Source organism: Triturus cristatus, chromosome 8 (genome assembly GCF_964204655.1).
Source record: "Triturus cristatus chromosome 8, aTriCri1.1, whole genome shotgun sequence".
Taxonomy (NCBI): domain Eukaryota; kingdom Metazoa; phylum Chordata; class Amphibia; order Caudata; family Salamandridae; genus Triturus; species Triturus cristatus.
In genome coordinates, this window is record NC_140591.1 from 1,424,103,860 (window position 1) to 1,424,175,948 (window position 72,089).

Sequence of the window (72,089 nt, forward strand, 5' to 3'; positions counted from 1 at the left end):
AAGCAGCCTCCAGCCCTCCTCTCCTTGGCTTAGTGTAAGATGCACAGGCGGCGGCATAAATGTGACAGAGGACGGGTCAGTCATACAATCCACCTATTCCACCCTCCCCCTCCACCTACGTCAAACCGAAGACCTGCTGACCTTCAGGAGACAACTCAAGACCTGGCTCTTCGACCAGTAACATCCTCCCATCCTCCCTCACCCCCCCCCAGCGCCTTGAAACCCACCTGGGTATGTAGTGCGCTTTACAAGTAAGCCTGGGCAAAGCACTACGCTACGCTCGCGTAGTTTGCGAAGTTCGCGCTACTTCTTACTACGGGAACTGCACATAGCACAGTGCGAACACGCGTAGCGTAGTGTTGCGTAGTGCTGCGGTCATTTTTTGCTTGCTCGCAGTCCTCAACGTCAAGTTGGCGACCGCGAGCAAGCAAAATGACATCCCGGCGAGACTTTTTCCTTGTTCGCGATCAGCAACTTCAAGTTGGCGATCGCGAGCATGGAAAATAAACCTCCAGGCGAGATTCCCAACGCGAGGAGGTCAGGTTTCTCATTGCGAGTGGTCGCGTATGCTCGCGACCGCTCGCGATGAGAAACTACCAGTTCGCGTTGAGAAAGCTGAAGCTCGAGTAAAAATCTACTCGAGCAGCAGAAAACTATAGCTCGCACTGTGCAAGATGCCGTTTTCAATGATTGCACAGTGCCGGTTGCTTGTCCACACTGTGCAATCATGAAAAACGACATCTGGCACAGTGCGAACAAGGTACTACGCAGTTCGCGAAGTGCTACGCGTAGCTCGCGTAGTGCGGACTTCACTTTGCGTAGCTTCGCGAAGTGCTACTTCGCGAACTACGCCCAGGCCTATTTACAAGTTACATGATTGATTGATTCCACGACCTCAGAATTTTTTAAAATATCTGAAAATGCATACCATGACCAGTAACTCTGTGCTTGATGTCGCCTGCAGAGGTGAAGTGGGCGCACGCTGTGGGCTGCTATGGTACGCAGGTAACTTTAGAAGGTGTTTGAACGTCTGGTTGGGGTCAGCGACAAAAGCACCAGTCACAATCCTCTAAAATAACAGAACCATACACATTCTCTTTTTCACTCAGGAATATTTCGAGAAAATGCGTACCATGAGCCAAAAGATCAGAAATTCCTTCTATTAGACCTCTAACACTTCACAAACCAGACTAGTAAAGCATAAGAGGGTGAAGTGGTAAAGACTCAGCTTGAATAACCATCGCCAGTGAGTTAAGATACCGTTTTATGATCTCAGGAGGTGGACTCCGAGTCGCGGATACCCAAGATTATTTCACTTAACCAATCCATGGCGGTGTCTTTGAGGAGCAGGGGCCTGGCCACTCAGGACCTGCAGTTAGTCACGTTTATTGCTTAAAAGGGGCTCTAAAACGTGAATACTAAATATCAATACATATTTGCACATTCAAAAAGTAGGAGATGCCAAGGGGGGCTCGTTCCGCTGACTTCCAGCCAGTATTGAAAGCACTCACTGTGACCACCTCCTTGTCTGTGTATACCACCCCAGTGTCTTTGATTCAGGCAGCAATTCGGTTTTGCAATGTCGGCAATAGAGCAAAATAAACCTAAGCCTTTATTTGAACTAAATAGGCGAGATTCATTAGTAAAACACAGTCACAAGTAGGCTCTTACAAACTGTGGCGCAGCTCGAGAAGGCTGCAACAGCTTCATTCTGGGAGTTGCCACAAGTATGATTGAACCACCTACTTTTTTCAGAGACCAGGGACGTGACCCTGGCACCGGGCCCTTTCTTGCTCAAGGCCTTGGCACAGACTCTGTAAGGCTGCCCGGGGTGGGGGTTGCGCAGCGGCCCGCCCCCTTGAGGGCGGCCGCCTTAGTGCCACAGGAAGGCACAGGGGTGGGAGGTCGTGTCCCTGGGCTTGACCTAGGGAGACCCCAGTCAGGTAGCTGCTTCCGGCGGGGAGGAGCCAAGGGGGGGTACATATTCGGTCCCCGCCCCCTCCTCGCCCTCTTGTCCGCTCGTTTGCCTTGCCTGCAGTCCGTCGTGCTCCGTCGTGTCGCCCGTCTTCACTTAGGTGAGTCTGCCGGTTACTTCCCTCTCGCCCCGGCCTTGTCCCTGGGCAGTACCAGGAGACAGGGCCCTGTGGTCGGCGTGCCACGGGCGGGGGGGGGCCGTGCTCGGGAAAGAGTTTGTGAGGGGGCAGGATCGGGTGTGCGTTGAGGGAGAATGCTGTGGGTCGCGGGCCACGCGGTCGAGTAGAGTGCGAGGGGCCAGTGCCCCGGCCCTGTGCCCCGCGTCCTTTTGATCCCCACATCGTTATGTGTATATCGAGCCGGCTCCTGCGGGAGGCCTCGGTCGCGCTCGGGTGTAGGAGCGTCCGATTCCTCTCTCCCCCCCTGGTCGCTCGTGGCGATTATTGTTGGTGTTTTAGCCGGGGGGAGAGTTGTGGCGGGGGACACGTTGAGGGGAAAGCGCGTTTGTGATTAATTGAAAGTTACCTGGGCCAGGCTCCTTTCATCGATGCTGTCCTGGACCTCGCGAGAAGAATAACAGCGCCGTCCGTTTCCCAGTCATACGAACCTTCGCATCCCAGGAGGACAGAGCTGCACAGGATGGAGTACGAGGGGACATTTTAAGTGATGCACACAAAGGAAGTGTGATGTGATTGGCTGGAGAAAAGTAGCGGTGAATTGAGGGAGAAATGTGAGAATGGTGGCGCTATTTATCGCAAACTACTTTACTGTCACGAGCCGACAATTCATAGAAGCTTTATCAGACTTGGCATGTGTACCTAAAGTGTTCCAAAAATACCGTTATAGGAGGCTGTGTTCCCAAGCCGTTTCGTACATTTCTGCGGTATGGAGCAAGGTAGCCAGTCCCATTTGTTTGAAAGAATACCGTAAACACTGCAATTCTGATTTTGTTTGCTTTATTAATCATATAGGGGTGGCGTCACGGTCGGCGGCCCACGCTCCCCTCCCCCTCCCCCCTCCCCCCCCCCCCCCTTCCCTGCTTCGACAAATGTTGTGGATCGCGGGGCGGGGTGGGGTATCTCACATGCCTTTCGGGTATGCAGTCAGGTTCACCCTGGGCTACGAGCCTGGCCCTGAGTCACGGGGCATACAACAGACTGCCCTGGGGACGCAGGGGCCTCGGACGTGGGTTCGCGGGTTTAGGAAGCTTGTACGTTAGCTGCGCTTGCGAGCCTGCGAGCTCTCATCAGCTGCCCCGGCATGCGTTCTTATCGCGTTTGGCCCCCCCCCCCCCCGGCCGCCATGTTGGGGGCCCGCGGGGGGGGGGGGAAAGTGCGTCGCGAAGCGGACGGGATCAGGCCACAGTGGGCACTGCTCGGGGCGCCATGTGTGCCGCCTCGGGGCGCGCGTGTGTCTGGGGGACATCCCTTCCTGCGGTGGTCAGTGAGTGGACTTTCGGCCCGTCCATCGAGGCGGACGGGGGGGCACGCACGATTCACTCGCTTGCGGTTGAAGGCGCTGTCTTGGGTGCGTGGCCGGCAGCGGCCTTTTGCGTGGTGTGGCGTGTTTGCACGTTCCAGTCCTGTTTGGCCCTGCAAGGTTGGGAACGTTTGCGTGTTGGCCAGCTGAAGGAGACGTCACGGGGTTTCGGGGGAGTGGCTTCGGCACACTCCCACAGTTGTTCCTCACATGGGCAGCTGGGACGATGCTTGCCAGATTGCTGCCATGCTCGACTTGGGCCTGTCAATTCTGTTTCGCAGCATTTCTGTGCTCGGCGTGGCAATTAGCCGCAGGGTACTGACGCTGGCAAGATGGCTCAGTAGATTACGGGGTTACGCACTTTGGCCGTAGAAGGCGTATGTTCGTGCGCCCACAGCACTACCGCAAAACGTGTATTTCCTGAGCCCGGGGGTCGCGCCCAGGCGAAGGAAGTGGTCCGTCGGATGCGCTGCCGCCTCCAGGTCGGGACACCAGGGTTCGTCCTCAGCAGGTAATTTTGGGCAAATCCTCCCGGGCGTCTCGGCATGCGTGCCACAATCCGCCCTAGTTTCCTTCCGGCGTACCTTGGAGCTCGGGAGACTGGCTTTCACTATCGCACGCTAGCATCATAACGTGAAGGCTGTGCTTCGTCGCGTGCCATTGCAGGACATGAAAGTACCAACAAACTAATGGTACGTCATCTAAAGGTAGCATCTCACACCGTGGTCGTATGATTGAGCAGGGCACTCTCCTCGTTCTTCCTGGTCACCCGTTCTTCAGTAGCGAAGGAAATGTAGCGTCCGGGGAACTGGGAGATAAACTCAGGCCTGTGTTGAATGCCTTGTATCCAGGATTTTGCGCGCGCCTCACCTCCATGCATGTGGGTCTGAGCAGCAGGGAAGTAATATTGTCGTGTCATCCTCTCTTCTCTTCCTCCTAGATCGTGCGAAGGTTCGTGCGAAGGTTTTAGGTGTACCAGACGATCACGCTTGCTGCCGGAAAAAGGGTGTAAGTGTGGCAATTGCTGGGGAAGGAAGGGGAGAGTAGGCTCCTGGTTGGCTCGGCCAAGGACAATATCGCCCTGGGGCACGTTTTAACAGCTTTGTTCTTTGTATGCAGGAAATCTGGGACAGCATTACGCTCTGAGTTGAAGGAGGTGCGTTCTCTTCCGCGAGAGTAAGTAGGAGCGTGTGTGACGGCGCGGTTGGTTAAGGGGGGGTAGGGGCCGGTCTAAAGTGGTATTGGCCAAGGCTTACGTTCATTTCTCTTTCAGGTTAGGACCCAGTCCGAGATGGATAGTGAGGGCACCCCAGCGCTCTTCTCAACGCCGTCCCAGGTCGATGAGACCCAGCCGGGCAATTCGCAAGACGCACAGTTAGCAGCAATTATTGAGATGGCCAAATCCAAAGGACTGGCCTGGGCTGCAGACCTCCTCAAGGCCAGCTGCCCTGAGGACTCTGGGGTCATCTCTGGGGGCCATACAACGGGACAAGAGTCGAACGAGGAGGCGGGACCCCCTCGCCCCAAACGAATCCGCAGGGCCACAGTTAGAGACTTCCCGGCTGAACGTACTGCACTCAGGGTCCGCTCGGTGCCCGCCGTCAAGGGCTCCTCCGGGCCTCCGCCCCCGACGTCCCCGGCTGGCCCGCCAACACCGAGCAGTTCAAGCTCTCATGCCACTTACTTTGCATCCAGGGAGGACCTCGCCAACCTCAATGAGACACTAAAAAATTTCATGGATGAGGTCAGGGCGGGCTTCTCGCGGGCAGCCTCAGCGGTGGGGCGGCCGTCTGCTGACAGCGCGGGAGGGGCCCTCTCCGCTGCAGCCACTGTTTGGGCGCCACAAGGGACATGTCGTCACGCCCCCGAGCTGTCCCCGGTGCCGTGCACACCGCCTATTTCCTTGCCCAGAAGTGCAGAACCGGCGGCGGTGGTAGGGCCTGTCTTGACCGCCAGGCAGGAGAAGGCGGCTCCCGCTGGCCCCCCGGCCCCGGGGCCCATCCCGGCTGGGGGGGAGCTGCGCCAACCAGCAGGAGGTGAGCCGCTAACCGGGCAGTCTGCTGCCGCCATTGATATCGCCACCCCCCCCCCGCCCCGGGGGGCAGCGCGTCCACGCAACTAGCTAGCGCTACAGCACCACGCTCTCCCCTGCAGGTCCCAGCTAAAAAGGAGTTTACCCATGCCCCGCTCCTGTCTGGCCATAGCTCGCTCATCTGGGAGGTCCCCTTAGCAGTAAAAGAATTCATCTGGAGGCGTGAGTTTTTAGACATCTTTTCACTACTGCTGCTGGGCCAGCATGGGCAAGACGCGCGTAGGCTTGGGGGGAAAGAGGACGACAAGAAGGTCAGGTTCCAGCAGTGGCCGGATAAAACAATAGATAACTGGCTAGCCGCCTTTTCCATCCTTCAATCTGTTATACTTGAAAAATTTCCTGAACAGGGCCAGGCTTTGGTACTGTACCAGAGGCTAATTCACACAGAGGCGCAGAAGTGGGGCGGGGAAGGGTGGCTCAATTATGACATGGAGTTCAGAAAAAAGATGGCCATTTGCCCAGAGATGGAATGGGACCAGAAAGAGGTACAGCTGTGGATGGACCACATGGGGTCTCGGGGATCCAAGAGTCCTGCCTCTCTTCCCAAAGGGTCCGGAGGAGGTGGCGGACAGACAGGGAGCTCCCAGTTCAATGCGAAGCAAGCGAGGCAGTCCTTTCGGGGGGGGCGTAGAGGGGGTGGCAGGGGAGGAGGGGCCAAGCGGGTCTCTCCTGGGACTTGCAACCTTTTCAATGCCGGCGCTTGCTCTTGGGGGGTCAAGTGCCGTTTCCAGCACTCTTGCAGCAAGTGCGGGGGGCGTCACCCCGCTGCCTCGTGCCAAACCAAACAGGACAAGAAGCCTGCTGACTCCGCCAAACCATCGGCTTGATTCGCCTCCACTCCTTCCCCCGGCTGCGGCCCCACCCCTCCTTCTCCCTCCTACTGACCTAGTCGCCTGCTCTCCTGCGCCCCTGGCCAGCAAGGGTCCTTCCCCGGTCCTCCTGGACCGCATGCTAGAGTTACTCAGACTGTACCCCCTCTCCGCTGACAGTGCGCTCCTGCTTGAAGGCTTCTCGCTGGGCTTCACCATCCCCTATGTAGGTCCCCTGTCCGGCCGCGATGCGGAGAACCTCAGATCTGCCAGGGTCCTCCCACAGGTCTTGAAAGAAAAAGTCCAGAAGGAACTGAGGCTGGGGCGGGTGGCGGGTCCTTTCAGGGAGCCCCCGTTAGACAACTTTGTAGTCTCCCCCCTTGGCTTGGTCCCTAAAAAAGATCCGGGGTCTTTCAGGTTAATTCACCACTTGTCTTACCCTGAGGGGGGCTCAGTAAACCACGGCCTGCAGGAGGGGTCATGCTCGGTGTCCTATTGTACATTGGATGTTGCACTTGACCTGGTAAGGAGGGCTGGCAAAGGAGCCTGGTTGGCGAAGGCCGACATTGAGTCGGCCTTTCGGTTACTACCTGTGCACCCCAGCAGCCAACACTTGCTGGGTTTCAAGGTGGACGGCATGTACTACTTTGACAAGTGCATGCCCATGGGGTGCGCGGTTTCCTGCGCCTTCTTTGAGGCTTTCAGCTCCTTCCTTCAATGGGCCTTCCAGCACACGTACAGCTTTTCCGGGGTTTCCCATTACTTAGATGACTTCCTATTCATCGGGAGGGATGGCACTCAGGAATGTAGGGCAGCCCTGTTTGATTTTCAGGTCCTGATGCATCATTTCGGCGTTCCCTTGGCCCCTAAGAAAACGGAAGGCCCGGCTCAAGTTCTCTCTTTCTTAGGGATCGAGCTGGACACTGTGGCGGGGGAGGCCAGGCTGCCAGCTGACAAGGTGCGGGACCTGAGAGATCAGATTAGCCAAGTGGTAGGGAGGGAGAAGGTTTCCTTGGCTGCCATTCAGAGCCTCCTGGGGAAGCTAAACTTTGCTGCCAGAGTCATCCCCGCGGGTAGGGCATTTGCGCGAAGGTTAGCTAGAGCCACGGCCTCGGTGAGCAGGAAGCACCACATGGTTAAGCTGAACAAGGGGATGCGTGAAGACCTAGTCATGTGGGCAGACTTTCTAGTCAACTTTAATGGGGCTGTCATCTGGCGCGACCCCTGGGCCAACAGCCGGGAGCTGGCCCTCTTTTCTGATGCGTCTGGCCGGGAAGGGTTCGGAGTGATTTTGGACAAAGAGTGGTGCGCAGAGAGGTGGCCTAACGCCTGGCACAGGAAAAAGGTCACGTCCAAGATCACGGTCCTGGAACTTTTCCCAATTGTGGTTGCTTTTCATCTCTGGCCCAGGGCCCTGGCCGCCAAACGGGTGCTCTTCTGGTCTGACAACCTGGCGGTGGTGCAGGCCATCAACTCCCAGTCTGCTAGCTGCCCCCTAGTCCTGTGTCTACTGCGAGAGCTTGCCAGGGCCTGCCTATTTAACAACGTAGAGTGCAGGGCCAGGCACATTCCAGGGATTTCTAATGTTGCCGCTGACTCTTTGTCTCGTTTCCAGTGGCACCGCTTCCGGGAGGCCTGGCCGAGCGCGCGTCAAGAGGGGACCCCTTTCCCGCCGCACTTGTGGCGGCTGCTGAAGTGGGACCACGGATGAGGGAGCTGGGAGAACGGTCGTTAGCCCCCAGAACTGCGAAGCGCTACGGGAGCTGTGTCACCCTCTTTTGTGCAATTACAGGGGGCTGGGAGGAGGATCAGGTGGCTCTGGAACTTAGAGTCCAACAATTCTTGCTGTGGGCCAGAGGGGAGGGAAAAACTCATTCCTGGATATCGGGCCACCTCGCTGCCATCAGCCACCACGCCAGATTGAGGGGGCAGGCTGATCCCACCAAGGCTTTTGTGATCAAGGCAGCACTGCGAGGGTGGGCGAAACTGGATCCGCGATCACCGGATCCCAGGTCCCCCATTACTTTCTCACTGCTACAAGGAATGTTGGACTGTATGGATAGGGCCACTCACTCGGGGTACGAAGCTACACTGTTCTCGGCCTGTTTTTCCCTGGCCTTCTTTGGGGCCTTCAGGATAGGGGAACTAGTGGCCCGCTCTAAATCTGACCCCTCCGGGGTGGCACTGAACGTAAAGGACGTAGAACTTGAACCGGGGTGCTTGAAAATAGTCATTAGACAGTCCAAAACTGACCAGCTAGGGCGAGGGAGGGTAGTGGTGCTACATGGCTTGGGGGATGAGAGATATTGCCCGGTAGCTTGTGTCAGAAACTACCTGCTGCTTCGCCCGCGGGGGGCGGGTTACCTGCTAGTGCATCAGGATGGCCTCCCGGTCACTAGATTTCAAGTGGACCACATCCTCAAGGCCTGCCTTAGGCTGTCCGGCCATGAGGTTAGGGGCAAAATATTCAGCAGCCACTCTTTCCGCATAGGTGCGGCCACCACAGCGTTCCTGGCTGGAATGCCTGCAGAAGGTATTATGATGGTGGGGCGCTGGCAGTCGCATTGCTTCAAGCGGTACATCCGGCCCTAAGGGTGGCCGGGGGGGCTGTGGGTCACTTGGGGGGGGCTGTCTGTCGTGACCACAATCATATTAGGGCTCCCCTCCCTCGCTGGTTTCCTGATTGACGTATACCTTTACTGCAGATGTGCTGAAGTTTGCTTATGTTGTTGTCTCTTTCCGCTTAATAAACATATACTCAAAACCAATTTTCTCTTTATTAGGTATGAAGGTGTGGGTAATTGGTCACTCAATTATTGCAAGACTGGCACATTGGGCGGCGGCAAGAGAGTGGCAGAACGGCTTTGCCAACACGGACATCACATGGTTGGGTTTCCCAGGCTTGCGCTGGTGCTACTTGTTACGGAAAGTTAAGCAGAGACTCCGGGGAGGGTGGCTCCCGCCCAACCTCTTGGTGGTTCACCTGGGGGAGAATGACCTCACATCACTAGGAAGGAGAGCGCTACTACAAGACATGAGGGATACTTTCTGCAAGTTGAGCGTGTTGTTGGGGCCGTGTGAGCTGTGGTGGTCTGAGATGACTCCACGCACTATTTGGCATGGTGCTCGCTCAGGCGCTGCCATCGAGGCATCTAGAAGAAAGGTTAATAGCGCTATGCGCAAGTTCACGGAGCAAAGAGGCTTTGGTTTCATCAGGCACGGCCTTCTGCATGCCAAATCAACGGGATGTCTCAAAGGCGATGGGGTTCACCTCTCGGATTTAGGCATGGAGTTGTTTTTACTGGATCTAGGGGAAGCTCTGACAGCTGCGGGTTGCTATTAATAGGGGTACTGGTGGGGGGCCCTGGTAGTGACGGTGGCCACTCCCAAGGCTGTGGAGGAGTTACAGGGCGATCCAGGGTCTGCACATACCAAGGGGTATAGCATGCAGCAGCACCGTGTGGTGCTAAGCCAGGATACCCAGGGATCTTTTAGCGTGTCCACTGGAAGACCTACGGCGCCCCGCTAACCGACAGGCGGTTGTGGGTCTGAGCAACCGGGGGCTGCCATGTATGCTCCGCCCACCCATCACGGGGAGGCGTGGTGAAGCATGTGGACTGGAGGTCCACGGATGGGAGGGGGGGACCCTCCCAACATTTGGTGGTCACCAATTGGCGTTGCCATGGTGACTCTAGGCTTATCAGACGGGCAGGCGGCATGGGGCTGGCCTGCCCTGGGATCGCCCGTAAGATAACCCACCGTGTTTGCATATTTATTATGCTAATAAACCTGCAGCAATATTTCTCCACTTACATTCAGTGTCATGTGTTTTATTATGATTATGTACTGATGTATGCTATGATAACGGTTGCCGATATTGGCACTATGTAAGGCTGCCCGGGGTGGGGGTTGCGCAGCGGCCCGCCCCCTTGAGGGCGGCCGCCTTAGTGCCACAGGAAGGCACAGGGGTGGGAGGTCGTGTCCCTGGGCTTGACCTAGGGAGACCCCAGTCAGGTAGCTGCTTCCGGCGGGGAGGAGCCAAGGGGGGGTACATATTCGGTCCCCGCCCCCTCCTCGCCCTCTTGTCCGCTCGTTTGCCTTGCCCGCCCATCCGCTTACCCGGCATCAGGAGGGACAAGAAGGGGGGGGAAGGTTTTTCTAACAACTTTCACGTTTGTGTTGCAGGAGGAGTTACAGGGCGATCCAGGGTCTGCACATACCAAGGGGTATAGCATGCAGCAGCACCGTGTGGTGCTAAGCCAGGATACCCAGGGATCTTTTAGCGTGTCCACTGGAAGACCTACGGCGCCCCGCTAACCGACAGGCGGTTGTGGGTCTGAGCAACCGGGGGCTGCCATGTATGCTCCGCCCACCCATCACGGGGGGGCGTGGTGAAGCATGTGGACTGGAGGTCCACGGATGGGAGGGGGGGACCCTCCCAACATTTGGTGGTCACCAATTGGCGTTGCCATGGTGACTCTAGGCTTATCAGACGGGCAGGCGGCATGGGGCTGGCCTGCCCTGGGATCGCCCGTAAGATAACCCACCGTGTTTGCATATTTATTATGCTAATAAACCTGCAGCAATATTTCTCCACTTACATTCAGTGTCATGTGTTTTATTATGATTATGTACTGATGTATGCTATGATAACGGTTGCCGATATTGGCACTATGTGTCATCACGCTCTGCCCTAGCGCTTCATTGACCTTGGTCAACACTGTTCCCAGAGGTCCAGGCACCCGCGGAGATAGTGTTTGGTCCACACAGTGAAGTCAGCACAGCACAGCCCATATGAACTCTCCACAAATCTGTGTTGCCATGATCGCTCTCCTCCCCTGATATATCCGAGTCTTTCAAAGGTAGCCCGCTCCGCCATTTTCACCGGGTCCAGTGATCAGAACGGAAGAGCCTGGGCGGCTCCCGGTGACATTTCCACAAGCCTTGCATAAGACACACATTGATTTTTAGAGGCTACATTGTCCTTTCAGGTCTGGTAGTTGAAGTTTATTCGTACAATGGTGGAAAGGGGTTACTTTATTAAAAGAGGTAACTACAGCATAACACTTGAAATGGGGTATTTCGCCTGTGGTGTTGCAAAAACATTTACCTCAAAGAAAATGGGGCTGCCCTCCTCTGAGGTCTATTCCTCTGTGTGTACTGATACCTGATGTAGGGCGAAGTTAGCTGTGAGGCAAGCGCGCGATGCACGTTTACATGAGGGGTTGGAGACAATCTACAAAATGGTGTACATCAAGTGAGTTTTACACAAATGTATTTTACACCATTATATGTCACATCTCTAGGCACTGGGAGATGAAGTGATTTGCCCAGAATAACATTGTGAGTATAGTGCCGTGGCCAGGATTTGAAACCGGGTTCCCAGGTTCCAAAGGTAGCCGCTCCAGTCCCTAGGCCACATCTCCTCCCACTCCCAATGTCTTAGAGTGGTGCCTTTCTTTCCGAGCACGATCTGTGAACCGTGTGCCTTCTGGGTGTTGACCTTGATGTGGGCAGTCACTGAGGGGCCGAGTCTGCGGTCCGTGCCGTGCAGAGAAATGTATTATAAGAACAGATACAGACCTGCCATCCAAGACTGCACCAACGTGACGGCAAGCGTCGTGTGCACTTTAAAAAGAAACTGGACAATAGGAGATGCATTACAAGATGTGCATTCTGTACTCCATGACCCAGTTACAGTATCAGGACTACAACTCCCACAATTCCCATGTATCAATGTCTTTACAGGGGCATGTTTTTCTCGGGAGTGGAGTTTAGGACATGGCATAGGCACACCATTGCGCCCAAAATGCTTTTGGAGACGATGACGTAGCGAAGCCAGTCCTTGAACGTTTTAACATTGCTTGAAAGCAAATTGGTAACATCGAGCTATATTTCTGTAACAGCTTTGGCACTGTAGGTATACTGACCACGCAAAGTAATTTTGCTAAGCAAATTGTCTTAACTTTGCAAAACCTTATTTTTTAAATTATTTCTTAGTTAACACATTCCAGTCCAGTTCGACAGTCTCTGCTAGCACTTTGAGCAATTGCCGGGCCCCGGGGGAAGCAGAGTCGCAGACTAGTCTCCCCCCGGGGTCATTCGCGCGAGGGTAGGACCAGGTAGGGTCAAGGGGTGGAGTTAGGGGGTGGGTATATGAGCGCAGGGGAGGAAGGCGACTTCCTCTTCCTGCGCTCGGCACCATCGGGAGGGTTTAGCGAAGGGGAGTGTGTGAGAGTAGCGTAGGGTAGGCCTTGGGAGATTTTGGTGGAAGTTAGCGGTGACTGGGTAGGCGGACGGCGCGGTTATGGAGCGGGACGGCGGCGATGGTGTGGCGACCTGTGAGGAGGTGAGGCGGGCGCTGTTGGTTCTGGGGCGTGCCGGGAGGGAGGATCTTCTGCGGCCCGGGGTGCTGGGAGAGGCGTGGGTGGGGTTTGAGAGGGCCCCGCGGGCGGCTTCGGCGGGGGTGGCGGCGGCGGTACTGGTGTGCCAGGAGGAGCCGCCGCCACCGATGGTTCACGTGGGTCTGCGGGGGAGGGGGCGGGGCGCGGGCCGATCGAGGCAGGCGCGCGGAGGCCGGCGCAGGAGCCTGCCTCCGCGTCTTCATTTCCCCCGCTGCAGTTCCAGGCCCACGAGGCTGCAGGGGGCGTGGCGTCGGCGTTGTCCGCGGAGGAGCGGCTCCCGGGGGTGTTGTCGGCGGACGGGCTGGCTGGTGAGGTTGGGAGTGAGGCAGGCGGGGGATTGGGGGGGCCTGGGGATGAGCTCTTGGTTGCTGGTGGGGCCGGGGCACCTGAGGTCGTGGCGGGGGTGGGGGAGGGGGGGCTGGGGGCGGCGTTGACGGCGGTGGGAGTGTTGGTTGGTGCTGCAGGAGCGGGGGGGGGCTTCGGCGACAGAGGGGCCCCTTGATTTGTCACGGGGGTCCTGGGCTTTGACCCCTGGTGTGTCGGTTGGTGGCGCGGGGCGGCTGGGAGGGGGGTTGTTCCGGATCCGCCCGGGGGGGTTATGCTGCCGGTGGGGTCTGTACAGTTTGGCGGTGGACTGTCGGATGGGGGGTCTTTGGGCGCCCGCCCCCCCCCCTCTGCTCCCGGGTTGGGGCGTGTGTACGTGGGAGGACAGGCTTCGGGAACAGTGACTTTTGGCGCAGGTGGCGGACGCGCGGCGGGCAGAACAGGACGGGCGGTGGGTGGGGGCGGTGTGGGAGGATGAGGCCGAGGGGCCCCCGTCGCCCACGTCGGAAGAGGAGAGGTGGGCGGAGCATGAGGAGTTAGTGAGGGCGGAGAGGGCGGAGAGGGCAAGGTCGCGGGTGGGGGGGGCTGTCAGGGGACCGGGGAGGCAGGCAGGGACGGCCAGGACGGCTTTGAGGCCCGATGGTGCTGGGGCCCACCCAGGTTCGAGCGACCTGGGGGGTGGAGGGGGATCCAAGCCGGCGGCTGTCGGCAGAGTTCGGGGGAGTACGGTGGGGTGCAAGACGGCCCCTTACTGCCGTCAAGAAGCAGTAGGGCGGTCCGCGGCGGCCATCCCTCCAGCGCGGGAGCGGGCAGCGGCGGCGGGGGGGAAAGGGTCACGCATGTCTGGCGAGGCGAGTGGCAAAGGTGTGAAGAGAGCGGTGAGAGAGGTGTTGTGGGTGCCTGACAGTGTGGAGTCAGCGGTGGAGTTGGATTATGAGGCGGAGAGTGATGAGCTTGAGGACGGGGAGGTGTGGGATGACTGTGACGGGACGGGAGCGCAGGACAACAGAGAGGTTGGTGTGTTGCAGGTGCCCCAGAGACCGGCGGACAGAGAGAAGGTAGAGACGCGGCGGGCGGCTCCCTCCGGAGGACGACTTGGCGGGCGACATCCGACTTTGACAGGTGAGAGGGTTTGGTGGTCGGTGTGGGACAGGGGTCCCAAGGGTGGACGGAAGAAGGCTTGTAGGTCGGTTGGGGTTTGAGAAGGTTCCGTGAGGGAAGCTGTGGGGGATCCTAAGGGTGGGCTCGGGATTGAGGACAAAGCGGTCGGGAGCAAGGCGGTGGCGTCGGCGGGGGTGCAGACAGAGAAGGATGGGGGCAAAGAGGAGGCGTCGGGGGGTAAGCTCCCGAAAAAACTGCCTTACATGGGCCTGGCTATGCCATTGGGGTCGCACTTGTCCGACAAAATTAAGGGTAAGATCTGGAAGCATGAGTACGTGGACGTGTTCAAATTACTGCATAGGGAGGTGCAGGCCAAGGAGGGCTCCAAGGAGGAGGAGTGGGAGCTGACTAGGCGGCCGAGGGTGCCGGTGAACATGGAGAATTGGACCTCGGCCTTTCTCATTTATGCGAGTATGTATTGCGAGAAGCATCCCGATAGGGCGATCGCTTTGTTGAAATATATGGATATAATCAGGAAGGCTCAGATGCAGTTTGGGGGTTTCGCTTGGCTGAGTTACGATGAGGAGTTCAGGGCACGGGTCAGTGCGAACCCCGAGAAGCATTGGGGAGAGGTGGACCAGGAATTATGGATGCAATGGATGGCGTCCACGCATTCATCCGCATCAACTCACACAGCGAGTGGTTTGCCGGTCACGTACCGGTCTTTTCAGTCGCGTCCCGCCCATGCTGTGGCGGGGGGGACCACAGCACCCACAGGTGGGGCAGGACAGACTAGCAAGCCCGGCGCTTACAATACCGGGGCCTGTTGGAGTTACAATAGGGGATATTGTTCCAGGTACCCGTGCAAGTTCAAGCACGAGTGTTCTAAGTGCGGGGGGAGCACCCCCTTACGCAATGTCTTACACTCACCACTCCTTCCGAACAATGGCGGAATTCCAAGGGGAGGGGGCAGACTGGACAGAAGGGCCCCTACACCGGTTAGGGTGGAGGCGATGGCCCCGTGGCTCTCCCTTTACCCGGACAGGGAGGCCACCTTGAAGATTCAGTGGGGCTTTACGGACGGTTTTCGGGTCGGGTATCAAGGTCCCAGATCACGGAGATGGGCCGACAACCTCAAATCAGCGAAGGAATTGCCGGGGGTGGTGGCGGCAAAACTCTTGAAGGAGGTGGAGGAGGGGAGGATTGCGGGCCCCTTTTATGACTGGCCGATAGAGGATTTGATCAGTTCTCCACTGGGGGTGGTGCCCAAAAAGGAGGAGGGTGAGTATCAGATGATTCATCACCTATCGTGGCCGGAGGGGCAGTCAGTGAACGACTTCATCGCGGAGGAGGATTCCCGGGTGCTGTACGCGTCGGTGGATGATGCGATCCGCCTTGTGCGGGTGTGTGGGCCGGGGGCGGAATTGGCGAAATGTGACGTGAAGTCTGCTTTCCGCTTGCTGCCTATACACCCGGCGGATTTTGCGCTCCTCGGGATGCAGTTCGGGGGGGCCATCTTTGTCGACAAAGTCCTACCCATGGGGTGTGCGATTTCTTGCGCCTTGTTCGAGATGTTTAGCACCTTCCTGCAGTGGGCTTTCACGCAGCCGACTGGGCACCGGGATGTCACGCACTATCTGGACGATTTCCTCTTCCTGGGGAGGGCAGGTTCGGGGGACTGTGGCAGGGCTCTGTCAGGGTTCCAGGAGTTGGCGGAGGGATTTGGGGTTCTGTTGGTGCCCGAGAAGACGAGTGGGCCGGGTTGCGTTTTGATATTCTTGGGCATTGAGCTGGATTCCATCCAATGGACAGCGAGGCTCCCGGTCGCGAAGGTAGTGGAAATTCAGGAGTGCCTCCAGTGGGCGATTGGTGAGAAACGGATTGCGCTGCGGGCGGTGCAGCGGCTGCTGGGGTTCTTGAACTTTGCATGCCGGGTGGTCAGGGCGGGGCGGACGTTCTGCCGGTGGCTCGGCATGGCCATGTCGGGGGCAGTGCTTCCACACCACAGGGTCAGGATCTCCATGGGAGTGAGGGCGGATCTGCGGATGTGGTTGCTGTTCTTAATGGATTTCAATGGGGTCTCCTTGGACTTTGTGGAGGAAAACACGGTTTGGCAAATCCAAATTTACTCAGATGCAGCGGGGCGGATGGCTTTGGTATTTTCTGGGACGAGAGGTGGTGCGCAGAGACCTGGCCGGAGCACTGGAGGAAGCAGGGGAGGAGTATTGCCTTTTTGGAATTCTTTCCTTTGTTGGTGGCGCTGGAAGTGTGGGGTTCTGAGTTTCAAAACAGGGCGGTGTTGTTCCATGTGGACAACATGACGGTGGTCGAGTTGGTCAACCGGCAGAGGGCGAGGGACCTGAGGGTGTTGTGCTTGTTGAGGAGTTTCATGCTGAAGTGTTTGCGTCTGAATGTGACTTTTCGAGCCAAGCATGTTCCGGGGGCGAATAATGACATTGCGGATGCTTTGTCTCGTTCGCAGTGGCAGCGGTTCCGGCGACTGGCACCTGGAGCGGATCTGTGCAAGACGGGGCTGCCGGATGGCATTTGGGCCCTGGGGGAGTGAGGGTGGTTGGCCTAGTGGAGAATTCTGTTGCTGTTACCACCAGGCGGACCTACAGAAGGGCGTGGGCAGAGTTTGTCATCTTTATGGGTTGGAGCGGGGCTTCTGAGGCGTGGAGTGTTACAGTTTGTGCTGCACTGCGTGGATAAGGGGTTGTCGGCGGCGACCATTTCAGGAAAGCTGGTGGGGGTGTCCTTTTATTGCTGTCTGTTTTTTGGTTTTGACCCTACGAAAAGTGTGATTGTTAGTAGGGTGTTGCGGGGTTGGGGTAGGGAGAGGGCGGGGGGCACGGTGGTGAGGGAGGCCATAACGTTTGAGGTATTGGTTTGGTTGGTGGCGGCGTTGCCGCTCTGCTGTTATGATGAGTTTGAGGTTCGGATTTTTCGCTTGTGTATGGTCTGGATGTTTTTTGGGGCATTTCGGGTTTCTGAATTGCTGGGCATGCGTGCTGGGGAGGGGCGGAGGTATGAGGAAATCAGATTGGATGCGGGGCGCCTGGGGATCTGGCTCGGGCGGTCGAAGACAGATCAGTTGGGCCGGGGTAAGTGGGTTTGGCTGAATGAGAATCAGGGAGGGGGTGTGTGCCCGGTGGCTGAGTGGCGGGCGTTTGTGAGGGTGAGGCAGCTTGGGGTAGGGGAAATATTTTGTCACAGGTCTGGGGCGCGAGTGACGGCTGGCCAGTTGTTGGCGGTGTTGCGCATGGCATTGGTGCGTGTGGGTTTGGAGCCGGCAGGTTTTGGAACGCACTCCTTTCGGATTGGGGCGGCGACAGCGGCAGCCCGGCTGGGGTGGTCATGGGATAGGATCCGGCAGATTGGTAGATGGAGGTCAAGGTGTTGTGAGCGGTATGTGCGGAAGTGACAGGGTGGGGTGCAGGGTGTGGGGGATCGTATGGGGCTGGGAGTGGCTGTCTTTGTGTGTCTCTAACCTATGTTTCTCTCTTAGGTTGCGTGGGAGGCCCTGGGGCCAAGACGGTCACATGGATTGTGGGGTATTCCTTTGTGCACTGGGCGTCGAAATACGCGGAGCAACAGGTGTACGGCCGTAACCTGGGACTCAAAGGACAACTTCACGAAGTGCACTGGTGGGGTAAAGGGGGAATGCGATGGGGGGCACTACTGCCCTGGCTCGCGAAGATGGTCCCACAGAAGGGTTGCCTGGATCTGTTGATTATACACTTGGGGGAGAATGATTTGGCGCTCTTACAGCTGATGCAGAGAGACTTGGAGGTACTAAAGCACAGACTGGCAGGGGCTTGCATTGCCTGGACGGAGTTTGTCCCAAGGAGGATCTGGAGGGGAGCTGTTAAGCATGGGGCAATTGAAAAAGCGCGACGGAAATTGAACAGAGCTATGCGCGTTTTTTGTGGGGAGAAAGACATTAAGGTTATCGGTCACCCGGGACTACGACTGGAGGAACCACTGTTATTTAGGGACGACGGGGTGCATCTGTCTAGACTTGGGAACGCCTACTATATGATGGAGATGAGGGATGTGGTCAGCAAGCTCTGGAATGAGGCAATCTGGTGTCGCAGGGATGTGTGAAGGGTCCTGGCCTAGGGGGTGGGGCAGGTATCCGCCCTACAGGGGGCTACCTGGTTGGCGGTACTTTGGAGGGGTGGGGGGAGTCATTAGCGGACACACCCATCCCTCGGGGGGGAAGAGTGAACGAGGTGGGGGTACTGGAGGCGTGAGTGAAATGGCCGAGGAGAGCCGGGAGGATGCAAGGAGGTTTGTGGAATGGTGAGGAACGGAAGGGGCATGGAGTGGTACAAAAGGGGAGTGTGGAGTGGGTGAAAGGAGTGAAGGATGGTAGAGTGTTGTGGGAAAGTTTATTCAAATAATGTTTGGTTATTGTTTATGTTGTGCAGCCTGGTCCTAATAAATGGCCTTTTACGCTAAAGACACGGTGTGGTCTGTTTATTGCGCGATGCCGGGCCCCGGGGGAAGCAGAGTCGCAGACTAGTCTTCCCCCGGGGTCATTCGCGGGAGGGTAGGACCAGGTAGGGTCAAGGGGTGGAGTTAGGGGGTGGGTATATGAGCGCAGGGGAGGAAGGCGACTTCCTCTTCCTGCGCTCGGCACCATCGGGAGGGTTTAGCGAAGGCCACCCACCCGCCCTGCAGTTGAGGGTTGGGGTTCGGGGTTGGCTACAGCGTGCCAGTTTAGGACAGGCTGCGGGGGTGGCGGTACTTTGGAGGGGTGGGGGGAGTCATTAGCGGGCACACCCATCCCTCGGGGGGGAAGAGTGAACGAGGTGGGGGTACTGGAGGCGTGAGTGAAATGGCCGAGGAAAGCCGGGAGGATGCAAGGAGGTTTGTGGAATGGTGAGGAACGGAAGGGGCATGAAGTGGTACAAAAGGGGAGAGTGGAGTGGGTGAAAGGAGTGAAGGATGGTAGAGTGTTGTGGGAAAGTTTATTCAAATAATGTTTGGTTATTGTTTATGTTGTGCAGCCTGGTCCTAATAAATGGCCTTTTACGCTAAAGACACGGTGTGGTCTGTTTATTGCGCGAGTTCCCCTACACAATTGTTACTCCGAAGTACCCTTGAGTATAATCTGAATATTTTTGTACTCTCAACAGAAAAAAAATCATGGCGAAGAGGATTCTGGCTACCATTTTTCTAAGTTATACTTCCATATTTTGTTTTGGATATTCCCTCTTTTCATTTATTTCCCTCCTACATATGGTTGCTTCTCCCTCGTTAGGTCTTGCATAGCCTTGCAGTGCAACGCACTGCCATCGCTTTGGAAGGCATGCAGTATACACTATAGCTGGGGGAAGCTCCGCCCACTTTCCATTCATAATTTTCATTGGCTGCAATCATAAATTCTGCCTTGTGATTGGTTATTGGCTTCTTAGTCCCGCCTCCTGACAGCCATGTCGTCAGTTTTGTTCTTCGGAGGCTATCAGCCCCTTTACTTTAAATATTGTTTGGTTCCCCTACTTCTCCCTTTTCCCTCCTGCAGTCCGTAATTTTTTTAACCACCAACACCCTCCTGCCCCCTCCCATTCGTGCCTTTTTTAATAACCGCACTTCTGTTTAAAATGCAATAGGGCTTGCGTAAATACGAGTCCTATTGCATTTTCAGTGCTTGTTTGTTTTCTGATTGGTGTCTGAATTTGCACTCTTTGTCTCGCATGTGTGCGATGCCTTACATCATAAACATGCGTGACAAAATAGTGACGATTCACTCTGGGAGGCAGAGACAGCACAAGCAGCGAAGCAGCAGCCAGCCTGGCCAGTCACAGAGCGCCGCTGCTTGTTTACTCTCCCTCCCGTTGTCCGTGCCTTCAGGCTTGTTTTGTATACTTTAGCAGTAAAGACATAAGCAGAGTAAGGGTTTGAAAATAAGGGGAGGAAACCAGAACTTATAGCTTTGCTCTCCTGTTTCTTCCTCCCGTGAACATGGGCCACCGTCTGACAAAGTGAAGCTGGCAATTAGCTCCATTCTGTTATGGCAGTAATTAACAGGCGATGATCTATCAGTGTGTGGCCTGCAGCTCTCTACGTCACGCCGCCTTGGGTGGCGGGGCGGCTTGCGCTCCCGCGGGAGGAAGGCTTAGCAGTGTTGTCGCAGGGGAGTAGGGGGTCTGCACAGAGAGGTATAATGCCGCGGTCAGGTACCGAGCAGAGTCCCAGCAAGATAGCACTGCCATACACAGTGTGAGACACTAAACGGTGAACCATGACGTCACAAGGAGAGACTGTGCTCTGAGGCACAGTGCCACAGTGAGCTGTTTTGTACGACGAGGTACAGTGCCAATGTTGTAGCATCTGAGCACGATAAGAAAATCTACAGAAGTACCAATCTCGGAGTGAGAGGTGCCACTGTGTACGTCATTTTACAGAACAGTACAATTTCACAGTGAGGCACACTGTACAGAGAAGAGTGGGTCAGTCACTCTGAGAAGTAGTGTACAGAGAGGTAACAGGGCACTGTGAAGAGATGGTCGATGTTTCAGCGCGAGTTATTGCACAGTGAACACAATATAACCGGTTATAGTGTGAATATATGTAATAATTCACTAAGAGACATTGTATAAAGAGGGACACTGTTGAAGTGAAGCTTACAGATACTGCACACAGAGCTACAATGTTTTAGTGAACAATACGGGGCTCAGAGAGGCACAGCGCCTCGACGAAAGATACTAAAGAGAGCTGCAGGGATTAACAATGTGCCAAGAGGTACCATGCTTCGGAGAGGTATAGTGCTTCAATGAAGTACGCTGAAGTGAGTAGTGAGTATAGAGCTTTAACGAGCTACACTGAAAAAAGACGTAAAATGTCCACGGAGATACAGTGCTTCAGAGAGGTACCACACATACTGCACAGAGCTGCAACGTTTCAGCCAGTTTTAGTGTACAGAGTCAGAGAGGTGCATTTTCTTCATTAGAACATATTGAAGGGAAGTGCTTTAAATGGGCAGGTACTGTCCGGAACGGAGTACCTGCACTTCTTTAATTTAACAGGCACTTCTCAGAAGCAAACAGGTACTCTAGATCGTTAGTACCTGCACTTCTATATTTCCCTTTAAAGCACTGTTGAAGGGATGTAAGGCTTCAGTGCGCTATAGTGCTCAGAGAAGCACAGTGCGACAGAGGTCCCATGCTACATTCAGAGAGCTTCAGTGTTTTAGTGAGTCATGATGTGCCAATCGGTTTAGTGCTTCAATGAAAGGTGCCGAAGGGACTGTAGTGTTTCAGTGAGTCATGCTGTGCTTGCTTTAGAGAGATTCGACTTACAGCTGGCATGTGTGATTGAGTAAAATAGATTACAGAGAGGTGTAGTATTAAATGAAAGGCATTGAAGAGAATGGTAGTGTTTCAGTTTGGGATAGACTGCGGGGAGGACTAGTACTCCATTTAGCGGTATTCTTCAGATCTGCAACATTTTCAAGAATAATAATGTACCGACAGGTATGGCATTTTACTTTAAGGTAACAGTGGTTTTCATCACAGGTGAGTGAACCACCAAATTAATAGAGAGAGCATGAACTGAGCCAAGGGTCTGGCTTGGCTCTCAGAGCCCATGCACGAGCCGAGCCCTGAGTACACAACATGTCTCTAAATATTTTATTTGACAAAGACTTTTTCTTGAAAGACAAACATTCCGGGACGGTTAATTCCTAAAAATGACAGCCCTCAGCTGGAGTGGATGGGAGGGATTCTCCAGTGCTGTGGAGCCGAGGGAAGGACAGACAGCTAAACTAGCAACAAGCCTTCTCGTCAGGGTGCCTACTGCGTGAAAGAAATGTAGATGTACGCAATTGGTTAATCTGCAAATGTAAGGCTGCTTGGAGGTTGGTAATGGCTTTAATTGATGTGCTATTGCAAGGTTGTTACCAACGGACCTGTGGAGTGCATGCTTTTATAGACATTTTAAAAAATGTTAACACTGGGTCCAGTCTATTACTAAAATCTATATTTTGGAAGCCTTTTTGTTATGATCTCTGTAGAAAGACACCTGGAGCCAGGAGTTATTCTTAAGCCATCTTTATTCAGTCTCCAGTTCAGGTTACATCTGTCTCTACTCCAGCCAGCCTAGTGTGGTACCAGCCCCACCAGGAACAGCCTCCCTAGCTGCTCAGCCCATCTTCAACTGCCTCCCTAGCTGCTCAGCCCATCTTCAACTGCCTCCCTAGCTGCTCAGCCCATCTTCAACTGCCAACACTCACCCACTCAGGCACCCAGGCATTCCATGCATCACAGGCACACCAACATTCTATGACCATCTCACGCTCTGGCTGAGCAGCTAGTGGCAGCAGTGCTGGACTACAATGTTATTCAATTAAGTAGGATATAACACTTTTTCAATCGTACACCTAATTCTTTTTGCGTATTTTGTGGCAGCCTATCATATACACTGTGATATGCAAGGCTTACATATTCACAGTGCTTTCTGTCACAGTCTGGGACCTTGTAACACTAGGGGGATGGGAGCATACTACCTTGCATCACCAGACAGTTCGCCCCTTAGCATTATGGTAAATGCAGTAAATTGTTTGCACTTACTTGAATATTAGCTGTAGTTTTCAGCAGAGTTGGTGTAGATAGTGCTGTAAATCTCTATTCACGTGTTTCTGGATTTTATCCTTCATCAGCAGAGATCAAAAAAACGAGTTACATCAGAGGTTGCTGCGAATGCTGCCACAGTCCTTGCAGGTCTCAGTACCTCATAACACTACTTACTATTCCTCGCTGCAGCAACCGAAATTCAATTCCTTGGCTCTCTGTTACATTCACAAATGTGCAGTCACCACATTAACCAATATAGGTTTCATAACATAAAATAGTGTATCTCTCACTGATTAGTTTAACTTGTATTTATTTTTCATTTAAGGTGTGAGTTATTTTATATACAGATACCTGAAGGTAAAAGACCAGCAAATTAGTTACAGAATATTTCGTTCTTTTTTAGCCATGCCTTTGTTCCTGCCTCCAAGCTCCCTGACCTGGTGCCCAATAGACTCAGGATCACAGTTCCCATAACATTTTTAATGCACTTCAACTGCTGATGTAAAGCATGCAGCACCCTTCTTGTAAAATATGACAAAGTCTCCTCAAAATTCAAACAAGTGTATTCCTTAACATGCCAAAACTTTGACCTTAGTAAGTCACATTATTTTGCTGCACTGAGAGGTACTAATTAAAAGTGACAATTTAAAACATAAACTTCAAACCCTTATGACCCCTGCCTCTGTCCTGGCATCAATGCCATTAGTGACCTAAGAAGCACCCGTATTGTGGTCCAGAATCTTGTAGATAAGGAAGTATTAGAGCCTGTTAAATCAAACACAATATGGTTTTATACAATTCGCATCCTGAACTCGCATATTGGAAGGTGCTTTCATATGTGATAATGAAGTAAAAGGAGAATTGGTGAAACAAAATATTTGCCGAAGAAAATACAATTTGGTTAAGTGGGAAGTGTGATTAATCGCAGGTTTTCTGGTTTCACTTTGTACAAATCAGTCATTAAATGGGTATCTATTTATCTAACTTTTACCTCAGATGTTTATGCTTTCATTGTAACTCTTTGACCATAAGGGTAGAGTGTGGGTGGCAGGTAGAAGCCATCATGAAAGCTCATCTTGTTTTGGCCTAAAGGTTTCAAAAGCACCTTGAGCTGAGCCAGGCATCTAGCTCGAGCTTGACTTGAGCTTTCAGTGGCTCGCCAACCTCTAGTTTTGCTTTGCAGCAGGCGTCAGCCTAAACCCACTGACTAATGACCCATTTTGGCATGTTAGATTATCTTCTGGGTAGCCCCAACCAGCCTCCTAATCCTAATAACATGATGTATGTATAGGTATTTATATAGCGCCGATGACCACTACGGGTATCTCAGCGCTGTACTCATACCGCTGAAGGAACCCTTCCTGGCTTTCCGTGTGAAGTGTCCACTCCTGGGCACCCCCATGGTGAGGCCAGGCATCCCAGCGCTGTTGGGGCAGTTGTGGAGATTAAGCAAGCTATTGCCCAGAGTTGCAGCGTGGGACCCAAGATTAGAATAGGCACTGAGGCGAGAATATCCGGTCCGAGGAATTTATAGCCCAAGACCCTGCCGCGGCGGGAATCGAACCCTGGTCCCGGACCAGTGCTCTGCATCGAGGTCTGCCACTCTAACCATTGAGCCACACTTCTTCTTATGTGGTAACGTAATGAGTTTTGGAAAGTCCACGTTCACACCTGTAAGTCATCTTGGTGCAGAATGATAGGTGTTGATTATTTCCCAGCTTCCCAATACTCATTTTGTCAACTTTGGATGGATGAAAGGCTGAGCGGACCTGCTGAGATTTGAATCTTTGACAATCAGGTCAAACACAAACTCTTGGGTTGGATACAATAGTTTACTGCACCTTTAGATCCTGCATCATCCCACACTTGGCAGCTGATTTCAGCTGTGCTGTATTTAAAGATCTCTTAGGGTATTTACAGCACCTCCCACAAACCACTAAATCGTGGTTCTCAATTTTTGAGTCTTGCTACCAGTGTGAAGAGTGAAGGCTTGATGGCACTAACTTCTGTTCATATGATCTCTGCACGTACATTGTGTGTTCTCTGTGGTGTGCAGAAGACAGTAATCACCCTCCAACCTTTGGTGGGAATGGTTCTTGAAGGGGATACTCCTATTTTCCTGGGCAGGCTGCTGCCGCAATGATCAGTTGTATGCAGGACACGGGCAGCCGGGGATCTGAAGAATCTCCTATGATTTACTCACGGTACTCATGTACCAGGTAAGCAATGGGGTGGCTCTGAGACTTGATAGCAGCCCGGTGTAATGGCCGGCCCTGAACAGAGCCACTGTCATAAGGAAGTGAGTGTGGTAGCCTCCCAGGGCCCATTATAACTAGTCCTTAACCCACCTTGACCCCTGGAGGTACAGAGTAGCGCAGGGTCCCCGTAGAAAATCCAATGAAACCCGCCTTCCCACCTTTAATGTCACACATAGCCAGTGTGATGCTGCGATCAGCCTTTAGGTCAAACAGTGCTTCGGGACCAGTGCTGTCACAGTGGGCGCTAACATCTGGGGGATCAGTGGTGGGGGATGTATCAGTCCAACAGAAGTATAGGGGTTGCAACTCAGTTGTTTTTTGACAGCCGGAGTCGCTCACCAGATTCTGCCTATTTCTTCCTATTCAGGATATCAAAGTCTTATGGCAAGGGGAATCCTGTGAAGGTGGTGGCCGTGGATTGTGGTGTGAAGCATAACATCATCCGCCAGCTGGTGAAGGTGAGCAGGGCCTTCTCTGGAGCACTAGCTTATAGGGCAGCTACATGCAATCTTGACTTTTCTAGTGAATTGGGAACGGTGGTGCTGCCAAGTGGGCCTCAAACGAACCAAAAGTGAAAAATCTTTTTAATCTGTTGCCTCAATGTACTGCACCTCATAAATTCGTATTCATTTATTTCAAATTAGTATTAACTCCCAATTTTCACTCCTGTTTTTCTGTGTATTTTGAATGTTACCCTCACTAACATTTCTCTTAAATGTTTTATGTGATGTTTTTCTTTTTGCGGTTTTTCTTGCATCACCCTTTTCCCTCTCCCTTAGTTTTGCTACCATATGCATGCCTTTTTTTTTTTACTTTATGGAGGTATACTCTACAGTCCCTTTTTTCTCCTCTTTCACTCTCTTAAGTTTTCATTTATCCTCTTTCCCTGGTCTCTGTCTCCTTTTGAGAAAAAAAAACAACTTTTCTCAGTGTAAACACCATCGCCACTTTTTTCTTCTCTCACCCATGTTTTTTAGGTCTCGGCTGGCTTGGGCTGCGCATATGCGCACTCTCGCTGGCGAGATTTAATGATTTAGAGGGCTTTCAGTATCAGGCTTTAAGCCCCGCCTCTCTTTCCCATTTGCCGGCGTCACCGTTTATGCAAAACGGTGGCCAGCCATTGGAAAAGAGGTTTGTGTGACGTAGACTTTTCTCTTTTACAAACACATGGCCCCATAAAGACAAGAGATCGAGGCATGTTTGTATTTACCCTTGTTTATCTCGCGATCCTGGCATGTCGGAAGTTGTAGTCAATACTCAGCTGAGGAAAAAGACAAAGATACGAAAATAAACTATAACCCCCATAGACCACCTCGAACACGGAGCCAATGAGAGCGTTTGTTGAAGGTGGGAGGAGGGTGCTACATCGCGCATACGCTTCCGGTTAGTATTGCATGTGGAAGTCAGCGCTCGCACACATCACTCGCAGCGCGCTGTTGTTAAATTTATATTAGGCTGGTCTGACGTTTGCTCGGTCCATCTTCTTTTTGCACAGGCAGTCAGTAACATGTATTATGATTTAGTTTGTCGTGTGCCTGAAAAGTGTTATGCGAGCAGAACTCGATGGCGCTTCCTGACTGCAAACAGAATGGCAACGTGCACGGAGTCCGGGAATGCCAGTGTCCTCGGTGCCACAGTGTTCGTTCAAGTTACTCCTCTCATTGCACCCCTGTGCGGCTGCAAGAGCACCCTTCATAGGCTGAGCCCCTGTCTCTGTACCAATGTGCAGCGCCAAGGCTTCCGGTGTGCAGCGCCAAGGCTTCCTCTGCCTGCCTCCATGCCGGTGTACAGCGCCACTGCCCCCTTGCCCGGACGGTGCTGCTCCTCCTCCCACCCCTTGCCCTGTCATCCCACGCTCACTGCTGGAGCCTAAGCCCCAGGGCTCTTCCACGTTGCAGCTCCTCCTGGGCGGATGGGATCAGTCACACCTGCCTGCGCATCAAGTTTTGGGGCCCAAGGTGTGTGCAGGCAAGAACTGCCTAGGAGGACAACAATAAGCACGTTTGTTTCTCATTCAGCTAATTTAGAGATGAATACAGCAAGAGTTAATGACTAATTCAATATATATTAACAATGGTTATTACTGCCGCCCAAGCAATTCTTATAGCGTTGGAGGACTGAAATAATCCGAATTGTGACACGTGTGGTTGTGTAATGGTTCGTACTTGTGTTACTATTATTGGCAGTATGGCAGGTGCAATGTGTGGTGCAAACTGCAGTGCCCTCTTGTCTATTCTTAGTACCGTTTATTATGTGGGGTCTTAGCAGAGTGGACGGGAGAGAAGGCTCACTACTTCTGCCGGTAGATCAGAACGTTTAAGGGTTAGAGGTCGTGTCGTGATGTAGTACTAGCAGTGACATAGTTGGAGCGACAATACAGGCCATACGTTCCTATGAGTGGGGTCCTAAAGTGAGCGCGACAGTCAAGTCCAAGCATCGATAATGTGCGGAGATGTAGTGAGCCCTCCAGCAGTTTGCGATCCGAAGGCTCTGAATAGATGAGGTAGCGTAGGTTGTGAGAGTCTTACACTGGGGTCAGTGGGGGGGAAGGCTATCAGTCTTTTCCGTGGAGGAGACCTGCAGCTCCCAGAATCTGAAGAGTCTGAAGAGTGGAACTCCCTTGCCTTTCGGGTATGAGGGTGACAGATCACGAGGGGGTTAGTAGAGACGTGATTAGAGGCTAAATATTGCAGGGTAGAAACGTCTATGTTCAGTGTTTCAGAGTTGTCCAGGGAGCCCACTTTCCATTACGTTTTTATGTTTTGCAGCTTTATGTAACTGAAACTCGACCTGGAAGTATTGGAGCGCTTTACACAAGCACCTGTTAGTTGCATTACAGAAGGACACATTATTTTTTTCTAGGCATGGGGTGATTAAGTAATTTTCTCAGAATCACAGGGTGTTGAGCCTACGTGGAGACTCAAACCTGATTCCCCAGGTCCAAAGTTGGCAGCTCTGGCCATAACGCCACATCCTCCATAAGTAATAGCCCAGCTTCGAGACAATGCCTTCTTCAGCGATGCTCTCTTCTCCACGTTTTCGTTCCTTTGCGAATTATAATAATTTTGTGTGTACACCGTAGCTTTCATCCCCGGGTCATCAAATCCCCCAAGACTGCTTATCTCACTGCCATCTAAATACTTCAACTTTGCCCTATAATGAGTGGAGCGCGATGTTTGTAAGCTAAGAAACACTGTGTTAAATAGATCTGGACTACAGAGCTAAGGCATTCATGCTCTCAGTGAGGCTTTTAATATTTATTTTAAGTATCTTGTTTCAGTTAAAAAAAACAATTTACAGTGTAGCTTTGAGGCTAATAGCAGCGTTCAGTTTTATTTCCCAATGTAATTGTCTTTAGCTTTGTGGAGATTCGTTGCCAGGTCACATCACGAAGTTTATTGCATTCATTAGTGATGATGAATGCGTGTCAATGTTTTCACTAACCAGTTATTTTTAGGTCTCGCATAGGGCAGCGCATGCGCTGCCTCTACGAGGCATGAAGTAATCTCTATATGTTGGCAAGCGGCCGGTATTTTCTCCTGCCGCTTGCCATTTGCTGAATGTTGGCACAGCTCCTGTTAGCTGGATTTTTAGTGGCTGTTCATGTTAAACTGACTTCCGTGTAGTCCGGAAGCAGCGGTCACTAACTACAGTTTTGTTCGGCCAGATCGCACTTTTTTTTGGTGTCCCGCATCTCTGCCTGACGTTAACATGGCAGCGGCGCATGCGCAAGGCTATCCCATCACGTCTAAACTCTCGGGGTCAGGATCAGTAAAGCGCTACCTCACTCTCGTCGCTCGTTGTTATTTTTGCACTGGGGAGGACAACGCAATGGCGAGCGCATGTTTAAGAAACTAGAAAAGTTAGCCAATAAACACTCATCGGTTCGCTAGGCATGAGGCTAGGGATGGCATATCGAAGTAACGTAATGAGTACTACTATGGAAAACGAAGAACATTGATGGGTCCCAATTTAAAATACTTTAAAAAAATCAGATTTACATCCATTTTGGTATTAAGATCTTACTTTTAAGACCGGGAATTTTTTTTTTAAATCATGCAAATATCGGAATCGTTCACCATTAGCAATATATCAATCTTACAATCTTACATAGTGTTCAGCACACTGTCGCTGTTGTAGGGGGAGCGGCAGCGTCGGTTGACGCCATGACGAAGTCCTCGCGCCTCCTATGTGATAGGACGTTGACGGGTACGCCTCTCTTCCTAGGCTGGATGCTGTCGGTCCGCAGGGTGTTCTCCATCGTCACTCCATCCCGCCTGCTCCTGTCAGTCGTCTCCTTCTCCTCCAGGCCCGCAACATGACAGAGAGGCAGCCTTTCAAGGGACTCCCGGCAAACATACGACCTCTCAACTATGCGCTATGCCTGCGTCCCGACCTGGTGGACTTTACGTTCGAGGGAAAGCTGGAAGCGGCTGTGCAGGTATGAGGGTACAGCAATGCTCTCTCACCTGGTGGTGGTCTTACAGTGTGTGGTCCCGCACAAGGCCCGGTTTACACACTTAGATTGGGTGAGGCGTTAATCGGATGGGGTTGACCTGTGGAACTGCAGGGTAGCAGGATTAGGGTAAAAGAAACTGGCGTGCATGTTAGAGTAGGCACGGTGACGCCCGTGTTGTCCCTACCTGCTACCATCTCTCACTACGGATGTTAGTTGAGTTAGTGGTGTGATTTGTTTTGAAGAGCAGCGGAGAAAAGGCCGTGAAGTGGGCTTCATCTTTTTGGCCAATGTACTTGTGTGATCAATTTATCTTGCAGATGTGGAAATTAAAGCTTTCTGCAAAGAAGAGGCGGCCACATATTTCCTGTGCTGGCAGTGGATAAAGGCAGCATTTTAGACGACTTATGAGACTTCGTGATTGCGTGTACACTGGGGAGTCATCGGCAGAGTGCAGGTGTAGTGCCCTCTGACCTTTAGCTATGGTTGATGGATAGTTTTTAAGGCTGCTTATTTGAATTTGCAGTGTGCCATGTGCGCTTGCACTTCACCAATATCTGCCTGTCCCACACACTGTTCTTTAAAGTTAAAGCGCGCATGGCGTGCTGCAAATACAAACAAGCGAACAAGGGGGAAATGGAGAAATCTCCAGCCGTTATTAAGATGCGGAGTCAAGCGACCAAGTACACAGATGAATGGACCTCCAGAATGATGACAACACCTCTAGGCTCGCTTCCTGGCCAATCAACACTCCGCCAGACAACGGAAGCGGCGTGGTCTCAAGAAAGGGGAGCTACAATAGAGCACAGGCTCTGCAAATAATGTAAAATCAGCTCAGACTGATAATTAATACCGCCAAAAATACCACCCACCCTGCAAACAGCCTCCTCTAGCAGGCGTTTCCATTCGTTTGATAATTAAAACAATATAATGCACCCGTGTTTGGGTGTTTCCCTCTCTTTATTTCATAATAATATTGAACGCGATTTCTTTTCAATTAAACTTGGGAGAGCAGAGTATTCGTCTCGTGGCTCGGGTGTCAAGTGAAATAAATAATGTCATTCTTTTGACGGCTTGTGTTTGCATCAGATGGAGAATCAACAGATTGCGCATTTCTGTACCCCAGCACAAAGTATAAACATCACGCCCCCTTCTATTAGGGCAAAGAATACAAGTTTCAAAATAAACAAGGCAGGATTTCGTTTAGTTTGAAAGCTATGTGACTCTGCAGTCCAGATGTGTGAACAATACGAGCTAGAAAAAAACACTGCTTTGCTTGCTCTGCCATTTTTAGGGCTTTTCTCTAGGTTTGGAGAATGTACGTTTCTGTGGCCCCAATCACATTTCTCCAATCCGTATTACTTTTCATTTTTTTAAAATAATCATCAGGTGCCATGTGACCATCCACCCCTTCCCGAATTATTGACTCCCAAGTTACGGATAAAAACAGAATCCCAAAATGAGTGGAATAATTCTCTTCAGATCCAATTTGTACCAGATTCCACCGGAAATATGCATCTTTGCCTCAACTCTGTAAACACTGTATTGATCAACGACCCCCTCGCTCATTTTCCACCCAGCCCTAAAAACAGCAGCGAATGCGGATTTTCATCATGGGGTAAATAAGCATTTGCAATGCAATAGGTCTCAGATTTGCGAGAGTTTGATCTATTGGCATTGTAAATGACTGCCCACGCACTTTGTACTTATAGTAGTTGCTCACCAGAAGCAAGACTGGCAGTAACTGCACCTTTTTTTTACTGCCAACCTTGCTTCTGGTAAGGAAGGACTATAGTAAAATGTGTGTGTTTACACACTGCTTGCAGGATTTCAAAACACATAAATAAAAGGCATTGTCATTTACAATGCCAATAGCTCAAACTCTCGCAAATGCGAGACCTATTGCATTGCAAATGCTTGTTGCCAGTTACATCCACAACGGAACATAGACAGCACTTCCTGCTGTAGGTAGCTCTAGGTGACTTGGTTTCAGTTTGTGAGCCTTTATTAGCTGACCCTGGTCAGGAATAAAAATAAACGCCAGGAAATAAATAAAGTTTGACAATGACCAACTCCCCAAGTCATTTTTTTTCAGAGTGGGTCAGTGTTCCATTACAGTATAATAGACAGACAGTAAGATAAAGGCGTGGAGAGTTCACTCAAGGCTGCAGAACAATAGCAGAAGAGATTAAATGGATTTGATATTACTTTGCAACATTTCAGTAGCATGTTATCCGAAATTGCCCAAAAAAGATTTTACATTTAATTGATTTTAAACTGTGACCACTTTTATTTGGCTGTATAGACCATGGCGGATGGTAGCACATTTCCTCCCTGCTTCCGTTTTCTTCCTTTGCATTCAGGGGTAGTAAGTCTTTAACTCTGTTAAGTGCTTGTCATTCAATGTTAGCTCAGTAAATAACAGTTATCTTTTGACTCATCTTTCATGCGATTTGTCGGTCATTGGCAAGGAGCAATCCTGTCTTTTGGAGGTGCTTGGCAAACCACAATAATTTTTTCAAACTGTTTACCCATCCAAGCACCTATGTGCATCCTCAGGGCAGTGTGCGCATGCATTTTATGAATTATACCCACTCTCCTTCCTTTCTTCTTACACCTTACCACCTGTAACCCCTTACGTGTTGAGTAATTATAATGCATGCACTGATTAATTGACTTTGCAAGGATAAAAGACCAAGTTAGCCCTATTTGTCTTCCCTGACCTCAATATTAGTAAATTAGTCTTGTGGAGCTGGTGATGTGTTGGTGACCAATCTTGGAAGGATGAAAGACCGAATCATTCCTGTCTGTCGTCTTTTTCTCCTACACAGGTTGTCGTTGCTCCCCTCTCCCTCTACTTAATTTGAGCCGCTGGTTGCAGCACCCAGGATAATGTGCTAGATGGATAAATACTTATAAGGTCCCAAATGCGAGACCGATTGCATTGCAAATGCTTGTTTTGTCTCCTGCAGGCATTACCAGGCTCCTGTCCAGTCTTCGGATCCCAGTCCGGCGCCGCCCTCAGACCCGGTCCTGCTCTCATTAAACCTATTGTGATACAGTCTAACTCTGTCAGATTATAGGTAGTTCCCGGTTGCTAGGAAGGTCCTACAAATCATTGGTGATTTAACATGCCTGGTTTAAAGCCAGAAAATTACGGCATGAAGGAAGGAAGAAGAGATTACATGGACGAAAAAAATATAAAAAATTTGAAAGATCCAATGGACATCAGATGCTCCATATTCAGTAGTCTCAAAGAGCAAGCTGGCGAATTCTAATCTACACCGTTCTGCTGCCGCCCACTGGAAACTGGTGAGGGCATGCAAACAAGGAGGGAAGGGAAGGTAGGGGAGGGAAGTGCCAGACGTAAAATTCCTGTGTGTGTTGCGAAGTTAATAGCTTCCGAATCTACTAGACCCACCACTAGATGCCATGATATCCACGAAGTTGAGAATATCAAAGAGACACAACATGGAATTAATCTTTCATCTGCCATGTATGACCGCGGCCAGTTCCAAAAGCAACAAGGTCGCACACAGATCACAAGTAATTATTACAAAAGTGTGGCATTTCGAGTCAATTCTAGGGACTAGTGCTACACCTCTTCGCAATTAGGTATGATGATGTTAGCAGTGTGAGCAGAAAACTCCAACCATTCACAAATACCTCCTCATGACTACCTATGAGCATTACTGAGCTACCAGAAAAAACCTCACACCAATAATCTGGCAACACTCAAATACTCTAAAGCTCAGGTCATTCCTGGACAATATTCATATATAAAGGTTTTCTTCCGACCTCAAACTCAATTAAAACACAGTCTGCAATCAAGCCACAAATTTGACCCTGTGCCCAGCATACGTTACATTTGTGGAAGGGCATCCGACAACAAGTATGACATCGACCACTTCACATAAACCACAGTTAGTTGTTGTTGCTCAATCTCCATGCATGTAGGTGTAGATTGTGCAAATTCAGATGGAGACTCCTGCCCTGTGGCTGTGACAGAATATTCTCCCAATAGTAGTAGCCTGATTGGAGGATAGATACTCCTGTCCAGAGGTTCTGGGTACCACACTCTCCTGCCCTAATCCAGAGCCACTAGGATGACTTAGGCCCAGTCCTTCTTGATCTTTTTAGACCTGTGGGCAGGAATGTGTCCAGTCCATCTATAATGCCACTCCTAGCAAGTGTTTTTTAGATACTACAAAAGGCCAAAATGTTTGTCATTACACGTTCCTGATGGTGCCGAAAAGATCTAGCCAGGGTTCTCCACACTGTTGGAATAAGCCCAGTGCCACCCCAGGAAGGAGACACCACTTGTGATCGGCCAGACATAGACCTGCTTAGCTCGTCTACTCTAGCATTCAGGAACCCTATGAGGTAGTTGGCAAACAGGGAAATACCCTGGCATTCCAACAAACGCCAGGGAGACAAAGCTTCCTGGTACTGGACCAATGACCCCACCCAGACCCGATTTTTGCAATACCACTGGTCAGTGGTGTGGTCTGTGAGATCCTGCCTCAGTTTCGGGAAGCCCTTAAGAGGCAGGCAAAGAGCTTGGAACTCATACAGACTGATGTGGAGGTGGGCTTCCATATGACACTAGAGCCCTCTGATCTCCACCTCTCCCAGATTACCTCCCCAACCCAGCAGGGACATGTCAATCACCAACGTCAACTCTGTGTGGGGAAGGGAGGGAGCCCTTGCAATGAACCAATAGGGTTTAGACAGTCACCACTGCAGAATGTGAGCTGTCTTCTCTGTCAGATTTCCTTGATGCTGGGCCCATTTGAACTTTCCATTCCATTGCAGAGTATACATGTGCCGCCTGCCATAGTTGACAAAAAGAATGCAGGAGGTGAAGAAACCAAGAAGCCTCAGACCTGCGCTTACTGAGGTCCAGGACCGAGGCTGAAATATCAGGATCATAGCCCGAATGTCCTGGACCTGTTGCATGATAGGTAAGGCCCTAGAACTGCACTGTGTTCTGGATAGATGCAATAAATCTAAGTCTTTGTAAAGCAGTAATGTGCAACTTCAGCTCATTGATAGTAAACCCCAATGATGTCAGGAGATTTGCCGTCTTCTGGAATTGGTCTATGTCTGACTTTGGCAAGCCTGCCTTCAAAAGCCAGTCATTGAGATAGGGGAAAACTGGTAGCTCTAGCCTTCAAAGGTGGGCAGCGACTGCCACCATCCCTTTTAAGGACACCTGAGTAGCCCTGGTACGGCCAAAAGTGAGCACAGAAACTGAAAATGCTACAGGCCTACTTTGAACCACAGGTAACATCTGCCATGTTGCAGGACGGGTACACAAAAATATATGTACTGTAGATCAAAGGACACGATCCTGCTGCCTTGGTTGAGGACGTAAAGGCTATGGTTCAGTGTGAGCACTTTGTATTTGTCCTTCCACAGGAAGGCATTTAGAGGCCAAAGGTCCAAAGTTTGTCCCCCTTCAGCACAAGGACATTGTGAGAGCAATAATCCTCTCCTCTTTCTGAGTCTGGTACCCTATCAATAGCATCCTTGGAGAGTAACACTTGCACCAGAATGGATGGGAGCTCTTCTGAAATTCGCTCTGGTATGAGGGGAATATTTAATGAGGCAAAAAGAAAAGGCAGGGCATAGCCATGTTGAAGAATTTGTAAGTCTTGTCTGTCAGACGTGATGGATCGTCACCCTGGGAGAAAATGATGGGTCCTGTCCTCCACTGTATGGGCATGCACGATAAAGGCAACTAAAGTAGTTTGGTGGCTGTTGAAACAGGGTAAGAGGAATGGGGGACCTGATGCCCTTGCTGGTCCCTGCACTGCCTGCCAGACATGCACCAATGACCTTCAGAGGACTGGGGAAGACTGCCTATATCTATACACAAGCCCTCTGGAAAAGTCTCTGAACTTTTTGAACATGTGTGGGAACTCTTTGGCAGGAGTCAACAAAGCCAAGGAGCATGCTGTAGCTCTACATTCTTTAAAGGGCTCCAATACAGATTCTGCCTTCTCACTGAAGTGGTGTTACTCAAAGGACATATCCATGAGGGAGGCCTGTACATCACTGGAAAATCCTTTAGAGTACATCCAAGTGCGTCTTCAAAGTACAACTTCGCCAATTGCACTCCCCAGGCAATCACTGGTATATAGACAAGCACAAACAACATATTTGGTTAAGTCTTCTCCATCATCAATTATTTCAGCCAACGTGGCCACATAGATCTCGCTGGTCATGTCCTACACAGTATGGGTAAAGTCGTGTAGTATTTATTAATCGAGTGCAATGCCAACTGGTGGAGGAAAACATATGCCTGCTAAAAGACTTAATGCTCATGGACTCCCTATCCGCAGGTGTCATGGGGAATGAAATGAGATTGACTTTACCAGTTGAGGCTTTAACCACAAGGCTCTCTGGAGTAGGATGCCTAGTAAGAAAATCAAGATCACCAGGAGCCTGTCAGTAGTGCCTGGCCACCTGCCTACTCACCAGTGGGCAGGAACAGTGCCTTGACCAAGTGGTCCTCAAGGTAGTTAAAAGAGAGCAAGGGGTCAGAAGCAGCTGGCCACAGGCGCAACGTTTCTGTCAGAATATTTGTTTTGGTTTCGACTAAAAGCGGCTGTAAATCTAAAGCCTCTGCTACCCTTCCAGACAATCACTGCAAAGGAGGTACTTTTTTCCATTGGTGGCCCAAATGGATACCTCAGGAGAGATGTCAAGCACATTGGCCTCCCACACATCCATGTAGAAGGCATCTTCTCTTTAGTTTGGGGGAAGAAATCCATCTCCATCACTTCCATCATTATCTGCATCCTGAGGTGTCTATCACCAGATTCAAAAAGATAATGGAGTTTCTGCTGGTGCTCATGCTCTGGTGGAGGTACCGAGTGAGTCAGGGTGCATGATGATCTTCAGGATTCTAGCAATCTCGAAGCGCAACATCTGTGGAAATTGACCTGAAGACGGTTCTGTGTCTATCACTGGTATTGGTACTGTAGTGAAGGCAGCAATTTAGACACATACATTGCTATGTTAGCATAAGCGCGTTAGATATTAGAAACGCCATCTTGCCACTTTTGCTCCTTTTGCACACGACACTGCAGATACATGTTATTATTTGAAAACTGCTTGCTCGCCTTTTCTTCACATGAGAACTGTCTGTTGTTCACATCCCTAGATGTGCGCTGCGACCTTGGTCTGAACATTGTGTAAAGAAACAGTCTGGGTCGCCAGACAATGCATGTTTTTGAGTTCAGGTTGATCGGCCCACTATTTAGCCATAACACGCACACAGCTGCAACAGCTGCAAATACCTGAAAGTCGAGTGCTTTTAAATATTGTAGTCTGCATGCTATACACAGACATTCTGGAGAAGAACTTTCCCAGGAGCAGAGCAAAGCTGATCCTGTGATGTGATTCAACTAAGTGGATCTTTACGGTATGGGGTTCCCCATTCAAGCCTAGAGACCTTCTATTAGTATAATAATATTAGCTTACTAGTGAAGGGAAGGTGGCTGTATTCCACTGTCATTTGTAAAATGATCTCTCCTTTCATTTTCTATGGTATTGTAACAATGCTGATGGTTTTAATTATAATCATTTGTCTGCTTATGTTAGCCAAAGCACTGCATCTTAGGACACGTAGTTTATAAAATAAACATTTTAAACTTTACCGTGCCTCCGATTACTCTTGTTGTGGACTGATATGAGAATAATAACGAACAGGTATTTCTGATTCCCACCATTCCTGAGAGCACTCTAAGTCGCTTGTTCTGGGTTGTCTATACATTGGGACCTCCGAGATAATACGGATAACGAATGGGACACTGATGCTGGTCGGATAGGGGTTCTGGGTTCTGAGGTGAGTTGTTGGTACACCACAATTCACTGAGGTCCTGGTTTCCTGCGCATAGTTCTGTGCATGAGCAGAATCCCTGCAACAGTACCAGGTTCTTTTTGGTGCTGGTAGGTTAAGTAGGGGTGTTGATGCGGAAGGAACAGATTTAGGTCTTGGAGTTAAAATGGAAGCCTGTGTCGTTAGGGGCCCGAAACAGGTCCCAAGAGCCACATGGCTCAGGACACATGGAATAGAGGATGGATCTTCCTGCATTAACCTGAGTGGGGCCCCTCCAGTTCCTTGGGGTCCATAAACACATCACAGAGAACTGGAAACCCACCAAAAATCGGGAACATGGCCTCCTTGAAGGCTTCAATGAGCTCCAGCTTGCCAATGACCTGGGAAATTCAGTGTGCACTGGGATCAGTTGAGGAATCGATTCTGCAAATAGAGACCTGAAAGGTAAATGACTCACATCATGATACCCTCATGCCCTCTTTTTGTGACTGCATTTCTATTTTGACTTCCTGGAAGACTTCAACTGTGCCTCGGCATTGGCACTTGGAGCAGGAATTGTGCAAAGGCTGTGACGTCTTTCATTTGGCAGCATACAGGTTCACCTCTCGGTGTTGATTGCCTTCAAGAGCATGAGGGCATATTTATCACATGACTTCAAATTGTGGCCCAAGCACAGACAACAGAGACACACCTTGTGCGGTTCTGTGTCCAACATCCGTTTTCTTCACAGGCAGTATTGTCTGAAACCTGTAGTTTTGGAAGGGCACTACATTCCCTAGCGCACTTGATTTTTTTTTTTTTGAGCTCCTCACAAGGCTAACAATATAGCGAGCAGAGCCCTGGACCCACATCGGAAGGAACAGAAAGAAAGGAAATGATGTCAGCACACATAAGTGGCGTTAATATGCGCCACTACTCCATCACTTCCAGGGCGAAAGGAGTTGTGTGTTGCCATCTAGTGGCACATGGGAGCACTGCTGAAGGAAAGTTTCCGGATCCAGTCTGGCACCTGGGCATTCTTCTGAAGTGAGGAATCTGCGTTTGGAAGTATCTGGCAGAATTTAGTCAATAATGGTAAGGGGAGGACAGTGGCAGTGTTCCCCCGACCCCGCTTGGTTCAGGTAATTTCTCAGAGCGGAGCACATTTGAGCAACTAATAGAAAGAACTGTGTCACTGTGAAATCGGAATTGAGTTTTTAACATCACTTGCGGCGAAATTTTAAATATAGCACTTTGAAGTATCTTTATTTCACATCGTGCGGTGTATGTGTGCACAATTAATTGCCTAACTGTTATCTAATCTGATAGCACTTTTACGATCTTACCGCTACTGTAGGGGTTCTAGGGGCCAGGTTTCTGTCTCTGCTCAGTGATCCAGCCCACCCGCCCTGGTCCGACTCGGTAGCCAATACCGTTGAGCGGAGGGCGGGTGGACAAGAGCAAGACACGCCCACTAACCCCGGAACAGGTGAGCGGTTAGCGCTCTAACAGATTTGCACTCAGCCTATTTAGCCCCTCGTCGGCCAAAGCGCGCAGCGGTTGCGCGCAGAGGGGCGCCATTGCCGGCGCCGAAGACAAGCCAAAGACCTGCCCGTCTGCGCCCGTCCGCGACAGGACGGGGCCAGGGGCCATGGGGACTGTCAATACCTACACACAAAGGCATCCCCCGATGAGGCTTACCTATAGCTCTCAGGTATTGAAGGGATATAATGTACCATTAATAAATGGTGGTAGGGTAAATGAACACCCTGAGGTAGATGGACTTCTGTTAAGCAAACAACGGCGCACTAAGAACACCTTGTTCTCACAAGATCCATCTGATATGGATTGTTCTATTTTTGTCGACCCAGATATTAGTGGGGTTTCAGGAAGTAACCATACTCTTTCTGGGATGAAAAGCATCCTGTGTAACATTAGGTCGCTCTCGAAACATAGTGCTGAAGTTTGGGACCTAATCTCTTCCAAACAACCAGATTTATGCTACCTCACTGAAACGTGGTTGAAACCACACTCCACTCCTGCCATAACCTTGGGAGTCCCTAGTGACTATAAAATAGTTAGGCTAGATCGCCCCACTAAAACTGGTGGGGGGATCGCAATTGTACACAAACAGGAAATTGGTATATCTGTTTTAGATGAAATAAGCTCCCCTGAAATTGAATGAATAATTTTTAAAATAATACTGCCATCTAATGATACCCAAAAGGGTGCACTAGTATATCGTCCCCCTGGATCGTACAATAATTTCTCCAGCTTATTGATTGAGTTACTTGCCCCATATGTCAATAGTGACAGCGAGTTTATTTTAGTCGGAGACTTTAATGTACACTGTGATAAGTCGGACTGCTGCGAGGCCCAATCCTTACTTCTTGACCTGTCCTCATTGGGCCTTGTGAAACGCAACTCTGGGCCCACACATCCGGCGGGCCATACCCTTGATTTGGTATTTTCCAATTTTATGCTACTCTCTTGTCCACCAGCAAGGCAGGTCAACTGGACAGACCACTATGTTGTGGAATTCCTTACTCCCTACCCGAAACGTATCTCCTCCCGAACTAAACAGCTACCTAGGACACGTAGACAGTGGCACAGAATTACCGACACCATTTTTAAAAATAATTTTCATTGCCCACCTTTTGTTTCTAATGAAAATATTGATACGGCCGTAAAAAACGGTGAAAAAGCTATGGTGGAAACTATTGACAAGATTGCCCCTTTTAAACAATTCAAACCCAGACATACAAAGAAACAAGAAATTTGGTTCACTGATCAACTTAGGACGTTAAAATTGCATGCCAGGAAACTTGAGAAGAGATGGAGAGCCTCTCATTTGATAGAGGACAAAAATGAATATTGGAATTCACTATCTATATACCACAAAGCCATTCGTGTCGCCCGCAAAACTCACATTGCATCGCAAATTACAGCTGCAGGAAACTCTTCAAGGATTTTGTACCAAGTCCTACAATCCTTTGTTAAACCGGCAGCATGTGAATCTTCGGATCTTGCATCCCAACTGCTGTGTGATGACATCTCTTGTTTTTTTACGAACAAGATAGATACTATCTATGATAAAATAGTTTGCACTAATAACAAACTGACTACAGATATGGCACCTTTGGAAATAGATGCTGACCCCAACCTGAATAAACTTATGTTACGCTTTTTTCCACCCATTTCCTTACAAGAGACATCTGCACTAGTATCACGGATTAAAAGTGGTAGCCCTGACGATATCATCCCAGCCAGGATTATGCCTATCCTGACTGACGAGCTGTGTCCCATGACCCAAAGGTTGGTGAATCTTTCTCTGGGTTCAGGCATTGTCCCAAGAGAATGGAAACGTGCTCTTATCAGGCCGATTAGGAAGAATACTGCTATCCCATGGTCCGATTTAACAAATCTCAGGCCCATATCCCTTTTACCATTCTCAGGGAAACTGATCGAAAAATATGTTAATGGTCATCTGTCCAATCATATCGAACTTGTTGGCGGCCTGGACTATTCACAATCAGGGTTCAGGCCGAAACACAGTACAGAGTCCAGCTTGCTGTCTGTTATGGACGACTTACATATGTATCAGGACAAGGGTTTCTCTGTAATCCTAGTTCTGTTAGATCTTTCAGCAGCGTTCGACACCATGTCCCATACCATTCTTATTGACCGGTTGTCGAACGCTGGTATTGAGGATAAAGCCATTGATTGGCTAAAGAGCTTCCTATCGGGGCGCTCCCAGAGAGTGATCATGGACACATATCGATCAGCGGAGGTGGAGATATCTAAAGGGGTGCCACAGGGCTCTTGTTTGAGCCCTACCTTATTTAACATCTATGTGGCACCCCTGGCAAGAGTGATGCGCAGCTATGGATTCATCCCAGTATCCTATGCAGATGACACGCAGCTCCTCTTCCCTTTTAAGACAATGTCCGCAGAAATTAAAAACTCCTTTTCTGGGGGCATGAAAGCGGTGGCTAATTGGATGTCTTCTAACTTCCTGCAATGCAATGTCAGTAAGACGGAACTAATGTTGTTTGGGGAAGCCAAACTATTGTGGACCCCTGATTGGTGGCCCCCCGATTTGGGAGTAGCTCCAGAACCCAAACAGGTTGTGAAGAGTTTAGGGATTCGGATGGATCAAGACCTGTCATTTGGACAGCATGTTAACCATACTGCTGGAATTTGCTTCCATACGATTGGCCTGCTACGCAGAGTCTTTCCCTTACTACCGGACTCTTTTAGAAGAACTCTGGTCCAGACATTGGTTCTGAGTCGTATAGACTATTGCAATGGCCTGTTGCTTTCTGCCAACGAAAATGTGTTGGCCAAACTTCAGGTCATTCAAAACACCGCGGCTCGTCTTGTCCTTAATGTTCCTCCAAGAACTGCGTCCAAACCCCTTCTGGAGAAACTGCACTGGCTTTCCGTTCGCCAGAGATCTAAGTTCAAGATATGCTGCTTGATCCATAAATGTTTAAATGGCCAAGGGCCTATTTATCTTCAGAACAAATTTGTTCCTTATGTTCCTAGTCGCTCACTTAGGTCCAGTAACTGTCTTCTTTTGGTGACTCCCCGTGCAAAGAAATCTAGACACGGTAGTAAAGCACTATCTATCGCAGGCCCTACCCTATAGAATAGACTTCCTCTTCATCTGAGACAGTGCAAAGAGCATCTCACTTTCAGGAAATTCCTGAAGACTGTGTTGTTCAGAAACGAGATCTAGCTCCTATTATTCCTCTGTTTCTACCGGCTCCAGAAAGCGCAGAGATACTCCAGCTGGAGTCGATTCTAGCGCTATATAAACCCACAAATAAATAAATAAATGGTCACAATAAGATAACGATTGGCACCATTGTGTTAGGGGCATGCTTATGCAATTGAGAACCACAATTAATTAACACCAACAAGATATCAAGGATGGACCACCAGTATCCAATGGATAGCCATATAGTCAACAATAATCCCCACAATATGTCAAGGAGGTACAATATCAGGGACAGCCCAAATGTGGTCAAGAATACCCACAGCAAGTAAGGATTACTATGTTAGAAATAGCCAATTGTCCACTACATGCCAAAGCCACCATTTTGCTACCAGCCACAAGGCAGGTACACACATGTTGGGTGGCATATAGGTGGAACAACACTCAAAGACATGACCACAGTTACAGGTATTCGTGTTTCTTCGCACTGGCCTTTTTCTCACTTATCTCTTGGGTGATGGCAGAAACTCTGGCTTGATGGCTCAGCAAACAGAACCGCTCGACTTTGCCGCGGTGAGGCCGGGGGGTGACATATGATTAAGATTTTTTGACTGCACATTGCAGCCATACGACGGTGCGCAACCATGACCATCCATTCCATACTCTCACTCTCACAAACTGGAGCAGGAGCAATCGTCTCCCTCAGAACAGGGCCTATATTACGTTTTTTTACTTTTACGGTCTCCCGACCGTCAGGGCCGGGACCCCATGATGCCTGGATTGGCTGCCCAGATTCCAATGATCTCATGATCATCGTGCACCCCACCACCCACCTCACTCACTGAGACCCCACTCCGACCGACCTCGGCTCGCCTTGAACCACTCCTGACTCAGACAGACTCACTCCCGGCCTAGCTTGCAGCAGCTTCAGAGGCAGGCAGGCGCAAGTGGGCAGCCAAAGACAGGGCAAGGCCTCAGGCTGGCAAGCCAGGCAGCAGCGGCTAGTAATAATTCAGCGACGGTCTTTCACACAGTAGTCTGGCTGGGTCCTGGGATGCCTCTTGCCTCACTGTCACGCAGCACGCACACTTTTAATTGCGCTGCGCAATGCGCATGATTGTATAGCATTGGTCACCAGGCCCACCCTATGCCCCACCCTGACGGTGCAGAGACATCTGCGCACCGCGCACCATAATAAAGAGCCTCAGAGTCCTGCCCCGTCACGGGGCTCGGCGGACATGTGCACCATTTTAATTAAGATGTGCTCTCCATTTAATTCATTGAAGACAGTCCTGATTGAAGAGGCTCGCTGGCTCCGCCTCCTCTGAGTGAGGGGGCCCCTGGACCACTCACTGCCCCCCACCCACAACGCGGCCCGGGGGCTGGCTGCTGGGGCCTGTTACACCTCTGGTCAGTGTGTGCACCATTTAATTAATGAGGAGGCGGCCGTGCCGTGCGTACCACTTAATTCATGGTAATTCATGAAGTGCTTGCTTCCTCCACTGAGGGGGGCCCTGGAGCACGGGGCCCCCTCGCAACGCAGGGGCTGCGGGGGCCTGTGTTACACCCCTGGGAATAAAGAGAGAAATCGGGGAAGATTCAGATCCGAATGACAGCCTGATTAGATTAGAAGATTGCGGAAGAACATCGAGGAGGGCGAGAGTGTAAGAGAGGGATGCATCCTCGTGCGTTGGGTTTGTAGAGAAGAATAGTAAGTATCTGCCCTGTTCTGATCCTGTCCTATAGTCTTTGTCTCCTGATTCTAACTCAGGGGAACCCCACCAGTCCTTTGGCCAGAGGGTTGGTTTACGCTATTCCTAATAGGTAAATAGTATTCTATTTGAAAGTTTGCATATTCTTTGCAAATGTATTTTTGATTTGTATCTTTCGTATCTTCATCTATTCACTCTCTTTGCATTTGATTTGTTGAGTGAATTTGTGTCAATGAATGTATTTGCTAAATGAATTTTTTCTCTCCAATATGAAGAATGATGGAGTTTGCACTGTGAATCTGTATTAATGAGCGATCATTTTATGACTGAAAATCTTAGACAAAACTTTTGAATCTTACCCAGAGTCTGTGGTTATTTCACTGAGACCTACAAAATTAGTTAGATAGCATGTTAATATCACCATCAAGTAACTCAACTAGGGTCCATCGACTAGAGGAAAGAGTGTGGATTTGTGAAAATTAGTTAAGCATTTAATTTTTAATTGTCTGTGGTTACAGGGAATTAACTAATCTGAACTTAAGTGAATTACAAAAGTTGACCCCCAGCGGATTGTCCAGGGAGTGTGTATGAACATTTAGGGTAAATTTGTATGGGCCCCATTGAAATACATTTGTTTTGTGAAGTGTTCATCCCTGGGCTTCAGCTGAATCGCTACCTTTTACCTACAATGCACCCTGCCATAGGGCTAGCTAGGGCCTTCCTTAGAGGTGACTGACATGCAGTAAAAGAGGGGTCACAGACGTGGCACTCACTTTGTGCCACGTCACAGCGGCAGTAAACTGCGCGCCCAGGTCCTTCAATGGCAGAGGCCTGAGACAGGTTTGAAAGGCTACTTTGGTGGGTGGCGCAATCAGCGCTAGAAGCCCACCAGTATCATTTAATTTACTGCCCTTGGGTATCTGAGATACCACTTTACAAAGGACTGATAGGTAAAATAAATACGCCAAACAGGTGTAGTCCAATCTTACCATGTTTACCACAGAGAGCACTGTTGTAAATGAAAGTCTCCAAGCATGTGAGGTGGAGAACAACACCCACACTTTACACTGGACAGCAGTGCTAAAGTGCCCAGAGTCCTAAAACCACAAACACCAGGTCAGAAAAATTACCAGGATGAAGGCAAAAACTTCAGGGATGACCCTGCAAAAAGGGCCAAGTCCAACAGGCCTTATCTTCAGGGTAAAGTGACACTTAACGCTGCCATTATGTCTTAGATTTTTGGGTGTTCGATTTTATGCATAATGTTGCAACACTATTATTCTCGAGTTAGGTTTTCGCGCACCCACTGAAGGTACGGTTTTGCCATACTTTCGGGCTCTACAATACAGCTTCATACGATAGAGTAATTAATGTAGGGACCCCTCACAACCTCAGATAACAGTTCAGCCACCTGCTTGTATTAAAATAGTTTTTTGAATTACAGGCACTTTTGCTGCTTCTCTTTGTGCGTATACCTAAAAATATCAGATAGCTAAAAGAGCGTGAAACAAAAACACACTACCTATAACGGTCTAGCGTCAGCTGCTTCGCATTGCCCGTCAAGGAAAGAGAAAGAGGACAGAGTCAGAGAGGCAAAGAAAAATGAGGAATTTGGGAATCAGAGGGGAGGAGATGGAAAAGCAGCCGACAACAATAACAGTTATTTCCCGGGAACAGACACAGTTGAGCTACTTGCGCGAAGAAATCCAAGTACGCTTGATTATCGTAAAGGCTCCCTCCAAGGAGGTTACTGATCACCCCTTTCGGATGGATGACATTCTGATTCTACCCATTCCTGGAACATGAGGCCTCACAGCCCACCACAATTTCATTTTTGTTCCAACTTCATAATTATGAGAGCTCAATCCTTTATCTGCGGCCCGATTATTCTTGCTGCTAGCCATCGCTGCTTTTCCTCCCCCTTGTACTAATCTTTTGTCCTGATAAAGACCAAAGTATAAGGATCTAATTACCTACATGACATATAGGGGTCGAAACGTTGCCGGTCTTTCTCACCACATTTCATGCATTGACGACAGAGATCAATTCTCTGAGCACACAATTTGCTATGTTTTGTTTGTATTAATGTGCCATCTTTAGGCTGGATAGGTTGTAGCTATATCTGATGTATATATTGCACATTGCCTTTCCTTTCCTACAACCCTCACCAGCACGAACTTCCTCTTCAGCACTCTATTGTTTCTAAATGTACAGACAATCATGCTGCCTATAAATAATCATGTGATGATGAATAGAATAGAATCACATTGGTTTGCTACTATCATGGTGACGTTTGAATAACTTCATTATAATTTTTGTACCACACTGATGTGACTTCTACTGTGACCATTTCCTTCTGTACTGACAACAATAAAAAGCACTCATTGGCTGCACTCCCAGGTCAGCACTGCACATAGATGCAGCGTGCGTGTTGCTGCTCGCCCCCGCGGCAATACTCCATGTGAGTAAACTTTTTAGAAAAGGTGGGGCATGCACTCACCATTTGCAGGCTAGCATTTTGAAATGACAGTCAAGAAAGCTAATCCAAAGCCAGGCCCCACAAAGTACAGACAACAGATCGCCTAACAGTGCAAGCGCTGTCTAGGCTAGACCTTACACGGCTTTGTAAATATGGGAAGGCACACTGTGCCGCTGGAGCATCCAAAAAAGTTATGCACGGGTGGCGCAATGGACTTGTAAATAAGCCCTGGTTGCATAGTGTCACCTACAAACAGGTCAGCCAGTCCGATGTAGAGCATGTCTTCCCTGGCAGGGAATGTATGCGCTTGTCACATGCTGTTTCCTTGTTACCTTCCTGTGACACAGCTGCATAGATTGTTCATTTTATGGCTTGTACACTTACAATATTAGTACTGGTGCACATCATCTGTCTAACTTTAGAGCAGTATAGCTGATGCAACATTTCAAAGGTGCCAGAGTTACATTACACGGTGACAGAGCACAGACCTTGTACGTTCCAGCTGCACAATTCCATTTCATTTCTCAAAGTGACAAATATACTTCATTTCATATATTCACACATTTAAGAATAGGCGCTTTAAGTCATTTGAACTAGTGGGCGAGTTTTAAAGTGAGGGGAGTCCCCCATGCATAGCCCTTTAATTGCAATAAATGCGATTTCATGTTACATCCTTTTATTCATTTGTCGTCATGTTTTTTGTTCACATTGACATCCATTACTTTGGAAACTTGTCCAAGTGTTCTCTTTTAATAATTTTGTTTTTATTAATGAATTGCTCATTATGGTGATAATAAAAGACACATTAAAGATCAGTGATTAATGTGCATATTGTGGGACTCTCTTATTTGCAAACCAAAATCTATTGTATTGACATGAATCAAAACAATATAAAAAGACAAATGAACAAAATAATGTAAAATGGAGGAGAATCTATTACAATGAAAGGGCTGTGCAAGGGGGAATCCCCTCTCTTTGTAGGCAGCTCACTATCCAGGTTTGCAGTACCCGAGGACAGCAGAAAGACTCCCAATGCATGCCTACATTCAGCTACAATGGCAAAACACTTCCAGAAAGGGTGCCTCAGTAGTGGAGGTTCAGTAATTTGCATATAATCACAGTTTTCAGTCAAGAGACAAAGAACCCAGGTCTACACCTTGTAAAAGGTGGCAGTTTCGCCGCTAGACCCCCACCTTCTACCTGATGCAGCCCTAGTCCACCCATATTACACAGTTTAACAAGGTGTGGGTATGGGAGATAGGTACTGCAAGTAGATACATAATGCATGATGTAGCCAATCATAAGGAGAATACGAACCAAAGGTTTATCAGTCATACAATGCACACGCACATAATACACACTTTTTCACTGCATAACACCGTCCCACAGATTCACAAGACCAGGACTGGAGGAAGATCGTTCTCCTACCTCGCTGCCAAGACCTGGAACACCCCGCCCCTCCACCTCGGTTCAGGAAGGATCCGAAGACCTGGAACACCCTGCCCCTCCACCTCAGTTCAGGAAGGATCTGAAGACCTGGAACACCCCGCCCCTCCACCTCAGTTCAGGAAGGATCTGAAGACCTGGAACACTCTGCCCCTCCACCTCAGTTCAGGAAGGATCTGAAGACCTGGCACACCCTGCCCCTCCACCTCAGTTCAGGAAGGATCTGAAGACCTGGAACACTCCGCCCCTCCAACTCAGTTCAGGAAGGATCTGAAGACCTGGAACACCCCGCCCCTCCACCTCAGTTCAGGAAGGATCTGAAGACCTGGAACACTCCGCCCCTCCACCTCAGTTCAGGAAGGATCCGAAGACATGGAACATCCTGCCTCTCCACCTCAGTTCAGGAAGGATCTGAAGACCTGGCACACCCTGCCCCTCCACCTCAGTTCAGGAAAGATCTGAAGACCTGGAACATCCTGCCCCTCCACCTCAGTTCAGGAAGGATCTGAAGACCTGGCACACCCTGCCCCTCCACCTCAGTTCAGGAAGGACCTGAAGACCTGGCACACCCCGCCCCTCCACCTCAGTTCAGGAAGGATCTGAATACCTGGAACATCCTGCCCCTCCACCTCAGTTCAGGAAGGATCTGAAGACCTGGCACACCCTCCCCCTCCACCTCAGTTCAGGAAGGATCTGAAGACCTGGCTCTTCGACTGAAGCCTCCACACCCAGATGGATCACCAGCCCCTCCCCCCTCAGCGCCCTGAGACCCTCTAACAAACTCCTGATTGCACACTAAGGCCCTCATTACAAGGGAAGGGCTAAAGCCTGATCTCAAGAGTTTGCACTGGGGTCGGAATTCCGAGTTCTAAGATAATGCGCACACTCTTGCAGTTATCGCCTGATAAGTTATGGCAGGCCAAAGCTGCTCAAAAGTATCGAGTGAATGGACCAAAAAAAGAAGCAAATATGCAAAATTCAGTGTGTTAAAACCAATCCAGCCTGTTCTGCCACATTTTAATATTGAAAAATATGAAAACAATGTGGGATAAATTTCCCACCCTCCCTTAAACATATTCTAATGAAGGCCTTAATAGCAAACGTGGGTGTCTAATGGGTGGGGGTGTCGAGGGCTGGATCTAGGTCTCATTTTTAGGATAACCACAGGGTGTAAATTAATCTCTTGAGAATACCCCACAACTCTGCCATAGAGCTGATCCTTATGGGCTGCCATTGGATGCTCCTATGGATGGCTTCTATGTTAACAACAAAGTATGAACTAATGCCTGGCCCAGGGCCTCCAGTTCCCAATGCAGGTTGTTTCAGCCTCAGTAACAAACATGCTCACAACACAAACACTACAGACTAAACAAATGAAAATAAGAATGTGCGATTTAAGAAGCACCAGCTACCATAATTTTTCAGTTTCATCCATCACATTACGTAATTTAATGATACGCAGTTGTCCTGGAAAAGAGGATAATAGGTGTCGGCTCTTGCAGAATTCAACCTTGAGACCTGCAGTTTGCATACAGATCACTGCAGTAGGCACGTAGCCCTCTGAGCTATCTTACCTGCTACACCCCGAATCCTTATAGGCTTCACCTGCATACTCTAAGCGCAGGAACAGAGATCAGTGTCTCCTGATGGGCCAAGAATTCAAATGAAAGGAGCCCAAGTATTTCTGAGGAGCTGTGGGTCCTATTTAGGTTCAGGAGGTCAAGATCCATGCAGATTTCAAGCTATCCACCGACGTCACTAATGTCCTTCATCTAGATTCACTCCACGTACATTTAGTTCTGTAGATATCCTTAAAATCTTTAATAGATCCGCATGGACCTATCACAAAATTGCCTTTCCACAAAAGCCTATTTACATTTTTGTTAAATATACTAAAATACTCTTAGAAAGTGTTCTCCTCTGCACCTTTCATTTTATTCCCATAGCTCTTTCAAACATAAAATTTTGTCCAAGTTCCTCTTAATCTGCAGGTCTACGGGTGAACCCTACAAGCATGGAGGCCAACCCTTGACTTCATGTCCTTCTGTCTCATAACAATAGACCTCTCCACTTTCGCGCAGAGATTTTAACATGACCCACATTGAGGGAGTGGATTGAACATCGCAGGACCAAATTCCTTCTCCAAGAAGAAAATTTGTTGACAGTGATCCGGACAGTTAGAAAGGATGTGGCAGCTTTGTGGCACTGGGTGGAGCATTGGTGGAGTTGGTATCTGACCTGCTTGTATGATAGAAGTGATGATAGCTAGCGGTTTCATCTCCAAGCCGTACATGGCCGTGTTCAGCGGTCATTGGGATGTCTTCAAGGACTCTCTAAGAGGCTGTTGGTACATCAGATCCCATGAGTTACGGGGACCCCACCACGGTCCTACAGTCCAGGCTGGTCCGAGATTGTTGCATGTACAACTGAACACCAGACGATGGAAACCTGTTCTCCAGAATGTTGCAAGCCTGCAGAGGGAGAAAACAAACTTACTGCATCTAAAACCAAGAAGCATTAGGTGACTACTTAAAACAAGCACGAAAATAAACCACGTGAATTCTCTCTAAGAGAGGGCATACATTGGACATAATTTTGGGGTCGACTGGGGTCTCTATTGCGACTCCTGGCTTGCCTCTTGTGAACCATGGCTTTACCAATGTGACCACTGCCCTCAGAGGTGGCAAACGTAGTGCTAAGAACAGAAAGCAACTAGTGTCCTGATTAGCACTCATTAGTGTCTACAAATCCCACTAAGAGGTTACACTTTTAGTTAAAAAGAAATTCATTTAGAAGAGCAAAGGTCACGTTCTAGAATACTGAATATAATTAAAGTGCTACGTTCTTAGTTTTATCAATTCATAATCTTCTCTAAACCTTTCAAACTACTTCTGGGAGTCCCTGAAAGACTGGAACCCTGGGTGTGGGGACTTGAGTGACTTGTGTGCTTGAAAGAGGGGGCGATCGCCATGGTAACAGGTCTGTTTACAGACATAAACCACACAGGCAGAGGTCTATGGTACCATCTGCTGTGAGAGAGGGCATTCAAGAGTCCATTTAAGATGCTTTAAATACAAGGAAGAGATAAGGAAAGAGAGGGGTTTAAAACATGCACTTTACCAATATAAGCAAAGCAGCTTGAGAGAGTGGTGGCTGGTGAAAAGGTAATGTGTGCAGAGCACATCCCCCCTCACGCCACTCATGGCACAGTGGGCATTGTAGTCCCAGGTTGGGATGCCGAGGAGTGGTAAGAAGAGTAAGGCAGGAGGCTGTGTCTTCACACAGTCTTTCAGTCCTTCAGCTGGGGCCTAGATAGATGTCTGTTGAGTAAGCCTTCACTTCGAGGCTTTCAGTGGCTTTCTGGAATGGGAACTGGGTGCGAGGGCCCCAAAAGGCGGGTGGGTGCACTATCTAGATGACTTCCTGTTCATTGGGAAAGCAGGCACAAAAGAGTGAGACGACCTCCTAGACAGATGGCGCAGGAGTTAGGCATCCCCCTGGTGCAGGACAAAACAGAAGGCCCAACCACAAAATTGTCTTTTCTGGGAATCGAGTTAGACTCTGTGGCCGGGATGTGCAGGCTGCCACCAGGAAAGGTAGCCGACCTGCGTGAATGCATAGAGCAAATGCGACATCAAAAGAAAGCAACGTTAAAGGACGTGCAGCAGCTGCTAGGGAAACTGAATTTCACCACGAGGGTGATCACCGCGGGGCGTACGTTCGCCAGGCGGCTAGCCGTCTAACCAGGGGCATGACGCAAAAACACCACAGGGTCCTCATCACACAAGGGGTGAATGAGGACCTGGCACAGTGGCTCAGTTTTTTGGCCGATTTCAATGGCACCCTGATATGGCGAGAGCCCTGGGTACACGCACATGAGCTAGAGCTCTACACCGACTCAGCAGGGGGGTACGGCTTCGGGGCAATACTGGGACCCGCCTGGACAGCAAGAGAATGGCTAGAGGAGTGGAAAAGGGCAGGGCTGACAAAAAACATAGCACTGCTCGAGTTATTTCCCATAGTGGTGGCATTCCACATCTGGGCCCAGCAACTAATGAACAGGCAAATTACACTGTGGTCAGATAACCACGCAGTGGTGCAGGCCATTAGCATGGGGTCGGCGAAATGCCCAGCAGTGGGTACTCTATTGCGAAGACTAGTGGGCTGCCAGCTGCAGGGCAACATTGCGATTAGGGCACGCCACATTCCAGGAGCTGAAAACTCAGTGGCGGAAGCCATTTCTCGTTTTCAGTGGGACAAATTCAGAGAACTTGCCCCAGCAGCGGACAGAAGGATGACCAGAATGCCAGAGGAAGCATGGGCAGAGCAGGGTTGGAAACACTGCTGAACAATGCACTGGCCCAAGAACAAGAGACCGTTACAGTAAGTGCTGGGAAACGTTCAGGGACATAACGGGACTGGAAGGGAACCAATGGGCGTCACAGGGAGAGGTCATGAGGTTCATCGAGTGGGCGTTCGGGGCAGGAAGAACAAAAATCTGGACTCAGTCGCACCTAAATGCAGTAACATATTATGCAAAATTGGAAGGGCAAGCAGATCCCACCAGGGCTTTCAGATGCAGAATGGCAATGAAGGGATGGGGGGGCGCCTGCAAAGGCCAAGCAAAGATAAGAGGTGGCCCATCTATGTAAAATACTGACAGAAATGCTGGGGGCATTAACAGAGGTGTGCTCCTCACAGAACGAGGGAGCCCTATTCTGCGCAGCATTCACAATGGCATTTTTGGGGGCTTACAGGGTCAGCTAGCTAGTAGCCCCATCAGTTAGCGTCCCAGGCACTGCCTGCATCCACAGGAAAGACGTGGAGATAAAAGAGGACCACATGGACATACTGCTGAGGCGGTCATAAACAGACCAAGCGGGTAAGGGTAGAAGGACCAGAATACACTGCTCGTCTGATGCAAACGTCTGCACGGTATGGTTATTGAGGGAACTCCTTGAGGAGAGGGGGCGGTCCCAGGGGCCGCTCTTCAGGCACAGGGATGGGTCATTCCTCAGCCGCTTTCAATTCATAGCGGTAATGAGAAAACCCCTAGAGAAGATAGGTCTCCCCACGCGCGAATACGGGTTACACTTTCAGAATGCGGGCAGCCGCAACAGCTGCAGGGCTAGTTCTGGAGGAGGGGCTGATCATGGGGATAGGGTGCTGGTCATCCAGCGCATTTAAGCGATACATACACCCCATGGTTTACTAAGCACGGTTTTCTCCCGCCCCACCCAGAATCACGGAAGAAGGTGTGGATATTGGGACACTCCTACGTGACAGGCGAAAAATGGGCAGCAGCCAGACACAAGTTCGGTGGATTATGGCTGCAGGACACCACCATAGAATGGTTGGGGCGCCCGGGGATGAAATGGATCCAGCTGTTACCTGCAGCGCGGGAAGCATGGAAAAAAGGGGGCAAAGCGGATGCGGTGGTAGTAGTACACCTGGGCGGGAATGACTTAGAAGCACTGGGAAGGTGAGCGCTACTAGAAAGCATGCAGAGCAGTCTCACGGCACTGGCACGCCTGATCCACCCGGCGGAACTGATATTTTCTGAAATCATAGCGCGGAGGGCCAGGCGCGGGGCGCTAGAGCTGGGGGCAGTGGAAAAGTCCAGAAGAAAGCTGAATATTACCATGGCCAAAGTATGCAAGGCACAGGGATGGGGGTTCGTGCGACATGGGTTCATAAACTGGAGGTCACCAGGGTACCACCTGGAAGACTGGGTACACCTCACGGGGGTAGGAATGGATAAGTTCCTACTAAAAATTGTAGGCATACTGGAACAAATGGGTTTCGAATAGGTCACGAAGGAAGGGCCGTGGTAGGGGGGAGCTCCCTCCGATTCGGAAACCGTAGGGAGCGTGGCGGAGCAAAACACGAGGAAGCAAGTGGAGAACGAAATTACTAGAAGATAGATGGAAGGCTCTCACAATGTCCTTGGGATGCCTCACGGCAGGGGCACTGAGGGAGCCATGGGGGGCGTGCCGCCAGAGAATAGAGGTGATACTCTCGCAGGACCCTTGGGATGCCTAACAGCAGGGGTGCAGAGGGAGAAGATGGCAAGGACCCAGCCTCAGAAAAATAGAGTAGATACTCAAGTAAGGTCCTTGGGATGCCAAACGGCAGGGACCCCTGAGTGAAGGGAGGGCCCACAAAAGGGTACAGGGCGAGCGGGATGGCACTTGCAGCCCAAGCAGGTCCAAAAGGACACCCTCCAAATCGGTAGCAAGTTGAAGCCTAGACACGTGAATCGAAACCCAGAGAAAGGGACCCCCTCCCTCCTCTCCCAGGAAATTGAAGAGGCTGGGTCCAGGATACAAATAAAGAAATTGTAATGAGCAATAGAGGAAAGTTAAACATGGACATTGAAGGACTATACTATGACCATGAATGTTGAATTTTGAAATGTGGCGATTTCATGTAAAATAAAATGTTTGTTTTTGAAAATAAACTGTGACCTTTTCAGGCACCAAAGAAGTGGTCAAGTGGTGACTTGAAGAAAAGCGCGCAGTGGTGGTAACGAGCATGGGGGAGCAGGGAGGGATGACTCGCCGCCTGGAAGGAGTTTGAATTGAGATACATTTTTGGGCTGAAAAAACAACAGGCTGCGTGATTTTTGAAGAATAAAGTGCATTAAAAAGAGCTACAAAAGGTGCTAAATAAGAAAACAGCAAATGACTAAACATGGATCACAGGATAGGTGGCCTCTTTACAAAAATGAAGAAAAGTGTTTATTTTCTCTTTGAGGATATTATAGTAGATGATGCTCGGTCTAGCCAGTTTAAAGGGCACCTTTTCCCCATAAACGTCAATGCATTCTCCCACTAGACTTAATTAAGTTGCCTTATTTAACCAAAGTGCTAAGTTGCCTTCGGGACAGACGAAACACTTCTGCCACAACGGCTGCACACAGACTGCTCCATTATACCTTTCCCATTGTTGGGGGGGTCTTTATTCACCAAGACAGCTCCTGCCGCCAGTGCTAGAGCTGCCTTGGGAAAAACTCACTGACTTCACCCCCCCTTGCCCTCCACCCATGACATCAGACCCTGTAACTCCACCCCTCATTTAGATGTCCTGTGACTCAAGCTCTACTGACTCCTCCCTCCCTACCCCTCTCCTATAACTCAGAATATTCTGCCAGAATATTGTGTATTCCCATACTCCTCCTCCTTCCTCTTCCCAGTCCTGAGATATGGAGTGACATCTCCTGTTCTGGCAGAATTCACTTAGCTTAAAAAACTCTCTCAGGCCAAGGCCTTCCCACCTGACCCCCAGGAAGAATACTTCCCATGGTTCATATAGGACGGGCCAGGACCTTCTTGTTTGTTTTTCTGTCACACAGATTCATCCAGCAGACTCTAGGTAAGTGCTATTTACATTTTTAATTTTTTTTATTGATGTTTTATGGTTTATTTCTGTTGTGCATCCTGCTTTGCGACGGTACTTGTGGCAAGTACGGACTTTGTGTCTTCCGGAAGGCATGCTATCTTCTCCATAGAGCGATTAAGAAGTAGCCTTTTCTATAATGTCAGTACCTAGTTCAGCGGGCTCCAGGGCATTGTTTCTGGCATTGAAGGCTCTCTGCTAGCCTCCTTGTGGGACCGCTGCCTGCCCATTCCAGATGGTGGCAGTCACACGTTTTTGCCCAAGATCTTGCGACCCATTGTTTAGCAATGAGGGAAGCAGTAAGAGTATTTAGAGTGTTTTCCTCTCCATGTTTAGGTGATGATTACTGTCATGGAGAAGTGCATTTCCAAAAGGAAGATTGAGCCAGTTTCCTCCTCTTCAGAAGTGGAGGTGGGGCTGAAGTCTCAAATTAGTCCTGGTTCCTCTTCTACCACTGACCTGAATGTTTTACAGCAGATTGTCTCTAAGGCGGTTCGGCTGCTTTTGCTGTCAGAGAGTCTCTCCCTCTTCCGGCCAAGATTCCCAGAGGTGCGCCAGATGTGGATTCTGATCTATCAGAGGAGAAAAGGGACCATTATATCCAGGGGTCAGATTTAAAGACTGTCCTTTCTCATATACGGCAGAACCTTTTCTTCCCAGGCTCTTCCTGCCCTATGTAGAAGGAGTATTTTTTTTCGCAAAATCGGAGGAAAGAACAAGAATCTTTGCCAGTTCACAAGGCAATCAGAAGATTATATCCAGAGAATGGTTGGAGGTTGAGAAATACTATTTTCTATGACTTTTGGGGAAACGTTACACCTTGGAAGGGTTCCCTGAGAAATTTCCTTCTTCAGGAAAGTGGACTATTTATGACTGGTCTAGCAACAATAACATCAATTATTTCAGAGGGCGTCTTTTCTCTAGATCAGGTGGACAAGAAGGTGGAGACAGAAATGTAAAAATCTTTTTCTGCAGCTTTTTTTGCTATCAGGGCAGGGACATCTGCCACTTATGCTGTGCAGTCGTTGATGCAGGACTTTCATGCCTTCGCAGAAGAGTTTAATAAAGGTGAAGACATGAATTCTAGTCTGGAATTGATGGAACAGTAGGCACGGTTCTTCTACAATATAACTTTTGATTCCTTATCGGCTGCGACTGCTTCAAAAGGTTCTTCTATATGAGCAAGACATCACCTTTGCATGAGGTCCTGGAAAGTAAAAGTCTTTGTTAAGTCACTTACCTTTTACTCGATCTATGTTATTTGGTTCTCATCTAGAGGACCTCGTGTAGAAATCAGCAGAGAACTGTAAATTGTTGGCTCTGGTGAAACCTCCTAGTAGATGATGGGCTTCTGGTTACAGTTAATCTTTTGGCCAACCCTCTTCTTCTAGAGGTGGTATACAGCCCTTTCATGCCAGGGATCGCAGCCGAGATAGTCCCTCCTTTGATAAATCCTGGCAGCAGTCAGCTACCCCTCCAGTTGCACCATCCTTATCAAAATCCTTACTGTTCACAGGTAGTGGCAGGATGGATCTAGGTATTAGTTGAGATTTTGAAGAAGGACGTCTCAGATGTGCGAGTCCTAAATTTGGTCGAACACGGTTGCATAATCGAGTTTTCTTCCCCTCCTGAAGAAGTTTTCATACCTGCTCTCACTCCACAAATTCCAAGGCTCTATCATCTCACCCATGCTTTTCAACATCTACTTTGAAGTCATTACCAGCACTGATCAATCAGATTCACCTCACGTTAGAACTATGCAGATGACCCACAAATACTCCTTACACTGGAAAGCCTCAAAGACATTGTAGGCTCACACATTTTCAGTTGCCTCAGAGCCGTGGATCAGTGGATGACATGGAGCCATCTCAAATGTAATGCTTCCAAAATGGAAATACTCACATGTGGCGATTGGAAAAATGATGGTCCACTTGCTGCATGGCCTGATGATCTGGGAACACCACCTAAAGTATCAAAGGAAGTAAGAAACCTCAGAATTACCATGGACTCTAAGCTATCAATGAATGCCCAAGTGGACAAACTAGCAAGATCAAGCTTCGTTACTATAAAAACTCTGCACCGAATCTTCCCCCACCTGGGATTTCCACACAAGGTCCAGGCTACTATCTCTCTTTTTCGGTCTAAACTCACTCACACCAATAGCCTCTATCACGGATCATCTTTAACAATTATGAAAAGACTACAACAGATTCAGAACTCTGCTGCCAGACTACTCTTACATATAAAGTCACAAGCCCACATCTCCTCTGCCTTGAATGCCCTACATTGGTTACTGGTTACCAGAAGCTCCACATTCAAGCTGCTTTGAATCACCCACAAAGCAATTGTCACGATTGCCGGGTTCGAGCGATGTGGAAACTACAAATATGGCCGCCACTTGGGGGGGCGTGCATGCGCAGTGGCAGACTATTCGGGTTATAGAGCAGCCTTTCCCGAGCCGTAACTCTTCGCGTTCTAGCTCGCCGGTTACTCGGGCCTTCCTTCCGTTTTTCTCCTGCATTTCTTCCTGCGGCGTCGGGCTCCTTTTGGCGTTCAGCTTTGTGACGGCTCTCCTCAGTCTTGAACCTCGTCCCGTTTCTCGCTCCGAGTTCCTGTTTCTTCTTCAAGTCAGCACCAGCAAAGAAAAGAAGACAAGACAAGCTGCGTCACAGTATTTTCGGTAACAGCACTTTGCGCTGTCATTTGCTATATTATTACTCAAATTACAATGTTCACTCATCTGATGTAGTGCTCCAGTTGTTTGTGTATTTCATCTCCTTCAGTTTCACCTACAACAGACAAAAAGGCACATTAGTTATTTGCCTGAATGATGGTCTCATTTAGTTTCTTTAGTAGTGACCTTTTCTTTGAAACCTTATTATGAATACAGAAGGCTTATAATTAGGTGGGTGTAACAACAGGAGTGTGCTTACTGTCTCTTTTAAGTCATTTTGTATTTTTTATGTTTTCTAAATAGCTCCTTGTTTTTCCTATAGAACTAGATTATGGCGTGTTAAGGCAAGACACATGAACATCTTAGAAGAAGGGAAATATTAAGGTATGAAAACAGAATGTAAGAGAGCATAGGTATAGATAGGTGACTATTCATTACACTTACCATTTTTCTATTTATATCCTTACCTACAGCTTTTTGGTGCAGTACCTGCCTGGTTCTGCTTGAGCCTGGGGTTCGACGTGGGATCCCTACCTCTCCTTGTTTTGTTGCCCTTCTTCCCCTGATTACCGTTGTCACTTTGACTCTGTTTGGTGCAGTGGGTCTTTGGGAAGGTTGCGGATATTGTCCTCATGTTCATGACGTTCCTGCGGAAACAAGTTAAGTACTGACAGCAATACATGAAACAGGACCACTCTTCATCAGGAATAAAATCACCAAATACATTCAACAAAGGAACCTCCGCTCTAGATTAGCACCTCACCTCAAAATCCCACCATACAAGGAAAAAACTAAAGGTGCCACATCCTTCTCTGTTCAAGCAGCCAAACTATGTAACTCTTTACCCCCAAACATAAGATCCACGGACAACTACCTTATCTTCAGAAAATTCTTCAAGAGTTGGCTCCTCCGCACATAACCACCCTACTCAAACATAAATATACAGCATATCCCTGTGTATATAAGCATTTATTTTGACTATATATGTGTACCTAGATATGTGTTTTGCTTTGTATAAATGTGTATATTAATTATGTTTATAAATATATAGGTATTCGTTAGTTCTACTTAACAAATGCACAAATTACTTATGGTTATATTATTCTATGTTTAACATGTATATATGTGACTGCATAAATAAGTAAATCGTTATCACTATTTATCTACAATTGCTTCACTATTGAATTTTAAAAGAATATTTATAAAAACAAATAAATTAACAAAGTATCGCAACACTTGAAAGTTTAAGTTTATTAAATACAACTTAAATCTACATATGTTAGCTTCCTTATACATATACACCTTCCATGTACTTATGTATCTTTACATTTTTTACTTTACTTCTAATTCCGCATTTCCAATGTACTACACTATATCTCAGCCAATACCTCTCAATATATCCTTTACTCTCTGACTCATCTCAAACCCCATTCTACTACTCTCTACAATGCACTACCATATTTCTCACCCTATACCTCTCTCAATACATCTTCTACCTTCACTCTCGGACTCATCCCAAACCCCATTCTGCTACTATGATCCACAAAATAACCCTTTCTACACTTTTCCCTGCACTCGACCCCTCCTTGCATCATCTCATACCTCTTTTACTATTAGAATCTCTCAAACAAGCCTTTCTAAACCCTTCCCTTTGACTGTTCCCCCTCCACCACCCCTTTACTCATCCTAATGCCCCTCCTAGTGCTATGAACCCCACCTTAAAAAAGTTCAAAACCCATTCCTCTTCTATCCCTCCACAATCCTTTTCAATCCAACTAACAGACTAATATGGCCACCGCTAAAATTAATTTCATATGTCCTTATACTAATTCCCCACTAATCCTAATCCTGTTTGAGTTCCGGTGTAGCGTGCAACCTGCAGAAAAGTGCTTCGATACCTCAGGTAGCAATCCCTACATAAATGTAAACCCTTCCTTCCTCCATCCCTCCACCATAATTTTTCAATCCAAATAACAAACACACATGGCCACCACTAAAATTAATTTCATATCTCCCTATACTAATTCACCACTAATCCTCTTTGGGTTCTGGAGTAACGTGCTATTCGCTGAAAAAGCACTTCAACGCCTATTCAGGAGTAGTAAGCGCTATATAAATGCAATTACAATTACAAGCCCTCGAGAAGGGAATACAAGATCTACTGGTAAAGACAGCAGTTTTTCCAGCACCACCTCTGGAACACCTTTGGTTGCTATTCCATCATGTTCTTAGTCCAGAACCATACAGGTGACTTCCGCCCAGTTTTGGACCTGAAGGCTGTGAACCAGTATGTGCCTTACCAGAGACTCAAGAAGATGAGTCTCAAAGACTTATTACCTCTGGCTTTCCCAGAAACGTTCCTAGCTTCTGTTGACTTAAAGGATGCTTACTTGCATATCCCTATGTGCCCCTGTTCTCCGAAATATTTACGATTTTGTGCTTTAGGCCAGCACTATCAATTTTGTGTCCTTCCTTTTGGTTTGGCTCAGCTCCTAGAGTGTTTATCAAGACTCCGGCACCTTTGGTGGGTAACCTTCATTCGCAGAGATTGATGGTTTTTCTATACTTAGGGGATTGGTTAATCTCCACATCTTCTTTTCTTAAGGGGCCAAGAGACAGTCCAGTGGGTGTGCAAAACACTTAGAGAACATGACTGGCTGATAAACTGTCCAAAATCACACTGTGTGCCTTCCCAAGAACTGCAATACATCAGAGCCCTGTTAAACACTGCAGTGGGCAAGGTATTTATGCCTTCATCTCATCAAGAAAAGCGCAAGTCTCTGTTAAAAACTCATTTGCAGCTTCGTCAGGCTCCAGCAGCCAATGGTTGACAGTCCAAGTAGACATGGCTGTGACTCTGTTGTTGGTACCATTGTCTCGTCTTCACCTTTACCTTCCGGTATATCATCTTCTTCAATTATGGAGTTCGACTTCCCAGAATTACGAGGCCCTGGTACTCGTTTTGCCAGACATTATCCACAAATCTCAATGGCGGTTGGATTCCAACAGTCTCAACAAAGGAGTCTTGCTCTCTCCTCCCCTTCTTGTGACCATCACTTCAGGTGCAAGCAGTCTGGGGTTGGTGGGTGAATCTGTGGAAACTATCAGTTCAGGGTCTGTGGATGGCAGCAGAATTTCCCAACTCCTCAAATTTTAAGGAGCTGGTAGCAGTGTACAGAGATTTGCTTGTCTTTTACCCCTGATCAGCAACAAACCTGTGTTAATTTGCATAGACAATCAGCCGACAAGAGCTTATGTCAACCATCTGGGGAGTATCCGAATCCACCTTTGACCTAAATAGCAGAAAACATTTGGGTTTTGGGGGGGGGGGGGGTAGGGGGGAGACCAGGCTAGTCTTCAGTTTATCTTCAGGGGAGGAAGTATAGGCGTGCAGATCTTCTGAGCTGCACATTCCCCTCCTTAGTGACAATGTCGCTTTCCCCCACTTCTCTTCCAGGAGATAATCTGGAAAGTTGGGGAACCCTGGCTAGACCTATTTGCTTCTCCACAAGACACTCAACTTCTAATGTTCTGCTCCTTTCTTCCATCCGAGTAAGCATGGAAGATGGATGAAATCAGTTTTTGGTGGCCAAAGGGCCTCCTCTTTGCCTTTCCCCCTCCCTTCCCTCGAATAGCCTAAGTCCTGGCTAAAATTAGGGACGAGAAAGCAGAGGTGCTTCTAGTCATTCCATCTTAGGGTTGTCACCCATAGTTCCGGTTACTCAAGAAGCTGGCTTTCCATCCTCCTTGAATTTTCCCTGCAACTCCTTCTCCTCTTAGATTTCCATCCCTGCAGGAGAGACTGCTCGGCCGTCTGTTCCTGGGGTCTGGAACAGTTCAGATTGGAGACCTGTGGGGGTCAAACTGAAAATTGCTTTCTCAATTCAAAACTCTAGACGAAGTAGTACACTTAAAATCTATGAGAGGAATTGGAAGGATTCTTCTGCTCGGTGTGAGAAGGACTTCCTTAATCCTGGACAGCATTCAAGGGTGCTACCCTAAAAGACATTTGTTCTGTTGACACTTCATTTGTGTTGCTGCCACTTGGGCTACTCCCCATACTTCCATTTCGCATTATAAATTCAAAATACAGGACGCTTTGTTTCTCTTCTTTCAGGTCTAATGTGCTCTCTACAGTTTTCTAATTTATCTGCACTTATTGTTTAATAAATTTCACCTGCTGCATTCCACTTCCTCTATATTACGTCTCTTACAATAGAAATTATTGTTGTCTTGACTTTGATATATGCTCCATATGTCAGGACTGAGAGCCTGACGAGGACGACAGAGGAGGAAGGTATTGACTTATGATAATTTTCAAACTTCGAGGCATAGTCTTCCGCATCCCAGTCCTCAATTCCCTCCCTTCCTCCCTGGGTTTTGATAAGTGTTATACTAAGCTTTGTTTTGCTATTTTCAAACAGCTTATGTTACTTGGTACAGTCAGGATGCTCCTGACCGGGCCCCTCCTACTAATATCCTTGAGAAGTATCTTTAAGTGGGAGGGGCTTGGCCTGGGAGAGTTTTTTTAAGCTGGGTGAATTCATTTGGAACAGGAGACATCGCTCCATATGTCAGGACTGGGACGAGGAAGACTATGACTTGGAGTAATGAAGATTACCGGTAAGTAACCAGATCCGAGTCATTTGATACTGTCCTACAAAAAAAAAAAAATCAGAGCCATAATATTAAGTAGCTCAATATCTTAAAGGTAAGTATATACAGGTAGGTATAGATTTTCTATTCTTCTTACCTACCCCTCCCTGTCTCATGACAATGTGTATATGTGTAAGGTACCTGGATGTGGAGTTATTAATAGTAAATCTATGCGTAGTTACAGATACATACCTTCAATATTGCGGTGGTTGACACTTTGGCTATATTTTTGGAGAACGATACCAGCCTAACCCCACTAACTTGTGAATACTATCCAGAAAAACACCTAACAAAAATCTTCAATTTATTGGAAAGTACTACAGAACAATCCCACCTGAGAAAAACTTTAATCACAATTCCAGTCGTGTTTGGGTGGTCTTGCCTTACAATAACATAACAAACATGACAGAATTTAGCCAACTTTCCAATCCTCTTATGATCGAAGACCTTTGTTCACACAAGACAAGTTTACAAATCACATGACCTCTTTGCCAAATATCACACTCTTTCAAAACCAAAGAAACACACCCAAGAATAGGTCAAAGGTTTTTTTCTAGTTATTCTGAGAACCATTAGTCCCAGTCCCAAATTTCACCACCAATCGAAACATTCAAATAAATGGCGATCTCTTTACTTCAGGCAGAAAACAGAGATTTTTCCATGGATTATAACTCATGACAAATCTACTAAATTAACATACTAGATGCATATCCAGCTCCAAAGATAATGAATTGCTTCCTATGAATCAGCATCATAATTGCTAAACACGCAATGTGCAACTGGTATTGTATACGCTATTTAAATCAATTTTTTTTTTTAGCACATATGCATTACATTTGAATGAGTATTGCCATTAATGTGTCACCAGTCACGTCTTTTCTATTCACAATTACATTAAATGTATTGTAAATATTAAAAATATTAAAACAGCACGCTATTGTCAGCACTTCAAAGGGAATAGTGGTTGGAACACTATAAATATCTGAATGCCTCCCTCAAATAACTGTCTAACCAAACTATGGGCTCCAAGTCCGCCATGCGACACCTTTAAAAAGGCGACCAATAGGGCAGTAAAGCTACAATCCTGTCTTGGATACAAAATCAAGTTCAGCTCCCGCTCTCACGCATGCACCTTACCTGGCAATCCCGTTCTCAGCACGTATAAAGCGCAAACTCATGATTCCGCGCATGAGTAACTTACCAACACTAGCAAAACAACCAATTTGGAAATACGCTGGTGCGCCATCATGTAGACTTTGCAAAGGAAAAAAAGATCTCACTCATTGGCTCTGCATCTGTCCCAAACTGCGCAAGCTACGCTCATAAATGTTAAAGAAACGGTCCGACGACAGAGGGATCCATACATGTAGGGAATCCATAATAGCATGCCTTAATCCAGGGACCTGCAGTTAAACTGCAAATTTCTGGGAATGGCTCAAACCGAATAAAGAGTGAATCTAATATTTTCGTGACCAGTCCACTAGCACACTATCCTGCTTTGGGTGGGATAGGCGGTTGAACACAAGTTACATTTGTGTGCGTATTTGCAGAAGTACTGTCACAGTTTTAATGCTGAGTGGCTATAATCATGTCATTTTTGGATAAAAAAAATAATTGTTTGCATCTTTTCTTAGGATGTAATATTTTATTACATTATATATGATAATATTTTATATTTTAAACTGGGAAATTGTCATGGCTTTGCATATTTGCACATATATTAGCCCATCTTTTAAAGCTGATTGGATTTAATCATGTCATTTTGGGGTAAAAAATTAATTTCACCTTTCCTTAGGATGTATTATTTTATTACATTTTATATGGTAATATTTCATACCTTAAATTGCAAAATTGTCATGGCCTTGCGTATTTGCACATATACAATCCCGGTCTTAAAACTGATCGGTTTTAATCATGTAATTTTAGGGCATCGTCACGGATTGCATAATTTCTTAGAATGTACTATTTAATCACCGTACATATGGTAATATTTATGCTTAAGTTGCAAAATTGTTATGGTTTTAAATAACTGAAATAATAAACGTGAACTTGATATTGTAATTATTGCAAGATTTATTAATTAAATACAAATTTTGCCTTTCTATGGTCCCAAATCAACAGTCTGTTTTATTTTAGTTGCTTTGCAATTTCAGGTTTTTTCACAATTTTAAATACTTTAAAACTGTTTGTGCTGAAATATGAAACTAAATAAAAACCCTTTGCTGACTTTAGACGTTTCAATTTTTTACAGTCAGATTTTGCATTTGCAGCTGTCATTTTAACATGGAGGACACTTTATGGGTTTTCTCATTGTTTTCAACTAAATTCACTGTGTGAGTGGAGTTTATCTTAGTATAGAGTTTTGAGAGTACACAGGAAATGAGGCAACTAAGGAATAAGTGAGTTATGAATAGAAGTGTGGTACTAATGAGGGGTTATCACAGCAAAGGTGGGATTGAGAATCTTTTTTGGTAGGGTGGGCTTTTGATTTTGTGTTCTATCTTTTTTAATCTATGTATATGATGAGTAGGAGGAATCTGATTTACTGGAATGCTGCTTTTTAAGTGAGGGGCACTGTTTTGTTACATTTGAAATTTAACTTAAGATTCCTTTTTACGAAAAGAATACGAATTGATTCTTTATATTCTTTTCAATCTATCGGCATGTGCTTGGAGTGTTTGTTTGTTTCTTTGCTTTATCGATTCACTTGATGCTAAATGTTTTTACATTGTTTGACTGGCAATTGTGTGTAATTTTTTGCACTTGAAATTTCCATTTGTTAATGTACAGACACATAAAGGTCTCAAATTTGGACCGTGATATAAAATAAGCAATGGAAGTGTTGGTCCAGCCACGTATTTTATTGAAGCTGATGTTCTAGTGCTGCTTTTTAAAAATGATGCATGTCTAAAAGGCACCAATCATTTCCATCAACAGCCACCAAAACCCTTCAAATGTGCCCAAACGTGGTCGTAACTGACTCTTCTCAAAAAATGTAAAGTCTAGAAGTTCATTTCAAAGTTGTAATATGTTACTTAGAGCTACTTGTTGTGTTTAGTTCTCAAATAAAATATAATTGTGTTTATTATTCCAAAATTATGGTGCAAAATATTGAGCATCTCCCAATAAATATTTCAGAAAATAGGTTTCTTAAATGCTTCAATGGCAGCTGCTTAGGCAGGTCGCTCCCCATGACACACAGCACCATCAGTGTGTTGCGCCCTTGAGCCCTGCTGCCGCTCTGCCGTGAGATCGAGGCCCTCCTCCACCCGCAGGCTACCACCTGTGCCTTATGCCTGGTGGCCAGTGGTAGGCCGCAGGTTTGCTTGGTTTGTTGCCCGCATTGTATTGTAATTGTGCCCGTATTATTTTGCAATTGTATTCTGTACTCGTTTCTCGCCCCTTTATTTCCCCTATCTCTGCTGTGCCCCTCTTTTTCCCTTCTGTACCCTCTGCCGATACCGCTTTCCCGCCGCTGCGTCCCCTGCGTGCCCTGCGGCCCCGCCCCCTGCTCCCATTCGTCTAATTCCTCCCACCTCCCAGCTGCTCCTCCCTCCCACCTCCCCTTCTTATGGCGTCCGCTGCGCGGTGAAGGCAGCGACCCTTGACCCTGCTTAGGCAGGTCGCTCCCCATGCCGCACAGCACCACCAGTGTGTTGTGCCCTTGAGCCCTGCTGCTGCTCTGCCGTGAGATAGAGGCCCTCCTCCACCCACAGGCTACCACCTGCGCCTCATCCCTGGTGGCCAGTGGTAGGCCGCAGGTTTGCTTGCTTGCTTGGTTTGTTGCCCGCATTGTATTGTAATTGTGCCCGTATTGTTTTGAAATTGTTTTCTGTACTCGTTTTTCGCCCCTTTATTTTCCCCATCTCTGCTGTGCCCCTCTTTTTCCCTTCTGTACCCTCTGCCGATCCCGCTTTCCCGCCGCTGCGTCCCCGCCCCCCTGCTCCCTCCCACCTCCCCTTCTTATGGCAGCCGTGCCGCTGGTTCGCCCCTGGTGCGCCTAAGGCAAGCCCGTCTGCGCCTGGACCGCGCACAGCGCCAGAAACCCTGGCCCCCGCGAGTGCCATGACACCCGTCTCCGCTACAACTCCAGCATCCTCCACGCACTCAACGCCAGCCAATCACGCACCTGCTGCCTGGCCGCCCAGAAGCGCACCCAAGGACCCTTCTCCTGGCGAAACTGCAGCTTCAACAGCATCCGGCCCGCCAACGCACCGACCAGGAAGAACTACCTCAGCTGCATCCTTCTCAACACCCGCTCCGCCCGCAAACACGCCATTGAACTCTGGGACCTACTCGACTCTACCTCCCCAGACGTCGCCTCCCTGATGGAGACCTGGCTGAACCCCTCCTCAGCACCCAACATCGCCATAGCCATCCCGGAGGGCTACAAGATCACCTGCAGGGACTGCACCAACGGAGTAGGAATTGCCATCATCCACAGGAACACCCTCAGAGTCTCGACCAACACAGACGACACCCTCAGCACCGCCGAACACCTGCACTTTCAGATCCACACCGACCCCAACACCACCCTCAGAAGAACCCTCTTCTACAGACCCCCCGGACCCTGACCACAGTTCAGCGACTCCATCGCCGACTTAGTCAGCACACACACCCTCACCTCCTCAGACTACATCCTCCTCGGGGACCTGAACTTCCACCTGGAGAACAAAGACGACACCAACTCCACCACCCTGATCGACAACCTAGGCAACCTCGGACTCAGACAACTTGTCACAACACTCACCCACTCCGCCGGCCACACATTTTACCCCATCTTCTCCGCCAGCCCGACGTCCCCTTCAACCACACCACCGAACTCCACTGGACCGACCACCACTGCATCCACTTCACCTTCAAGAAGCCCACCGCGCACCACCGCACCCAACAGATGCCTCGCCGCTGCTGGAGCAAAGTCATCGAAGACCAGATAACCACCAACCTCGCCCGGAGCCCACCCGCCGACCGCAACCTCAGACAGTGGATCGACGACTACGCCAACACCCTCGCCACGTTAAAAAAAAACCCCAACAATCACACCAGCAAGAAAGCCAGCTGGTTCACAGAAGACCTTCAGGCCTCCAAGCAAACCGGCCGAAAACTGGAGAAGAACTGGCTCCACGAACGAACACCGGACACCTACGCTGCCCACAAGAACGCCACTGTGAGAGATCGCAGGGCAGACTTACTGTCATGTCGCCATGGGAGGGCTCTTCGAGGATTGCGGGGTTCTCCCTACGTTCCGGAGGAGCAGGACTGCCAAAAACTTCAATACCCATACACCTCCCCTGTCTATCCACAGACGGAGATCGAGGAGGATCCGGAAGTGGGCGGGGTTGACCCCGGAAGATCTGTCGCAGACCCAATGAAAGAAGGAGGTAACAGGAAGGCGGGAGTTACAACCAGCAGCAGAGAAGAAGGAGATCGGTGGGACGAGCGGGAGAGGGAAGACAGACCCGGTACGAAGACCGTGGAAGGAGAGACCAAGAATCAGGACGCTTGGAAGGGAGACGGAGGAGCGGTGGTGTGAGGAGTGGTGGTGTCCACCAGAGGAGGCTGGGGAGCGGCCGCAACTCTGGAGAGTTGCAGCGGAGCCGGTGAGTGCAACCGTCCCAAGGGACCCCGGGGTGGGTCTAAGGGGAAGCGGGGAGTGACTGCAGGGGCTGATAAGGGTAGGTGTCTTAGAGGATAGGAATGCGATCATGAACTCATCCCTAGGCACTGACTAATCGAGGCTTGCCCTGTTGAAAGAATACCGTAGCGCACACTTAATTTCAGAGCCAAGGGTGACTCTGAAACTGCATATTACTCAAGCACAGCTAAATCTTCCACAAGCGCCTCGTGTTGAAAGGCGTTAAAGGACCCCATTGACAGACAGGAATAGGGTCGTAGTTTGGTTCTGTTAACCCTTTTATTGAACTTCCCTGCCCTCACAATCCATAAGAAAGAAGACTCTGTGCACGTCATGGTGTGGTGACGGTTACATAAACATACAACAGAGTATCAAACACATGACTGGCGGCTCATTCACTTTTCCTCCTATGAGCCTCCTTGAAGACAGTCGTGAGAAAGAAGAAGAACCAGGCACCCCGGATTCGGCGACCCCATTGGGTCTAACCAAGACAGCAGCGGGAGGAGAACCAGAAGGAACCGCACCCTCACTAAATATCTTTCCAGACAACAGCAATAAAAGTTGGTCTTTTGGCAAATATATACAGCCTCCTCGCCTGTATATCAGACCGCGCTCCCACAAGTGGTGTCAGAAGTGGGATTGAAAGGCGTCATGGAGGCTGCCCTGGCGAAAATGGCAGAAAACCAGGAACATCTGGGCAAAGTAATGGAACGCTTCCTGACCGTAGTAGAAGAAGACCGGGGCAAGTTACAACAAGTGCTCACAGGTCAGGGCCAAACACATGGGGCAGCTATGGACAAACTGACTGAGGCTCTGGGACACCAGAGAGGTCCCACCACTCTTCCCTCTGTGGTCTTACAGTGCTATGTTTCTGGGGAAGATCCGGACTATTTTTTTCCAATTTTGAACGGGTGGCGACGGCGGCTTCCTGGCCAACCGATAAATGGGGCCACTATCTGGGTCCTCTCTTATCAGGGGATCTACAGGCCACCTATCAGGCTGCAACCATACAGGGGGTGGTTCCCTACGCCGATATAAAACGCTGCATTATGGAACGGTTGGGGGTTGATGATGAGACGTATCGACGGAAGCTACGACAAATGAAGGAGGGACCCCAAGAAACCCCCCGAGCCTTGTATTTTAGGGTAAAAGACATGGCCGACCGGTGGTTAAAACCAGCCACCACAGATAAGGAGGGGAGTATGGCAAAAATATATCTAGAGCAATATCTGTCCTCCCTTCACCCCCCTATCCAAAAGTGGGTGCGACAACAGGCCAACCTCACCCTTGAAACCGCAGTGGAACTCGCCAGTGCATATAATTGGGCACAAGAGGTCCAGAAGGGGCGCGAAGAATCCACCGGGAGAATCACGGGTCCTGGGACCCATCGTCCTCTACGTCCTCAGTTAGTTAAAAGACCGGACCCGATAACTATTGTTCCTGGAGTTCCCGCCCCTCGAACCCCGACAATGGGACCCCAATGTTTTCAGTGTGGGGGAGTGGGACACATCGCCCGGTTTTGTCCCCTGAAAGAGGAACCGATGGAAATAGGAATGTCCCGTAACTATTACTGCTCTCCCTCTGAAAAGAAAAAAGCCCCCTATCGATGCACAGTAGCCGTGAATGGCCAACCAGTGACTGCCCTAGCTGATACATGGTGTTTACACAGTGTGATACGACCTCAAGAACTGGGGAACCGTATCGGTCCCATCGATGGAACTGTAGCCATTCGTTGTGTTCATGGGGATACCAAACCCTATCCCACAGCCCGAGTGCAAATCCAACATCCATATGATTCAGGAACAACCCTGACTGTCGGCTTGATACCTCGATTGCCGGATCAAGCCATACTGGGGAATGATTACCCAAAGTTACCTCAGTTGTTACACGGCCCCAGTTCCAAGGATGAAGAGTGGTGGTCTTCCGCGCCCTTTTCCCAAGACAGAGATAACGAGTGGCCGCCAGCCAAAGTGAGAAAAAGTAGAAAACAAAGGAGAGCCGTAAAATTCAGAAGCCCGCTGGCGTTACCCGTCCTTCTAGACGAGAACCCACGGGAAACCGACAGAAATTTCCATGCCGCCCAGCGAGAGGACCCGGTGCTACAAGAAGCGTGGAACCAAGCCCTAGATAACGAAGATCCGCACCACGTAGGTCCTTATTTCTTTAAGAAACATGGCGTATTATATAGAAAGGGATCCCCCACCCAAAAAGCCCAGTTATTGATTCCAGGTCCCTTCAAGGAAAAAGTACTGTTCCTGGCACACAGCCACTTATTAGGGGGTCATTTTGGGATGGAGAAAACGGAGAAATTGATTTTGGAACAGTTCTATTGGCCAGGGATCTATCAGCATGTCAAAAGATCCTGTAGAGAGTGTCCCGTATGCCAGAAGAATAGTAGATATCATCCTCCCAGAGCACCTCTACGACCCCTTCCCATAATAGACGAGCCATTTCATCGTATCGGTATGGACATAATAGGACCCTTGTTACCTTCCCGTAGCGGGCGTCGGTATGTCCTTGTCATGGTGGACTACGCCACTCGGTTCCCGGAGGCCATACCCTTACGACGACCCGATGCCTCCAATATATCCAAAGCTATGATTACTGTCTTTTCAAGGGTAGGATTCCCAAAGGAAATATTGACCGACCAAGGAACCCCTTTTGTATCACGCTTAATGAGACCGGTCTGCTCCCAGTTAGGGGTCAAACAGATAAGAACAGCGGCGTACCATCCACAAACGGATGGATTAGTGGAAAGGTACAACGCCACCATTAAGACCACTCAAGAAACTTTTGGCCCTTGAATCCAGAAAATGGGAGGATATGTTACCGCTGGCCTTATTCGCCATTCGGTGCAAAGAACAAAAGAGCACCGGCTATTCACCCTTTGAATTGTTATATGGCCATAAACCACATACTTTATTAGACATGGCTCAAGAAGGATGGGAAATAGAAACAGATAACTCTAAAACCCTAACCGACTATGTGTCCAACCTACGCACTCACTTAAGTCAGATCAGGGCTATTGTTCGAAACAACTTAGAAGACGCCCAGAAGGCTCAGAAAGGACAATATGATAGGGAGACCAAAGAGAGGACTTTTCAAGTGGGAGACTACGTGCTGCTTATGATGGCTTCATCAGACCAAAAGCTACTGGGACAATGGCAGGGTCCCTACGCTATCGTGGAACAAATAACCCCAGTGACATACCGTATTGAAACCGATCCAACTAGACATACTACCCAAATATACCATGTTAATGTGCTAAAAAAATGGGGGGGACCGTTGCCTATCTCAGTGAGCATGGCGGGAGTACAACCTCCCTTGTTCGAACAGTATCGATCCCGGTCTGCCTCTGGCCTTACGGGACAGTTTGTCCCAAGTGTTACAACCTCTGACAGAGTCTTTCTGTGCCACTCCTGGCCGGACCACGCTTATCGAACACGCAATAAAGACTCCACAAGGAAAACGGGTTCGTCTAAAACCCTATCGTATTCCCGAAGCCCGTCGTCAGATTATAAGAGGAGGTAAAAAAAATGCTGAACATGGATATCATTGGAGCCGTCTATAAGTGAATGGAACTCACCTATTGTTCTCGTACCAAAGCCGGATGGATCGGTACGATTTTGCATCGACTTCCGAGAAGTCGATAAAATATCAGAGTTTGACACTTCCCCCCTTCCTAGAGTAGATGAGATGGTGGAAAGGATAGGTAAGGCTAAATATATCAGCACTTTGGATTTATGCAAAGGCTATTGGCATGTGCCTCTTAGAAAACAGGATAGAGAGAAAACAGCGTTTTCCACCCCGGATGGGTTATATCAATTTAAAGTGTTGCCCTTTGGATTACTTGGGGCACCAGCAACATTTCAGAGAGCAATGAATGTATTGTTACAGCCCCATGAGTCCTACGCGGGCGCATATATAGATGATATAATCATCTATAGTGACACATGGGAACAACATCTGTTACACCTATCAAGTAATTCAGACTCTAAGACAACATGGTCTTAAAATAAAACCCGCCAAAAGCCACCTTGCAGCCCAGACCGTTCATTACCTCGG

General features: G+C 48.9%; 1 long non-coding RNA gene across 1 annotated transcript; it reads left to right on the top strand.

The window, feature by feature from the left end:
* Positions 1-25,385: 25,385 nt before the first annotated feature.
* Positions 25,386-58,328, top strand: LOC146805861 (uncharacterized). Its single transcript, XR_014967518.1, has 3 exons — positions 25,386-25,478; positions 58,056-58,117; positions 58,207-58,328. It is a non-coding gene; the product is annotated as an uncharacterized LOC146805861 (long non-coding RNA).
* The last annotated feature ends 13,761 nt before the right edge of the window (positions 58,329-72,089 follow it).